At 52.7% G+C, this 69,630-nt stretch overlaps 3 protein-coding genes across 6 annotated transcripts in view; all 3 read right to left on the bottom strand.

The window, feature by feature from the left end:
- The window catches only part of PPM1F (protein phosphatase, Mg2+/Mn2+ dependent 1F), a 24,253-nt gene extending 9,981 nt beyond the window's left edge, over positions 1–14,272 (bottom strand). The window contains exons 1-3 of one of the 2 annotated variants that reach the window (XM_069497237.1): positions 14,229–14,272; positions 7,682–7,942; positions 2,553–2,686 (exon numbers count right to left, since the gene is read on the bottom strand). In XM_069497237.1, the coding sequence (XP_069353338.1) occupies positions 2,553–2,686; positions 7,682–7,887 (340 nt within the window). In that variant the 5' untranslated portion in view covers positions 7,888–7,942; positions 14,229–14,272. Of the gene's footprint in view, positions 1–2,552; positions 2,687–7,681; positions 7,943–11,306; positions 11,324–14,228 lie in introns of those variants that run through there. The other variant, XM_069497238.1, reaches the window with a different exon arrangement.
- A 3,726-nt stretch (positions 14,273–17,998) lies between these two features.
- TOP3B (DNA topoisomerase III beta) lies at positions 17,999–42,698 on the bottom strand. Of its 3 annotated transcripts, none has more exons than XM_069497012.1 (18): positions 42,629–42,698; positions 34,621–34,785; positions 33,381–33,512; positions 31,963–32,069; positions 31,190–31,264; positions 29,581–29,777; positions 28,915–29,071; positions 28,180–28,293; positions 26,281–26,371; positions 24,947–25,101; positions 24,722–24,827; positions 23,946–24,092; positions 23,630–23,803; positions 21,231–21,359; positions 20,564–20,713; positions 20,105–20,205; positions 19,406–19,607; positions 17,999–18,585 (listed from the first exon to the last, which is right to left on the bottom strand). In XM_069497012.1, exons 2-18 carry the CDS (start codon positions 34,688–34,690, stop codon positions 18,104–18,106), a joined length of 2,589 nt encoding a protein of 862 aa, XP_069353113.1. In that variant the 5' UTR covers positions 34,691–34,785; positions 42,629–42,698; the 3' UTR covers positions 17,999–18,103. The 3 variants fall into 3 exon arrangements, with proteins under 3 accessions (XP_069353113.1, XP_069353114.1, XP_069353115.1); XM_069497013.1 differs by lacking the exon at positions 42,629–42,698 and adding an exon at positions 42,353–42,620; XM_069497014.1 differs by lacking the exon at positions 42,629–42,698 and adding an exon at positions 34,948–35,129.
- A 9,568-nt stretch (positions 42,699–52,266) lies between these two features.
- Positions 52,267–54,383, bottom strand: PRAME (PRAME nuclear receptor transcriptional regulator). The gene is made up of 2 exons (XM_069497153.1): positions 54,091–54,383; positions 52,267–52,819 (listed from the first exon to the last, which is right to left on the bottom strand). Exons 1-2 carry the CDS (start codon positions 54,381–54,383, stop codon positions 52,267–52,269), a joined length of 846 nt encoding a protein of 281 aa, XP_069353254.1.
- Positions 54,384–69,630: the final 15,247 nt, after the last annotated feature.

Here is a 69,630-nt window from a genome sequence, read left to right on the forward strand (position 1 = left end):
ACGTGATGGCTTTAATGTCCGTAAGTTCCTCCCTACGTTTCCTTCCGAGAGGTGGCGCTCGGGGCCCCCGTGAGTGTGGGCCGTGGTGAGCTGCCTGTGACGAACACAGCAGCGTGGAAGCGACCACGTGCGGCTTCAGACACGGCCCAGCGGGAAGGGCTGAGGCTTCCGCTGAGCTCGCTCTCTCCTCGCTCGACCTGAGCGAGAGCAGCTCTGTGCTGCGAGGATGCACAGGCAGCCCGAGGAGAGTCCACCTGGGAAGGACGTGACACCCCCCGCCAGCAGCCGAGGGTCCGCAGCACCTCAGAAGCGGCTCCTCCGGCGAGCTGGCACCAGGTGAGCACAACCTTGTGCGAGGCCCTGAGCCAGAACCACCCAGCTGAGCTGCTCCCGACGTCCAGACCCACGGAGACCATCACCTGAGGGGCGCAGGGTCAAGTAACTGAAAACACGGTAGAACCCAAGTGTCCAGGCCACACCCAAAGGACACAGGGAAGGGAGAGAAGGAAGAGCCCCTGCCCACTGCTGGTGGCTGTGGAGAAAAGGAGCCCGGCTGAGGCTGGAGGGGACACACCTAGGAAGAGCCATGAGCCCGAGGGTCTGTGTGCACAGGAGGCGGCAGGAAGACAGCCACAGGGAATCCACGAATCACGGCGGGGTGGGGTGTCTAGAGCTGGCTGCTGCCACCGCACCCAGCACAAGGGCCCATTCAAGCACTTGGCACGAACTTGGGGCCTGGCAGGGCCAGACTGCGGGACTGTGGGTGCAGGAGGGGCCCGAGAACAGATGCCGGTGGGTCCAGCTCAGGGGAGGCAGCTCCACATGCTTCTGACCCGAGCGTTTGTTTTACGCTAGTGCGTTTGGGGAAATTTGTTACATAGCAACACGCACACCCTGCCAACCGGCGGGAGACTCCCAGTCCCCACGGTGCCGCCTCTCCTGCCCTCCTCTTCCTCGCCTCTGTGGACAGCTGTCCCACAGGCTCCGCTCTGCTCCCGCTGGAGACCTCAGGCTCCTGGCGCTTCCCCGGCCTGAGACCTGCAGGGAGGTGCCTGCGTTGCTGCTACTCCATCAACCCGCTCAGACTCGACTCTGCCCAGGCAGAGGGCACCCCCGAGGCGGGGTGCCAGCCCAGACGCCCGAGGCCGAGACTGCAGCCCTGGTGCCCATGGGAACTGCTCCGATCACTGTCACCAAGGAGGGGCCGGCTGGTAGCACAGGAGGTTTCAGCCACATCTCTGCCCTGTGGTGGTGACTCTCAGCGTCCCTGTCCTTGCCCTGTGTTGACTATGCCGACAGGGAGGCTGATCCGGGCTGCTAGCCCAGGCCCACATGGGAGGCGCTCGACGACAGAGGACAGAGGGCAGAGCAGGGGCAGGCTCACAGGTGTAGGGCCCGGCTGGTGCCGGCCGCGGCAGTTCTCCTTCCCGCCAGCAGGCGACACTGGATGGGCGGAGAAGCCAGCGGGCTGGGCAGTGGGGGTGCTCCCTTTGTGTGACTGCAGAGCCACAGCCCAGGAGCAGCAGCTGCCACCGGCTGGACGCCTGCTGGCTCTGCGGAGAACAATGGCTGCCTGTCACTGCAGACAGCTGTCCCCCAGGCTGTGTTCCGGGGTGGGCGGGCAGGGAGCCAGGGGGAAGGGCAGGGGACCAGAGCAAGGAGGGGAACGGCCTGGCACCTGCATCGCCGCAGGCTTTGCTCCTCACTTTCCCTCCCCACCCGCGCCCCGCCTACGTTTAGAGTAAAACGGCCAGAAGGGAACTGTCAAGGGAACTGTCCACGGAAAGAACCCACTGACTCGCGGCCGGGGGGCCTGTCGGGGGATTTCGGCTGGGCGCTCCCACCCTGAGGGTCCCCCTTGCCCTGCAGCCTGCGACTCACCCCCTGGACTTGTGGTCCAACACAAACCACACTTTGGCGAAACACAACAAAAAGGAATCCTCAGTAAAATGAAAGCGAGTCATGCCCTGCTGTTTTATGATTAGATTCTCTGTCAAAGGGTTCTGCCGGCCTCTCAAGGCTCCCTCCCCGGTGCTGGGTCCCTCGGTCATCGGTGCCTGCGCCCATGGGGCTCATGGAGCGTCTCCACACAACAGGGCCCCGACTCGGGCCAGTGGAGGCAGGCGCCGGAGTGCTGATGTTTTCTCCCGTCTGGATGACGAGGCCACGCCGTGAACCCCCTGACGTGCCAGCCTGCTGACTCAGACCTGGCTGCCCGGGCGCGCGGGTGAGCGAGGTGGAACGGCGACGCATTTGAACTTGGCCACCGACCGTGAGCCTCTCTGGTTTCCTCACGTGTAAACCAGGGCAAGCAGCCTTCGTTTCCTGGGCTGCTCTGCAATCTCAATGAGGGTGGACGCAGGAGGGCGCCTGCACCCCCAGACCTGTCGCACGAGCTGCCGTGTCAGGCACTCTCTGCACCTTGATTCTGCCGCCTGTCCTGAGCCCATGCCCCGGGGCCCACCCCTCGGGCGTCACTGTGCTCCCCACAACACCACCCTGTGCCACCTGCTAAGCAGCCCCGGGGCCACCTCAGAGGAAAGAGAACTCACAAGTCACAGGGGCCTCTTCCTCCTCCTCTTCCTCCTCCTGCCTGGGCAACTTCCTAAATTCCGAAAGGTCCGTCTGTAGCAGCTGGGAGACCGCCGCGTGGGCCAAGGATGCAGCGAGGGGCGGCGGAGCGTTCCTAGGAACCAGAAAGGAGAAGTGAGGCCCAGCGCCCTGCCCCGCCCGCCAGCCCACACGTGCAGGGCCGCATGAGCAGGGCGGCCTGTCCTCGGGGAGCTGGGACTGGACGCTCACACAACACACCAATGCAGACACGCAACACCCTCCACCGGGGCCCGACTGGGGGTGGCGGGGCGGGGGCTGTCCCAGAGAACTGCGTCCTCAGCCTCAGCGGCTGAGCAACCCGCCCGGCAGCCAGGCTGATGACAGCTCCTGGTCCACGTGCCCCAGGGCGGGGGGAGATACCCACGCCAGCTGGGGACCCCCGAGGGTTGGGAGGTGTGTTATGGGTCGAACTGTGTCCCCCAAAATTCATATGCTGAGGCGCTAACAACCAGTACCTCAGATTGGGCCCTACTTGGAAATAGGATCATTGCAGATAGAATGAGTTAAGATGAGGTCATACTGGAGAGGGGTGGGTCCCTTCTCATATGACTGGCGTCTTTATAAAAAAGTGGAAATTTGGACACAAACACACACACGGGGAGAAAGCCATGTGAACACGAGGCAGAGACCCTGGGTGAGCCTAAAAGCCAAGCAAGGCCAGGCCAAGATGGCCCACAAACCACCAGAAGGAACCAGACCTGCCAATACCCCAATCGCAGACTTCTTGTCTCCAGAACTGTGAGACGATAGATTTCCGTTGGTCAAGCGGCCCGGTCATTCATATGGTGGCCACAGGAAACTGTTCCCAGGGCATGAGCCCGTGGGCGTACACGGCAGACAGAGCCGCTGTGCATGGCCCCGGGGTCCCTGGGCAGGTGGGCTGTGGGGGCGCTGGGGCCAGGGGGCTGCGGGCTGGGTGGGCCAAAGCTGTGTGGCGACAGGGAGCCACGGACTGTGGTCTGTTTTGAAGAAGGACGTGGCAAGACGGGATCTTTGACCCTGGCGTGGAGGGTGGGCTGAAGGGTGGGGCTGGCGGAGGTGGTGACAACTGTCCCAGGGAGAGAGGTGGAGGCCCAAGCTGGACAGGGCCATGGTGATGGGCAGGACAGGACAGAGGAGGGACACGGGGAGGAGGGGCATCAGGCGCTGGGTGGAGGAGGCACACGGACAGTGTTAAAGTTTCTGTTTTATGCAACGGAGAGGACAGTGGTGCGATTAATTACCCCAGCAGGGACAGAGCCGGGCAGGGCAGGGCATGGTGAGGGGTTCCGTGTCCCGGGTGAGCCTCGAGTTGCTCAGAGGCTGAGCAGCCTGGGGGCTGCGGCACGTGGTCTGGTGGGAGATGCGGCTCTGGAATGAAGGCGGTGGGAGACTGGGACCCATGGGAACTCGCCCACTCAGGAAGAGGGCCAGGGAGTGGCTGAGAAGTGGGGACAACCCCAAGGGTGGCCTCCTGGGGGCCGAGTAGGAGCAGTTCTGCGAAGCGAGCCGTGGTCGCCGAATGTCAGAGAACAGAGCTGAGGAGGGGAGGCGGCGTGGGGTGGGGCGGAGAGGGCGGTCACCACAGGCCCAAAGCACACGGTGGGGAGGAAATGCCAGCCCTGAGCCGGGCCTCTGGCAGGGGGCGGTCCGGAAGGAAGCCGAGGGAGAGGTTGGGGGAGTTTGGGGATGGAGACACGGAAGCCAGCTGTGGCCGAGGAGGGCAGTGGGGAGGACTGTCAGGTGACGGTGCACCTTGCCACGCCATCCCCCGCTCCAGACCTGGCTCAAACACCACGTCTGCGGGAAGCCCAGGTGGAAAGGGTCGCCCCTCCTGGTGCCCGTGCAGCCTCTGGGACGCACCCTGACCCCAAATCTGCAGCTCCACCCAGCAGGGCCCCTGGAAGCTGGGTGACATGCATTTGCCCTGTGTGCCTGTCCCACTGGGTGGGGGGCAGCCTGGGGGCAGCCAAGTGATGCTTTGCTGGGCTGACACTCCTGGTTTTAACTGGAGGGCGAGGACCTTCCAACGGCCCAGGCGACGGGCCATGTCCTGCGGGGCTGAGCGTCCCAGGCGTCTAGCAATGGTCTTAGGAATCTACTGGTATGAATTTCTGATATTTTAAAACGAGAGGTGACTCGGGGGAGAAGCCTCTGAAACTGCCTTTGAAAACAACCAGCCTAGACAGGAGAAACGAGCTCCTCTGCTATCCGGGGCTTTCCTGCCAACTGCTGGCTTTTCCTTTTGCAGGGCAGGAGAAGAGACGTCTGTTTCCCCTCTGTCCCGGTGAGGTCATGTTTCGGCTTCCTGCCCACCCGCCACTGCTGCTGGGGACAGGGAAGTGGCTTCAGGCTGCAGGGACCCAGACAATGCCTGGCCATGGGCCACCAGCATCCCCTTCCTGGACACAACTGCCACCTCATCCATGGGCCCCACCCAAGGACACGCTCTGGAAGCCCTCAGTCCTGAGTCACTGCCCCGTCAAAGTCAGCCCTAATCCTGGTCCCTGCAGGGTGGGGCCCTGAAACACGGAGAGAAGATGCTCCAGGGAACGGCTGAGGCTTGTGCAAGGCCCAGGTACACGAGAAACGAGAAACGCTGCTCCCGCCTGCCCGGGGGGTTACCAGAGTCTACAGTCCTGTGGCAGAGATGAAAACCGCACTTGTTAAATAAATAATCACAGAGTGAGTAAGGCACGCACTGCTCGAGGACCCAGAGATGTGACACAAGAGATGTAACAGCAAGAGGGGAGACAGGACATCAGCGGAGCCCACCCGGGAGCCGGGTGACCTGACTCTGGGCAGTCTCAGAAAGGATGCCACGCAAAATCTGCAAAGGGGCCCACGGACCACTGTCCTCGGGGCTCTTCATACCCAAGGGCCCCAACTTGGGCTGTGGGGACAGGGAACAGAGCGCGGAGGTGGCGCGTGGAGCGTGGGGTGTGTGCGCACGTGTGCAAGTGAACAGGTGGATGTGGTGCAATGTATGAGGTGCAGGCCCCAAGTGATGACCACACGTGTGAACAGGCATGTCTGTATGTGAAAGAAAATTCTAGAAAAGAACGGCTGGGAAATATAAGACCTTAAAATACCACAATTCATCACACATTTGTGGAGTGTTAAGGGGGGTTCCGGGGCTAAGGAGACCTGAGGGGAACTGGTGCCCCCCGGCCTCAGCCCCTCCCCACTCGCACCCATCACTGCCCACCAACAGCCAACAGGGTTCTGGTCGAGAGGATGGGCGGGGACTTGTCTGAGCCGGGTCTGCTCACTGGCCCACACGTGGGTCCAGGCGCACCAGCCCTGCTGGGCCTGGCTTTCCTCCCTGCCGCCCGAGCCCCCAAGGCAGTGACGGCCCCCAGTCACTGCCACAGAAGGCCTGACCTGGCTGCAGAGCTCCCTCCACTGCACCCCTGCTCCCCGGTGAGTGCCGCCTGCTCCCCTCGGGGAAGGAGAACCCCGGGGCCTCCCTCGCCCTCCTGCATGCAGGACCCCAACAGGGTGCTCTGCTCCACCCTCGGGGGCCAGTTCGCTTTATGTCACCTGTCTTTATTTTTTTACTTTTTTAGAGATACGGTCTTACTCTGTCGCCCAGGCTGGAGAGCAGTGGCGTCATCATGGCTCACTGCAGCCTAGAACTCCTGGGCTCAAGCGATCCTCCTGCCTCGGCCTCCCAAAGCCCTGGGATTACAAGCGTGAGCCACTGCGCCCAACTCCACTTGTCTTTAAAATTTCCTCACAATAAGGCAACAATATCCTTCGCACGTGCCACACCCAGGTGGACATGGCCCTGCACACCCACTGCCCACGCTCACACTGCACAGGGTGAGTTGCCTCTGCTGGGGCCTCAGGGTCCTGGCAAACAGGCCAACACAGGACGTGCAGGGATGGAGCTGATCTGCCACCAGGGGCTCAGGAAGCTCATGCTCAGGGGACATGAAGATGGAGCCTCTGCTGGGGGGAAGCCATGGCCGAAGGCATGTCACGGCTTCAGGGGATGTGCTGGGACTAGGGACCCCAGACACGGCGAGGGACTAGGTTGGGAGGGATGCAGAGTGGCCTGCCAGCCCTCCTGCCCCTGTGCCAGACAGAGCAACCTGACCCCAAGACCCTGCAGCTGTCTGAGCAGAGACGGCCAGAGAAGAGACCTTGTCTTTCACTGTCTTTCGTGGGATAAATACTTCCAGAATGGAGGAATAAATGAAGGGAGGAAGGCCGCAAGGCCCAGCCAGAGTCTTTGGACAAGGGGACTTTGGAGGTCAGCCTAGGAGACAGCCTCACAGTCTGCCTGCACACAACTACTCTATCTGCCCTGAAATCTGCTAAGCTGGTTGTGTCACCTCTCTGGACCTCCACTCCCTTCCCCTATATGACAAGGACAGCACCAGCTACCTCTCGGATCGTGGTGGCCAGGGTCTAGGTAGCACTGCCCCAACCACGAGGCCTTGGTCCAGTCTCAACCCACTGATCTCTGCCTTGGTCCGTCCCACAGAACAGAAAGAGGACCTACCACTTAGATCTGTTGTGTGTTAAATTGTGTCCCCAAAGATACACTGAAGTCCCAACCCCTAGTGGCTCACAATGTGACCCTATCTGGAATGAGAGTCCTTGTGAACGTAACTAGTTAGGCTAAGAGGTCACGCTGCGGGAGGGCCTAGTCCAGTGTGGCTGGTGTCCTTGCCTGAGTAGGAGCGACACGGACACGGGCGGGGAGGGGCCTGAAGGAGCAGACACTCGGGGAGAGGCCACGGGAGACGGAGGCGAGCTTGGAGGGAAGGGTCCACGAGCCAAGGCCTGCCAGGAGGTCGGCACCAGATGCTAAGAGGAAGGCCCAAAACGGATTCTGTTTGCTTTGAGAGGGTGAGGCCCTGCTGCCCCCGACCTCAGACTTCAGGCTTCCAGAGCTGTGAGAGAACACATTTCTGCAGTTGCAAGTGGCCTCTGTTACGGCAGCCCCATGGCACCCACACGACGGCGCCGTCACGGGGACTTAGGACGTGTGCAGTGAGCGGCAGCCGCAATGAGGTCTGCACGCGGCAGACACACTGCGCCCCTCGCTCCCGTCCCCTCCCGGGGCGCCCAGGCCTACCTGCTGCCCAGGAAGCCCATTGCCAGCTCCGCCAGCTCGGCCGCCACCTCTTCCTGGGTGAGCACCGCCCCCGGGGCCTTCCAGGGCACGGGGCTCTCCGGGCTCAGCGGGGCTGGGAAGTCTCGCAGGAGCGCGTCCAGGAAGCCCCGGGTCTCCTCCGCGCCACAGGCCACCTGGCTGCTCTTCTGTGGGTCTCCAGAGGCCATTCCCAGAGCATCCCGGGGGCTCACGGCCTGGATGAGGGTCCCGTCAATCTTCACTCTGGGGAGAGACGCCAGTCAGCGGAATCACGGGGCGACGTGCCGGCAACGCGGTGAGCAGGTGTCTGATCTACTCCCCCTGTGAGCATCGTGCAGCAGGCGTCACACCAAGCCCTGAGCCTCACGGCTGAGAGGGCACAAGTCAGTGGAGTGACAACCCCGGCCGCTGTCATGACCAGGGTCCAAGCGGGGAAAGGTGGGCACCCAGAGATGTGGACTCAGGAGATGGCACCAGGACCAGAAGCTGCGTGCACATCTTGCAGGCAAGGTGACAGAGAAAGAAGAGCTGTTCCTGGCAGAGGGTGGCCGGTGTGGCCAGAGGTGGGCAGGACAGGGACACTGGGGCCAGGCACTGAGGCAGGTGAAGAGGCCCCACCTGATCTTCGGCCCTGGGCAGCCAGGAGGGCTGAGGTGACGGGGTGATGCCACCAGGTTTGTGAGCCTGGACGTGGTGACCGGATGGGAGGCGGGACCTGTCCGGGCCACAGCAGCGGCTTGGAGCAGGGAAGAGAAGGGCCAACGTGCAGGAGGGGCTGGTCCACGGCTGTCTGGGAGAGACCAGAGGGCGGCGGGAAGGGCTCCCGGAGGCCACACGGGCCGCCCGAGGGGTGGCAAGGAGAGAGGCAGAGGCCAGCCCGGGACAGACAGGAGCTGCTCGGGGACGGGGTCAGGCCTCTGAAATGCTCTCTAATAGGAGGAGCGAGTTATGCGCTTACAACGGCTCAGGCCTGCTCAGCCCTGGCTGGAAGGAGGTGCCGTGGACGGTCCCAAGCTGCCAACCCCACAGGGGCCGGGGTCGGTGGGGGGCACTAGCTGCCAGGCCCCACGTGTTGCCCCTGACACCCTGGGAGCCAGGACGAGTCCCCCATTTCACAGATGGGAACACTGAGCTTGGAGAGGGGCAGCCTCTCACCCGTGGTCTCAGGATGGAAGACAGGGCCCAGGAGGGATTCTGAACCCCAAGCCTGTCACCACCCACCTTGTTCCTCTATCACCCAAAAGAGGCAGGCGGTGCCTGGGGGCCTCCTCCCAGGGGGGGCCTCCTCCCAGGGGGGGCCTCCAAATCCACTTCTCTCCTAGCGCAGAACCCCCCCGCCCCCGCACTCACACCTGGCCTCCGCACGCCGGCCCCGGCCCCCTCCCAGCCTGGCGCCCCTCACAGTCCCCAACACAAGCAGCCCTGGAGTCACTCCCTTTCGTCTTCCTTCCACTGCCCCAGGGGAGTCACCTCCAGGTCCGCCTTCCCACCACACACACCCAAGCACACCTGAGGGCACCAGGGCACCGCCTTCCTGCCAGCACCTGCCCAGCGCAGGCCCTTCTCTCTCCCGCCTTCTCCCTCCGACCCCTCCCACGTGGGGACACTACCTCGGGCTTCCTCCCAGGCTGGGAATTTCTTCAGCAACGGGCCCCACACGCTTACGACCCGCAGAGGTTTAAAACGAGGTTCCTTCTGTGACAGACGGACATGAGTCTCAGGAGGACCCCAAGTTCTAGGAGGGAGAATCTGGGGAGCAGTCTCACAACCCAACCCCTTCCTGAGGCCTTCCAGGGCAGGACAGAGGGCAGGACCAGCAGAGATACAGGGAGAATCTTCCAGAACCATCACTCTTAGACTACCACAGACTGTGCCAGTAGGTGAAGGATGAAGGGAGCTCATGGCCCACAAAAGCCCGATCTGACTGAGAATTACTAACCTGGAACAAGCCTTCTAGAAGCACAAAGATAGAAAACACAAAGGAGGATGGGGCTGGGAGAGAGGGGAAGGGTCTCCGCGCTGAGTTAAATATGTCATCAATGGAGGATTTGGTGCAGGGGGCACAGGGAGGTCGTCTTGCAGAGACAGCAGCTGGAAGCTGATTTAGTTTAAGCAGATACATACAGTAGTATAGATACATACAGATACACACAGTAGTATAGAAATAACATGGACACAGGGCACTTGTTACGGAAGGTCATGGGGATAGACTTGAGTTCGTTGTCATCCTTCACATTTACTCATAAGAAGTAAATAAAATGGCCGGGCGCGGTGGCTCAAGCCTGTAATCCTAGCACTCTGGGAGGCCGAGGTGGGCGGATCCTTTGAGCTCAGGAGTTCGAGACCAGCCTGAGCAAGCGAGACCCCATCTCTACTAAAAATAGAAAGAAATTATATGGACAGCTAAAAATATATATAAAAAATATTAGCCGGGCATGGTGGCGCATGCCTGTAGTCCCAGCTACTCGGGAGGCTGAGACAGGAGGATCGCTTGAGCTCAGGAGTTTGAGGTTGCTGTGAGCTAGGCTGACGCCACGGCACTCACTCTAGCCTGAGCAACAGAGTGAGACTCTGTCTCAAAAAAAAAAAAAAAAAAAAGAAGTAAATAAAATGCAGCCTGGGTTACAAAAGGCATCAGGCGAAAAAAGAAGGACAAATTGGGCGAGAGCAGGAGGGACACTGCCATTGGAACCACAAGGGGAGGGCTGTGCCAGGGAGAAGTGCGCAGAGCCAGGGCCGGGGTGACAAGGAGGGCCGGGAGAGGGCAGGGCTTGCCGGACAAGGTGCCCAGCAGAGTGACGAGAAAACAAAGAGATGGCACGACTTTCCCAGCAAGCTCAGACACCCTTGAGCAGAGAAAGAGGCCAAGTCTCCCTTCTCTGCCTGTGAACTGCTCTGGCTTCCTGGGGCTCCCCGGGGGAGAAGTGTGGTCCCTGCAAAGACGCCCCTGGGCACGTGCCAGCACCTGGGGCCTGGGCTCTGGGAAATGCTGCCCGGCTCCCTTGTCATTCTAAGTGATTTGGAGGCACAGAAATCTCAGGCCATGCAAAATGTGTTCATGCGAATTTATGATTAGGATCCAAACGAAAGGACGACACGCTCACCGCCAAGAATACCCACAGGGCCCCAGTGGAAAAAACCCAGGCCCACAGCATAAAGCCACACTTGCAAGCACAGAATTCAAGACCCTTCCCTTTCAACCCCACTTGCTGGTGGTGTCTGCTGAGCACTTTGGAATGCAGGCGCCTCCTCCTCACCTCCCGCCAGGCCTTGGGGTGCTCTTTCCTGAGCCTGGAGCCCTCCCCACAGCCCGCCTGTCTCCCTGGGGGCTGGCAGCCCCTCCTCTCCGCACTGAAGGACTACACACCCTGCCCCTGCCACGTGCCCTGTGCCCACCACCCTGAGCCTGGCAAGGGCCTCGACAGCATCTGCACCCTGCAGGGAGTAGGCCCTGGGGCGGGCAAAGCACACGGGCCTGACGGTGCTCCGCCTGCGTCTGCAGAGGGGAAGAGCCAGCTCACTCTCAGAGTCCGCGCCAACTGCCCACTCCCGCTAGAAGGGCAGAGTGCCCAGAGCCACCCTGCCTGCTCATTTCTGCATCACTTACCTAAGGCAAGGGCTGGAGAGAAACCGGGACACGGCTTTCCTTCCCTGGGTAAGGGACGGAATAACTTCCTTCCTCGTCCTTCCTTTTTTCCAATAAACTCCTGAATCTGATGTGCGCCACATGGACATGAGCAAGAGAGAAAAGCACGTGGACGGTGGGAGGGAGAAATCCTAATCCAAAGGGGAACCGCAGGCAGCCCTGAGCGTGCCCGGCAGCCAGGGGACAGTGCCTTGGTTTGCGTTCCTGTAGGATCATCCGGAAGAGACGGTCTTGGGAAGCAGGTGGTGGCCGCCTGGCAAGCACACGATGGGGTGCAGGGAGGAGGCGCAGCTGGGAAACGACGAGAAGTGCAGGGGCACCCCGACTGGGGCCCAGCAGTGATGGGCTCCGGGCTGGAGGGACGCATGCGCAAGTCTGTGCATGTCATCAAGGGCCTGGGGTGGGCATGGGAGGACGCCGGGCTCCCGACTTCCCGCGCCGCCTGCCTCGACTGGTCTGGCTGACCGTGACCCGAGGCGGGCTCCTCCTGGCTCGGTGCCTCTGCACTCCTCACCAGGGGCAGCCGCAGGGGTGGGACTCACGGTGCTGCCAGCTGCCACCCGCCACTGCTCTGAGCACTCTTCCTCTTTTAACCTCCCAAACAACCCTGCTGTTGTTGTCCCCACTCTAGAGAGCAGGCTGCAGAGGAAGGGCTAAGGGACTTGCCCAAAGTCCCTGGTGGGATTCATGCTGGGCAATCTGCCTGAGCCCTAACTGTGACCAACGTCCTGGAAAGTCCTTCTGACTCCCTCCTGTTCCTGGCCCACACTGGCTCCTTTCCTTTCTGTGCCCACTGCCCCAGGACAACCCCTCCCCTCCTTGCCCTGTGCTAGGAGCTAATACCGCGGGCTCCCAGCTCCCCTGCCAGGCCAAGCTGTGGCTCATGCGGCCCCTCTTTCATTTTGCCCTCTCAGCTCTCTCAGATCTTTCAAGGCTCTGCAGAAATCTTCCCACCTGCGGATCCATCACCTGCCTTCCATGTGGCATCTCTGGCACTTTTGCTAACACCTGACTCGTAAAAAGTTTTCTTTTTTTCATTTGAAATATTTATTTTCCTCTAGTGTACCAGTTTTGACTCATGAGCTCAACTAACACATAGTTGTTACAACTGCAGTTTTTCAGGTGGTATAGACAAAACATTTGTTGCGTCTTGCTTAACTTCAGAACCCAGGCGATGAAAAAAATAGCAATCTGATCAAATTTCCTCATAAAACGAAACTGCATCATTAGTGTTACGCCAGTATCGTATTCGCTGTTAAAATTTTTTTCCTACCAATGAAGAATCTTACTTCTTTATTCATAAATAACCACTGGGAATAGTTTGGTATAAATCTTTCTAGATCTTTTCCTACCTATAAAAATTTTTTTTGTAGTAAAATATAAGTGACATCATAGGTACCCCTTTAGCCGTTTTTAAGTGTACAGTGGTACGAAACACGAAACACATTCGTGGGGTTGTGCAGCCACCACGTCCCCTCACAGGCCTGGCTTTCTTGAGAGAGTGTAAGCTCTCTGAGGTCACGGAGCCCACCCTGGCCCTCTGTGCACAGCCCGTGGCAAGTGTGATGGCAGAGGGAAGGTCACCAGCAGGGGCTGAGGCCTGGCACCTTTTAAGAGAAAGCTTACACCATCTGTGGAGCACAGTGGGCGGCAGAGACAGGTCTTAAAAACAGGGTTGGCTTCAAGCGCTATCTCAAAGGAATTCCACAAATGAACTTGCCTGGAGGCTCACGGCTTTCAAAGCCCTATTCATTTTGTTTACCTCTTACAACCATGCAGAGCAGTACGTGCTGTCACGCCACACTGCAGACTAGAAGCCAGCTCTGGGCTCACTCCCCACCTGTGTGTCTAAGGTCTAAGGTCACACAGGTAGGAAATGGCAAAGCAGGATTCAACTGGGGTCTTCAGACACGCAGTGCCTTTGGCACTTCTACCCCAGCTGCAGGAGGGCAAGAGTGAAATTTGACTGTAGGACAGAAACAGGCGTAAAGGCCAGAAATGACGGGAGATGGCCTCAGAGTGCCAGCTGGCCTCACATTCCATTCCCCATGGTGGGAGCCCAGCTGGGTCCACAGACCTTGCCCCAGTGAATGCCATGAGGACATGTGCCACTCAGTCCCCCAGGGTGGAAGGCTTTGGGCTTCAGAGGAGCCCACCGCCATCCACTGGGCCCAACAGTGTGTCAGGCCCTGCGCTGAAATCCCGACTGTAGGTGCCATTTCTCCTTCCTGCACAGACGCTGAGGGGCTTGCCTGCAGCCACACAGCTGCAGTGGTGGGCCGGAGGCCTGCTCGCCTGAGCTTATCTATCTCACACACCCCCTGCTCACTCGTCTTCAATACACGTGGAGCCCATGGGGCGGGGGCACTCAGGCCACGCTGTGACCCCCTGAAGGTGCAGGGGCTGGTGGGGTGGAGGCCAGGGCAGTGGGCCTGGCCCAGATGCTCCTGGGGGCTGGGATGCGGTGAGGACGGGCAGGATTGCAGAAAATGGGGGCACGTCACCTCTCAGCACCCCAGTCTGTGTCACGCCCTCGGGCCCCACCCGGCCCTAGTCTTGGCCACACCCCCGCCAACCCAATGGACCCCCAGTTCTGGGCCCTTGGTTCCCCAGCCCCCCTGTTCCTGCCTCGGGTTCCTCAGGTCCCTAGCTGCTCCCCCGACTCTTACAACCCCTACTCCACCCCGGCACACCTTGGGTCCCCCCATCTGAGCCTCCTCTCGGCCTCCTTGCCTCCCCAGCCCCCCTAGTCCGCCCCTCCGGTTCCTCAGCCCCATTTCACCCCCATGCGCCTTGGGCCCCCACCTGACCCTCACCGCGGCCAGGTCGGCCTCCCGAGCCCACCCCCCGGGCTTCCTCACCCCGGGTCCCCACGAGCCTCACCTGCCACCCTGCCGCCGCGCGCCCTGCAAGCTGCTCCCAGCCAGCCCCGCCCACTTCCCGTCCCCGGCCGCCACGGGCTCCGCGCAGGCGCAGTCGGGCCTCCGGCCGGGCGGGGCGGGGCCTCCGCTGCCCCCTGGCGGCCGTGACCGCGGCCCTTTCGTTTCAGGGCGACAGCCCGCGGCACCTGCTCCGGAGCTCGCTGGCCAGTGCTTCACTTCTCCAGCCAGGGCTGGGCGGCTCCGTGGGGAAAAGCAATCCTTATTTCACAGCACCCAGAAATCAGGCAACTTGTGCTGTCAACAGCTGGTACACGGCTGGCCATCCATCAGGGCAGGAGGCACAGTGCCCAGGGCCCACCACGCTTTTAGGGGCTGTTTCCACAAAGTGAGAGGCTTAAAACCACACAGATTTATTATCTTACAGTTCTGCGGGTCGCAAGTCTGCACGCTGTCAATAGGCTAAGATCCAGGTGTCAGCAGGGTGGGTCCTTTCTGCAGGCTCTAGGGGAGAAATGGTTCCTTTTGCCTTTTCCAGCTTCTAAATGCCACTCGTGTTCCTTGGCTCGTGGCCCCTTCCTCGGTCTTCCAAGCCAGGAACGGCCGGTGGAGCCCTTCTCATGCTGCCGGCCCTCTGGCTCCCTCCTTTGCTTCCCTCTGCTACTTCTAAAGACCCCCTGACCACACTGGGCCAGCCCAGATAATCCAGCATAATCTCCTATTTTAAAGTCAGTTGATTAGCAACCTTAATCCCCCTCTGCCAGGTAATCTAACAAGGGCACAGGTTCTGGGCATTAGGACGTGGACATCTTTGGGGGGCTATTTTTCTGCCACCACAGAAGCTTATGAAGATATTTTCTTTTAATGCCAGAAGACGTAAACTTTCAAATCAAAGAAAATGTTTTAATATATTAATATTATATAATATATTCATCTTTGTAGTACTAATGTAGTTGTGGTACTAATGTAGTTGTAAAGTACAATTAAAATTTTTTCTGGCTGGGCACAGTAGCTCATACCTACAATCCTAGCACTTTGGGAGGCTGCGGCAGGAGGATCGCTTGAGCCCAGCAGTTTGAGATTGCAGCGAGCTATGATGGTGCCACTGCACTCTAACCCAGGGGACAGAACAAGAGTCTGTCTCAAAATTTTTTTTTTTCTTTTTATGACGGACAGGCATTCAAAAGTCCTACTGCAGCTCTGCTTACTGACCGTCAGGTCCACACACTGGCCTGTGTCCTTCCCAGGAACTAATGTCTCCGGGACACTCACTAACAGGAGGGTTCTGGTGAGGCCAGGAACCTGGAGAACTAGCGGCTGGGTGATCTGAAAGGAAACATCTGGGGTCGGGGTGGGTCTGCCAAGCAGGGGGTGTCTGTGCAGAGGACAGGATGTTGGGGGTGCTAGCTAATCCCACACTCCTGTTCACCCCTTTCTAGATCGGGTCAGGGCAGTGACACCGGATAAGGCTTGAGGCTACTTCTTATAACCTGTGACCTCGAGCATATTCCTGAGCTCACCTGAGCCCCAGTTTACCGGAAGAATGGAGACAGTAACAACCAACCTATCTCAGGGCCATTGTGAGACCCTGAGTCAGTGTTTCTCAAAGTGTGCCTGGGGCCACCTACAGCACAACAGCTGTAAGGTAAAGTTTGAGAACAACAGCACAGGTGAGGTGGTGTGGGGGGCAGGCCCTCCCAAACTGTAAAGAGCCGTACCAGTGACAGTTGAGAAACCTGCAGGCCTCCTCACTGGGGGTCACATTAAACTCTTGAGCACTGATTCCATCTGAGGTTGGCAGCTTAGAGATGACGGCAAAGTAGGGTCCCAGGAGCTTGCCCCCGTGGGCTCTGGGCCAAGGCCACACCTGTGAGATTATTTGTGCCCCGTGGCTCTGTCAACGCCTAGCTGTCTGCATTCCATCATACCTCAGCTCCCAGCTCTTGGCTTCCACCCTGGGAAAGGAATTTCAATATCACCCACCCCACCCAGCCACCGAGTTCACGCTTCCCCTCGTCCCCCGCAGGGCTGAGCCCCTGGCCGGGTGGGCAGAGCAGGGGCTCTCCGGGTCAGACTGCTGACCTCCCCAGCCTCCAGGGCAGAGGTCCAGTCCCACAGGGCGCGGCTGCTCAGAAGTCACTTCTGACCTGAAAGAGGCCTTGTCCCTTCCTGTCCTCACTGCTCCCAAGGCCAGGTTAGCAGGAACAGTGGGGTGCATGCTAGTGGACGGTATAAGGTGAAGGCACCTTGGGGTGCAGATTCCAGCTTTGAAAGCTGAGACCTTGAAGGAGATTCACGCGTCAGGAACAACTGCAGGGAAAATAAAGGAACACTTTACGATTAGCCCTGCTTGTGGCGCAATCTCGGCGCAGAATCCTGTTAAGGAAGGAATGGGCGTCCGTGTTAAGGCCTGAGGGAGTCTCCACTGCTCTAGGCCTAAACCAGCCCTGCAACCAGCTGCCTCCCTGGACGTGTCCTGGGGCATAAGCAGGCCACGTCACCTTCCTGGAGAGAAGCCTGGGCCCACTCCCCATGTGACTGGGCCCCGTGAGTGGAAGAGCAAAGTCACAGGCCTGTGCCAGGGACCCTACCCATAACACGTGTGGCCTTGTTAGGCCCCAGAATCTAACTGGAGCGGGCAGAAGCTTTGAGGGCACCCACTCCTTCCCGAAGCTTGTACCTCTGGGACACATCCCAGGACCTGCTGCCTAGTTTCCCAGGGAGCCGGCCCTCAGGGGTGGCCTTCCCAAAGGGACACTTCTCTGTCTCATTGTATAGTTTCATTCAACTTCTAGTTTCCCAAACTGTGTTCCAGGGAAGCAAGCGGGCAGGGCTTGTTAGGGCCTCCGGGGTGGGGGAGGGGGTGTCCAGGAGGGGACACTGTGAAGTGCTGGGTGAGCTTCGGGTTTCTTTGCACACGCTCTCCTCAGAGCCGTACACGTTCTGGTGTGAGCTATGACTGCTGAGGAGGGGGTCTGTGTCCGTGTTGAAACATCTCTGATCTGTCCCCGCACAAGGGTTCCGCCGAACAGTCTGGAGAGCTGTTTTGCCAAGCTCCTCCCCCCACAAGGTGAGGCATAGGTGGAGGCCGGAGGGAGCCTCCACCACCCAGCAGACCTCACACGGGGGCCCCTCCTCGTCTGGCTGCAGCGGGAGCGCAGGAAGGCGCCGCAGTCCGACGGCGGCCGCAGCCCAAACCAGGCTTACAGGGTGTTTTCTAAACCTGGCACACAAAGCGGTTCAATGGGGCACACACTGCCTCTGTCTGGACAAACGAGGGCTTGTTATGAGGAAAGGAATCAGGGCAGCCCTGGAAGCTGCCAGCGATGCAGACACCATGTCCCGAGCTTGCGTGGAGCCGCCGAGCTGGGGGCAGGGAGCTGCAGGGGCTGGAGCCAAGGCCAAGGGGATTCCTGAGCCAGATCCAGGGAGGACTGTTCCCAGCCCTCCCGCTCCACAGGCGTCCCTTCTGCTGGAGCTCGGGCTGTCCAGGCCAGCCTTCCCTTAGGCGTCAGGGCCGCGCCCTGCTGTGCACACGGCTACCGTTAGCGGATACGGCCTGAAATGGGATGTGAGCAGCGGACTGGGGCTATTCCCTGTGGTTTCAGACTGGTGGCCTTCCTCTAGGACTGCCAGGGCAGAGCAGGGAGCACTTGGGACATGTGTGCACAGGATAAGGAAGAGGCGGGGGGAGGGTGGGAAGAGCCCCTCAGATGCTCAGGGACATGGAACCCTCTGACATCACTGTACCAGCAAAAGCCCCAAGCTTCTTGCTCTGGAGAAAACAAAATGCCATTTTAATGGTTTCAGTGGCCCAAAGGACAACTGTCATGAGGCATCTGCATAGCACTGGAGCCTGGGTCAGGGGCAATAGGGCCGTCATACGAAGTAGGCAGCCAAGGCTGACATCTTGTCCTTGGGCCGCCTGGGGTTGGGCTTCCCTGGAGGCCGCCGGGCCCGGCCCCGCCCTCGGCCCTGCCTCCTCCCTGGCCCACCACGGTGCATGGGGTGGCAGGAGGCCGCGTGCTTCAGCTCCACCAGCTCCTGGAAGACAGGGTCGCAGAAGACGCAGCCCATGTGCTGTGTCTCATCGCCCGGGAGCGGGGACTTGGCCTTGTTGAAGTCCACGTCGAGCAAGGCAGCCTCGCACACGTTGCAGGTGTCAGCGGACACCCGCACGCGGTGGGCGTTCTCGAAGCAGTGCGCCACCACGTTGCACTTGTTGCAGGCCACCTTCCACTTGGGGCCCGAGGTGGGGTCCAGCACCAGCACGCCACTCTCGCACTCCACGCACTGGCCGATGCCCAGCAGGCTCAGTGAGTGCTGGCAGGAGGGGTGCGTGCACTCGTTGCAGCCCATGCCTGGCAGGGAGAGAGGAGCCCTGTGACACACACCCGCTCCCTGCCCCCTGGGCCCACTCCCAGTGCCTCAAAATCCTGGGTCCTTCATTCCAGCAGAAAGTGCTCCTCTTGGCCTCGCTCTGGGGGACACCCTGACTCACGCTCCCCCAGGCTCCCAAAGCAGCCCCTCCCCGCCGTTGCCATTGACATCACCCTGTCCTCAACTTTCAAGGCCCCCCCGGGCTAATGCCTTCTGGAAGCTGCTGGAGGGTAGGGATGGGGCCTCACTGCCCGGCAGCCTGGATACAGATCCTACAGTAAGTGTGGGCAGATGCCTTGGTCCCGCTGGTTCCTGGCCTGTGGTACGGGATGATGGCACCCCAAAAGGCTATACAGGGCATAAAGGAGCTAGCACAGCCATGTAGGAGCTCATGGGGCCCCCACCAGACTCCTCGTTCCGTCTCTCTGCCCTGCCTTGACATATGCTCTTCTTTCTCCAGCAGTGAGGACTCTGCTTGAGGGCGCACCACTCCCTGGCAGGCCCCCGCCTGCTGCATCCTCTCGCTTACCCCAGCCCAGGGGGGAGCACGGCATGCCCGCTGCCCAGATCCAGGCGAGTGGCCTACGGTGAGCAGAGGGTGGCAGGCCTGCTAGCTGAGGCCTGTGCAGTGCCCCAGCGGCACTCAGGGTCTCCTGTCCCAGTGCCAGTGTGGGATGGCTCAGGGTGAGGGGTGCCCTGGGAGCCCAGCCTGGTGCAAGACAGGGGCTGTTGCTGAGCAGAGCCTGCAGAACCCAGCGGGGACCAGAGGGAGCGGCCGGGGCCAGGAGCTGCCGCACTCACCTTTCTTCATATCTCGGAAGGGTGGGTGGTTGTAGCAGTAGGGGCACAGTGGGTAGCTCTTGCCCCGAGAGCCTGATGACCACAGGACCAGCTCAAAGTCATCCAGTGGGCAGCGGAGCTCCTTGTAGAGCTTGATGGTGCCATTCTGGGGCAGTGTGTAGGTCTCATCGCAGTGGGAGCAGTGCAGGCGGCTGGGCTTAGCCTGCAGCAACGCCAGGGACGGGGTGTGAGGTCTCGGAGGCCACCCACTGGCCCACCTGCCTCGTTCCCCTCACAATCCAGCGCCAGTGACACCTAATGCAGAATACGTAACACGGTGCAGGCAAGGACCTCTCCACTCCGGGCCATGGGTCCCAGGACTTGGCTCCATGCGTGCAGAAAGGCAGTTCCGAACCCCCTGCGTGTGTGTTACTGCCCGTGACGGCCAGTGCGGGGGAGTTACGGAAAAATAGACAACACGTGTTTAAGTGGCCCGATGGCTTCTGTGCTCCAGGGGTCATGGGGACATTGTGGGCATTTGTTGGCAAAAGCTGCTTTATGTCTCTGAGTCATTCTTATGTGACAACTGGGACAAAGAATATTATTCCTTGTTACCACCGATGACAAAGTAGAGGCCCAAAGTGGCGACGTGACTTGCCCAAGTTAGTGCACATGGCGCTGCAGGCCAGGAGGTCGGTCGCAGCCCTTCCTCTCACCTACCTGGATGTACTTCATGAACCGGTGGCACTTCCCGCAGCGCGACAGGGGCTTGCCTGTGGCCGCCAGAGGCGAAAACGACACCTCCATCAACTCATCCATGCCTGAGAGCAAGCAGAGTGCAGGGGTCACCCCTCCCAGTCTCCAGGAGAGGACCTCTGGCAGCCACCTCTTTGGCAGATGCCTTGGTGTGACCGGGTGGGCTGGAGGGAGAGGCCACCACACGTGGTTAAGGGTCTGAGTGTGGCCACGTCCCGGCAGGTGGTGGGTTTCTACTGTCAGTGACAGAACGGCGGGGCAGCAGCTCCGTGTGGGGTTAACAGACCTGCTCTCACCCTGACAGTAACCCAGTGGGAGGCATCCTCGCTCCAGCCTGTGACGTCATGGGGGCCCCCGTTCCCCTGGGTGTTGGCACCCTGATGGAGGGTCCCCTGGTGAGGGGCAGGGAAGAGGTGGACCCACCGGCAATGGAGTCAACGAAGTAGTGGAACTTCCTCTTGAACACGTCCAGGGTGTGGCCCAGCACTTGGCGGTAGTCAGCCTTGCCCTGGGCGATCAGGTTCAGCTGCTTCTCCACGGCGCTGCGGATGGTGGGGAGCACGAGCTCGGCGTCTGTGAGCAGGCGGGCAGATGCTGCTGCGGCACTCGCACCGGGCTGTGCCGCCCCAGCGGGCAGCTCTGGCTGGTCCTCCAGTGGGAAGGTACCAGGCCAGCTCCTGTGCCCCAGGCCTTTCCTGACTTCCCACCCAGAAATCTGGTGCAGAGCAGCCAGGGACAGCCCGTGTCTAGGACCACGGCAGAGGCATGCTCCCGGCCAGCCCCAAGCCAGCTCTGTGCTCCTCCCTCTCCGACTGGCCCCGGGGGACCTCCTGGCCACAGCCTCCGAGCACCTGAGTGAGAACCCCAGGCCCGGCTGGGAGCTGATCTGCAGGAAAGAGCCCCCCACCTCCCCTTTTGGCTCCTCTACATGCATCCGTCCCTCCTTCAAACACACCCCGGGCAGCCCAGGGGGTCCTAGGGCTGGCAGTGGCCCTTGGGGAAGTGCACGTGGGCCCAAGGACTGTCTGGGCAGGCGGCAGAGCCCATGCCCAGGGAGCCCTGGCTGGCTGGGCAGGACTGAGGGACTCACCAATCTTGTAGTAGCCGTGCACCAGGACGATGCCCAGGTTGGTGGGTTTCAGCCGGCGCCCACTCTCCACGGTGACGTAGTTGCGCTGGCAGATGTTGTTGATGTGCACGGGGATGCTGGCATCTGTGCCTGAAACACACAGCAAGGCCCTGGTGTTCCTTGGCCCGCCCTGGGCATGTCCCATGGGACCGTGAGCTGTGGCTTCACCTCCACCTGTCACGGGGCCCCTGGCTCTCAGCCCCTCCTTCGCTGCTCCTGGCCACCCCCAGGAGGGAGGGCTGGGCCCTGTGCTGGGCACCACACCATGTGCCTTTTGTGTACTGGCTTGAGAACCCAAGGGTGGCCCCCAAGCACAGGGTGCTCATTCCTGCTTTACAGTGCAGAGAGGCTCAGAGAGGTTAAGGAACTCTGCCAAGGTCACAGAGCTTATTCTGTGCCTGGTAAAAGTCACTTCTTTGGCTTCTCCTGCTTTGATCTTGTGGCACCTGCCCCCCAAACACAGAGGCACTTACAGGCTCACTGAAGAGTCACCCCCCCAAACCTGGCCAATTTTGCCCACTTCCTGTCCCCTGCCTCTGCCCTCTCTCCAGTGTCCCTCATGATCCCCGGGGCAGATCCCCAGTTCCAGGGATTCAGCTTCCCCCACCCTGAGGTGCCTTCTTGGCAGAGAAGGCGGAGAGGAAGACGAGGCATTCTGACTGTGGCTTGCGCTGGCCGCGGGGCAGAGAAGACTCGCGCTCACTGTGCACTTGCCACTGCTGGCGGGTGACGCACCCTCCCGAAGGAACTCTGTGAGGGAGGATCCCCACGTGCAGACACCGGTGTCCAGGGGCTGCCGAGCCCGCCAAGGTCCCTGGCTCTCGGCACGAGGCCGGGATCCGAGGCCGCAGTGGCGGCTATGAGTGGTGCTGTGCCCCCGCCGCCGAGTCTGCTGGCCCCGCGGGCTCTGCAGCACAAGCCCGCTGTGTTCCTGCTCAGCCCCTGGTGGCGGCTCTGGTCAGGCCCTTCTTACGCATCCCTGTGCGTCTCTGCCACAGGGCTGCCCTCGACCACTTTGCTGTGCAGAAGGTAACACGACCACCCTCTTCACTGTCGCACACTTGTGTTGGTGACTGGGTCTGGCCCGCTGCCTAGTGTACGGCTACCGGAAGCCACAGACATCCCATCGACAGGGGGGGCAGAGGACGCGGGGGCAGTGGGGGAGCAGCACCTACACCCCACACTGGGCGGAGGGCGGCTATGTCAGGGCCCCTGCAGGCGCCCCAGGGCCCTGGGAGAAGCAGGCCGAGCTTCGCTCTCCTGCCAAGGCCACCATGGTGACCAGGGCCCCAGCATCAGGTGAGACGTTCCTGAAAGTCCACCTGCAGGACCACTGATGGAGCAGAGCCCAGGTACAGACGCCCTGACTGTCCCACAGCCCTCCCGTGCCTTCCAGCTGGGGCAGCGAGATGGGACGGGCAGTGCCCAGTGGAAGGAGCACGGCCGGGGGAGGAGCCCCCCAGTCATGTGAGACGTCACCCGTAGTCCCTAGGCCTGGGGACTGGGCAAGATCACTTCTCCTGCAGGCCGCACGCACCAGTGACCACACTTTTGATTTGATGCACTCCTCTGGACTGCCCATTCTCACTTGGAAACTTTCTTGCTTATCCTGTGGGGAGCGCTGTCCCTGGGATGGGACAGGGACAGGCATCTCTGCTCCCCTCACTGGGAAGTGGCTCACATGAGAATCTGGTTTTCCTGTTGCCTGATTCCAGGACAGACCTAGGCTGGCTGTGTGGACTCGAGAGGACGTTGACCTGACTTTGGTTTTTTTTTTTTGAAACAGAGTCTCGCTCTGTTGCCCCAGGTAGGGTGCAGTGGCGTCAGCCTAGCTCACTGCAGCCTCAAACTCCTGGGCTCAAGTGATCCTCCTGCCTCAGCCTCCTGAGTAGCTGGGACTACAGGTACATGCCACCATGCCCAGCTAATTTTTTCTAGTTTGGGTAGAGACAGGGTCTCACTCTTGCTCAGGCTGGTCTCCAACTCCTGAGCTCAAGCAATCGTCCTGCCTCGGCCTCTCAGAGAGCTAGATTATCGGCGTGAGCCACCATGCCCGGCCTGATCTGACCTTTATGAATGGTCTGGCATCCTGGGCCAAGCCTCAGCCCCATGCGCATTAGTCAGCGTGAGCCGGCCCTGCAGTGCAGTAGGGCACACCTGGGCCTTCAGGGGAGGGCCGCTCGTGAGGGGCTGCCCACTGCAGTCCTGCCCACTTGGCTAGCCACACGCTGGGTCAGCAGTCTCCAGATAGATGCTGGCCCGTGGACGGGTACTGGGCTGGGTGCAAAGAGGTCACCAGGCAGCTCTGCAGGTCTGGACTCCCACCCCCGTCCTGGAGGTGGCCCCGGCGCCGCACCCACCGATGCCGTGCTTCTCCATGAGCGTGATGAGCTCGGCCTCCGTCAGGTAGTCCGGCGGGCTCGTCTGCTTCTCCAGCACCTTCACCTCGCCCACAGGGAAGGTGTCGCCCCTCTGGCAGGTGGGCAGGCTCTCCTCCAGGGGCACGCTCTGCCACGGCATGATCTCTGTGAAGCCTGAAGAGACACACTGCTGCCACGCAGGGTCCCCAGCCTGGGTGGCCCAGCCTCAGTCCCTGGCCTCCCACCTCTGGGTACGACGTGGAACATCCCGTCTGCCTGTGAAGACGAGGAGGAAAGCTGTGGCCTGCAGTGTTACCTGGGGAGATGACAGTCCTCCCTGAGCAGGTGAAGAGCTCGGGCCCGATCCTGAAGGAGATGGTGCTCTGCAGGTACTTGCAGTCGTGGCTGACCGTGGCGATGAAGTGTCTGGTGATGTATTCGTAGAGCCGCCATGCGTCACCCCCTGCAATAAGCCCAGGGCTGTCACCTGGGAGCGGGTCGGGGGCTCTGGTGCTAAGGACCCCGTGGCACTCTCACTTGAGCAGCAGGGGTGCCAGGCCCTGCTTGAAGCCCGAGAAAGGAGGAAGGAAAACGCACAGGAAGGAAAAGCCAGTCTCCTGGGCCTCGGTGGCTTCCATCTCCCTGTACGACCTCCCGAAGCTGCTACTGGTGGGACTGCTCTTCAGGCACCGGGTCTGTCCCTCCACCATCTAGTGACATGCCACTGTGCCTTCCAACTCAGGCTGTGCAGTGGCTCCTGCCTGCGCCCACACTGCTCGCCCTTCCTTACCTGCCTGCTCCTGGCACGTGGGCCACAGGCACTGCCCTCCATAGAGCCCTGTCACCCTCTGCCTCGGTCCTATCCCACACCCCCACGGCTGTCTGCCCACTCGCCTCCCCTGACCAGCCACCTGCACCTGCTGCCACCTCTTCACCCCGTCTCAGCCCAGAGCAAGATCTCGGTCTCAGGCAACCCCCTCACCACAGCTGCGGGTGGGCAGGAAGGGAAGGAGCCCCCACATTGCTCGCTGGGCCTGCCACCGACCCTCTAGCTCCTCCTCCCTGGACGCGTGAGGGGCGTGTGTGAGATACCTAATTCGGCCTCCGTGGCCGACCTCATGGGAGTGATGGGGGGATGGTCGCCAGCATCGTGGCCTTTCCTCGGACGGTTGATGCCTTCCGCTAACAACCGCTTCACCTGACGGAGAGAAGACAGGGCAGAGTCCGAGTCTGGGCCCTGGGTTTGGCCAAAGTGCCCGAGCCGGTCCTGAGGTCTCAGCGACAAGTATGTGCAGGGGCAGGCCCGACGCCACTCACCGTGTCGGCCCAGTAAGGGTGGTTGGCCTGCTGTCGCAGGGAGCCCTTCAGGTCGAAGTTTTCGGGGTAGTGGGTGGTCTCCGTCCGCGGGTAGCTGATGTAGCCTTGCGTGTAGAGCCGCTCAGCTGTCTGCATGGCGTGCTGCGGCCCCATGCCTGCGAGAGCAGGAGACTCAGCTGGCCCAGATGGTGGGGATGGCCAGGTGCCTGCCCACAGGCCTGTGCACTCAGGCTCTCCCCAAGGCAGCCAGCACCTCCCGGAGGGCGAGGGTGCCCTGAGCAGGTGTGGCCAGAGCGCAGGGCTGCTGGCTGGGCGGGCAACCTGTGTCGCATAGCCTTGTCCAAGGCCGCGTCCCGCACCGTGAGGGTGGCCCAGGATGGGGCCTGACGGGAAATGCTGCTCACCCTACCCCACAGTGCGCCCTCACAGTGCTCGTGGCCATGGTGACGTGGCCACAGAGCTGTAACCAGGCCATCACTCCACAGCCCCCTAAGGACCCTAGAGCCACCGCTCTGAGAGGACACTGCCCACAGCTCCCCACAGGAGGGCCGCCAATGCCTAGAGGCCGAGGGCGGTCGGAGGGCGCCAGCTTTCTAGCCCAGCCCCCGTCTTGCCACTGAGGAAACAAGGCTCAGGGAGGCGGCGCTCACCCTGTCCCAGCAGGTGACACCTGGCTGGGGCCTCTCCCCTGCCCCAGCGAAAGCTGCCCGAAGACTCTAACATCAGGATGTCCCTCTCAGGTAGTGGGCAACATGACCATTGCTATTGATAAAACGTGCTATTTCACATCATCTGAGCCTTACAGCAACCTAGAGACAGGTAACGTCGTCGCCCCATTTTCTCACGAGAAACTGAAGCGCGGGAGGCGGAAGGAAACAGCTGAGCTGGGACTGGGACCGGAGCTCGGCTGCGGAGCTGGAACTCCAGGTTTAATGGCCCTGAGGGGACTCTGCTGAGCCAGGGACACCAAGGGTGGCCTTCCACACGTTCTGCCCCCGCAGCAGCCACTCAGACACTGCATACGAGGAAATTGTCTGCTTTCCCCACATACATTTAGGGAAGCTGTTGGGTATTAACCACCAATCCACTGAAACAGGATCCCCTCTCCTGTTTGTTTTCACTTGTTTCTACTCTGAACTTAAAGAGAAATGAAATTCTCGTGAGGCCCAGAACCCCTCTAAGCCTCGGGCATCGCATGGAGATGTGCTCAGCACTGGTGACAGCGTCGGCACCACCTGGCACCCCTGGGCACTCACTGCAGGGGGACAGAATGGGCCACCATGAGCCTGCCTCAAGGAGACTTTGGGGGGCTTTAGAGAATCGTCCCTACGTACCCAGAGAAGAGCTGGCCACACGCAGCATCTCCACAGTGTTCAGGGCCAGGGGCCTCTGCTTGGCCTTTTCTTTCTTGCTTGTGGCCTCCACCTGGAAGATGGGACCCAGAGATGGATTTCTGAAGGGGAGGATGCCACCACAGAGGGAATGCAGATGTGTGGGCAAAGGGTCTGGTTCCATTCATTTGGTGTCCCTGCTTCAATAATCCACTCTTCCCAGCAGCCTAAAGACTTGATTCAGTCTTTATTTAGAACCAGGAAAGGAAAAAGAATATAAATTCTGTTCTAGCTAGGAGAGGTAGTTTGTGCCCGTAATCCTGGTGACTCAGGAGGATCACTGGAGGCCCGGAGCTTGAGACCAGCCTGGGCAAGAGAGCAAGACCCCATCTCTACAAAAACTAAAAATATTAGCCGGGCATGGTGGTGCCTGTAACACCAACTACTTGGGAGGCTGAGGCAGGAGGACTGCTTGAGCCCAGGAGTTTGAGGCTGCAGTGAGCTAGGATTGTGCCACTGCACCCCAGCCTGGGTGACAGAGTTAAGACCTTGTTTCTTTAAAAAATAAATAAAAAAGAGAAAAACTAGGGAAATGAGGGAGAACGAGGAAGAGTCAGGAGAAGGGGCGGCAGATGCGAACTCTACGGAAGCTGCATCAGCAGGGCAAGAGGGTGGCGAGCGGGGCGTCTGGGGGCAGCACCCACTCCTTGCTGCGGGGGGCAGGGCTGCTGTCCGGGCCTGTTAGTACTGCTATGTCTGCCAATTCTTAAACAAAAGCCGGGAGTCAGGATTTTTGTGTGGATCTCACAATTTTTGAGCGTTGGTAACTATTCTGAAATTTCTGTAAACACCATGCAGTTAACCTGGAGAGCATCTGTGGGCTGGGCTTGGCTGGCAAGCTGCCGCCCTCCACCTCCAGACTGAACGCTTGTCAGAAAAGACAGCTCTTTGTTTCGCCTGTGGCAAAACAATCCAAACAACTCAACCCAGGCCTTTGCCCTTGCCAAGCCCACAGAGACCGGCCAGGCGGTGCCTTCTGGATTCCAGAGCGACAACGTGGGTGCTGGCACTGGGGCCCATTGTGTGTGTGCAGCGGTGGAGGCTGGGATGCATTCGGGCGAGGCTGGAGGTGGAGATGGGGGTCTCTGCGGGAATGTGATCAGTGCTAACAGCACGGAGCAGCTTCAGAAGGTCCAGAGGCCTGACACAGCCGCACGGTGGGCAAGAGGGCACTCAAGGAAGGCTGGAGGACAGGAAGGCGGCGCCTGAAGGAGGCCAGGCTGTACCTCAGTAACTCTGGTGGCTTCCATAGCAGCGGGGCACTTGCTACGATGGCCGCAGACATGTCCCCACCCAGCAGCCAGCCCCCCTCGCCAGGTCACACCACCCTCCTCCTAACAGCCAAGCAACATGTCCTTCCAAGTCATCAAAACCCTGAGTAAGAAACAAAATGCCATAGAGGCACGAAAGCTGACTGAGGTTGGGATCCGGGGCCTGTCCCCCGCTGGCTGTGTGGCCTTGGGCGAGGGCATTAATGCGCGCACAGGTCTCTCTACAGTTGTTGGCTTTAGATAGCCTGTGAGAAATGGAGTCCTGCCGCAAGCAGCAGCGCCCATGGGGTCACGTGGACGGGGGCAAGTGGAAGGGGCCTGACAGGGCTGCAGGTGGGGACGGTGCCTGGTGTGAGGCAGGCACGCAGCACACTGCAGCTCTTGCGCTGGGCAGAAATATCTCAGTAGGAGTATAAGGGTCAGTGAGCATTCCTCTTTCCAAAAGGATTCTGTGTCTCAGAAAGCGGGAGAAAGACGTGGCCCTGGTCACAGGCTATTCCTCCAGCCAGAGGCTTCCAAGGCCCAGCCCAACCCAAGGCAAAGGTGATAGGTGTGAGGGGAGCAGGCACACCTGGGCTTCCTTCTCCAGCTTTGTCAAGTTCAAAAACATCTGTGCGATCTCTCGGTCGAACACTCTCACTCGGTCCCAGTCCAACAGGAGAGATCTGTCTTTATCAGTGTTAACCTGTAGGAAGAAGAATGAGAGGTGAACACACAAGAAGTGCCCAGGTGAGCCCATCACCAGGGAAAGAGCGGGGACAGACGAAGCTGGTCCTTGTCTCACAGCTGTACCTGTTCAGCTGAGGCTGAAGCACCAGAGCCCCTGGCTCCGACACCATCCCTGCCCACCCCCAGCTCCTGGCCGGCACTAGGTAGGCGCCCCCGGGAGTCCCCTGCCCCACGTCAACCAGAACAGCTCCGTATCATGCTTTGTATCTTATGGTGAGCTCCCGAGGAGGCTTGATGTGAAGAAAGGGCTCTAAAAAGTTTGGAAGCCAACGGCCTCAGTCCAGTGCTTGGACCTGAACCCCACAGCTGCTGGCTCCCTCGGGGTGCCCTCACCCCGCACTGGCAGAGCTGAACTCGTTCCCACTTATCCCAGTCTAACACATCCAGGCCCAGCCTAGTCCCATTGCCGTCACGGAGGCTGGGGTCCCCCTTCCCCGGGCACCGCAGACCAGTGTTGGTGACAGCTGTCCCCGCTTCCGCCCTCAGCCCAGGGCCTGTGGGATGACGCTGCTGAAGACTGTCAGAATCCATGCCCCAAGCCGGGAAGCCGCAGCATGGAGAGAGAAGGGCAAGGAACCTTGGCCTGCAGCACCCAGTAGGTCTCCGGTTTGAAGGACTGGATTTTATCATGTCTCTCCACGCAGAATCCCAGGGTGGGAGTCTGACACGGCCCGAAGGAGATGAGAGAGCTGTCTAGGTCACCGTATTTCCCCTGGAAATATTTAGTCTGAAACCTGGAAGGATTGTGGGGGGAGGGGACAGAAAGATGTTTTGGTCATGACTTCACTCAAGACACTATAGTGGGGCATCGTGCGAGTCCAGCCTGGGGCTGGCGGTGGTGTGAGGGAGGTGGCGGGGTGGTGGCTCCCACTTAGAAGACTGTGGAAGAGGCAGCACAATCACGGCCTTCAGGGAGGAATAGGGTGTGGGCACATGTGACGGAGAGAGGGGACAGAAGTTCCTGCCATCTCAGGCAAGGGAGCCTCCTATGCTATTCCACCCACCGCACACTCTCCTAAGGACCCCAGAGTGCACACAAACACTCTTCGTTTATCAACCAGCGGCCTGTGGATCCCAGTCAGCTAAATACGCAACTTCCTTCGGGGTTTTTTAAATGGTGGAAGCGCCTATGGCTCATCTGGGCTCCAAGAGGCCAGGGGGCCACAGACAGGGACCAGCAAAGGCAGGCTCTGGCCGAGGCAGGGCAAGCTGTGCCTGGACCCCTGTGCAGCGCGGCCAGCACCTGGTGAACGCACAGCCGATCCGCAGGTCCAGCTCCTGGCGGGCGTCCACCGAGAGCGCCTCGTTGTGGTCAGGCTCGCCCAGGCGGGCCATGGCGTTACAGATGTCCGTGTCCGTGATGGAGCTGAACCTGGCCCGGAACACCGTCTTCTCGCCACCATGGGCCTTGTTCATGACAGGCAGAACGGCATCAAGGACCTGGGGGAGGGCGGCTGGCGGTGACCCACCTCCCAGATCTCTGCTGCCCACTTCCCACCCCACTGTGAGGCCTGGCTCCTTCCAGGACGGGGCCTGCTTGTGTGTGCAACCCCCTCTCCCACCCCTGCCAGACCCTCTCCCATCTCCCTGACTTCCCAGAAGCCTCTGGCCCTCCACAACACCCTGCCACATGGCCCCCTTTCCTCCCATCTACAAACACGTTCAAACACCCCTGTCTGACTACCAGCTCTCTCCCTATCCTCTGCTTTCATCCTGCCAAATCAGAAAACACTACTGCCAAGCACTTAAGGGACCTTATAGTCCTCAAATCCATCCCATGTGGCCCATCTCCCCTCCCAGGAGGATGCAGCGCTTGGAGAGGTGGGTGGGACTTTTAAGAGACTGGAGAAGAGTTAGGGAAGGAAAAACGAATGAAGAGGACAGGAAACAGGAAGGAGTGGGAAGGCCTCAGGGGGCCCTGGCTTGCGGGTGGGGTCTGGGCAGCTCGGGCAGCACAGTGGGGTCCCAGAGCCGAGACTCACTAAGAAGGCTATGCAGTGGGAGGGGTCACCGCGGAGCCTGGCCACGCAGCGTCTTGATGGGGAAGCAGTGGTTTGTTAGTGAAGGGAGAAAGCCCCATCAGCTACCACCATTCCCCTTCCCAAGATGCAAGGACCCCTGGGGAGGAGCAGCCCTGCAGGGAAGGGACGGGAGAGGGTGTCTGGGAAGGGACAGAGCATGATCAGGTTTGCTGAGAGTGCTGCACTGCAACGCTGGTGCCCAAGCTCCCCTGTCTCACTGGAACATCTCCTGAGCCAGGGTGACAGCTGGGGTGCAGAGGCATGGGGGTGACCCGTAGGGAGCTGAAGACGGAGGGGCACCAGGTGAGACCTGCAGCCATGACCCAGGTGAGGGTGCCATGGCCAAGCAAGCACGGGGCAAGGGGAGCTGCCACCTGCTTCCCTGCAGGGCAGGGCCCTGGTGGGGGGGGGCCGGGAGGTGGAGCCATCATGGGAGGGGCAGAGGTGGGAGGTGGGAAGAATGAGGCCTGCAAAGCAGCTCCGTGCTGAGGCCAGGCGTCCACCAGCCTCAACTGAAGGTCCCTTAGAGGTGCCCAAACCCACCCGCTCCTCCAGATAGTCCCCTTCTGAAATTTGCACCCACCTAGAAAATTCTGCCCTATGTTCACTTATACCATGCATCCCCAGCAAGTGAAGTAACACTCGATCACCCCTCATGGAGTCTATGCATTTTAAAGTGTCTACAGAATTTCAGAATAAAGGTGGAGAAAGGCATTTCTAAACCAACATAGTTTATTCCCTCCTCTGGCCCCAGGAACGGTGTGACTGCGTCAGTCTGGGGATGGTGGCAAAAAGGCCAAGAGCAAGGACCAAAGAGGGCTCCGTACTCACCTCAAAGCAAATGTTCTCCCCTTCCTTGTCGCAGTCCAGCCACAGCACGATGTAGTCGCAGCCTCTGCCCTCCACCTGCCACACAGCACACGGTCACGCACACCTGCCGCAGGCCGGGCCCTGTGCCACCCGAGCCTGGCACTCCCATCCCGGACAGAGGCAGAGTCCGTGCCCAGGTGCCCAAGCCTCAGTTAGGCGGACGGGTGCCCAGGCTGGGCAGGGAGCCAGCTGCAGTGAGGCTGCCTCAGCCACTCAGAAAAGAATTTAGTTCAGAACTGCTGTTTTTTGAGCTAAAAATATATACAATTGCAATATGATCTTAACCCCCTAAAACTCCATAGAAAAAGGTTTAAAATGAAATAATCCTAAATGTTAACAGTGGTGGTTGTGAGGTAGTGTAATTATGAATAATCTTTTATTTCTACTTATCCATATTTTCCAATTTTCAATAATAGGTATCCATTTGCTTTAAAATTGGGGGGGAAACCCAAACCAATACACTATTCCACAAGAAGAGCACTTGCTCTCCGGGACCAGCTGAGGCAGGCGCCACAGCTGGTGGTGTGGGGACGCCCAGGTCCGCAGGGGCCTTGTGGGCCAGCAGGGGGCGCTCACAGAGCGGGCAGGAGGCTGCCCAGGGCTGCCAGGGAGGCCCCTCTGTCCACGCGGGGATAAGGACTCAAGTCACAGTGGGCAAGGACGTCTGCAGCCGCCCGCTGTGCAAGGGTGGGGCAGGGGGCCCGGGGTGCTCGTGCCCAGGTGGCCCCACGCACCTGCAGGAACTTCACCATGTTCAGCTTGGGGTTGGCTTCCTTCTTCTCTGTCGGGGCTTGGCTGAACAGCTCTGCGGGGTCCACCTTGTCCCACTTGTTGTACTTTCCTACAAGCCACAGCCACAGTGACACTGAATCACACTTCATGGCTCACAGGGTCTTGCCTTCTGAGACCGTCATAACCCCAGGAGGACAGTGGCTTCATCTCACAAATGAGGAGAGGGAGGCTTGGAGAACCATGTGCCCAGGGTCACCCTGACAGTCAGCGACGTCAATTCAGGCCTGTGGGTAACTCCTGCCCACCCGGCCTTCCTTCTGCTGGGCTGGCGCTCAACCCTGGCCACCTGCAGGAGCCATGCGGACTCTTGGCAGGGTTGCCGCTCTGGCCTCGCTTCGGGGACTCCCTGTGGCTGGCAGCACCACTCCTGGGCTGGTTTGCTTTGTGTGAGCACTGGACCACCCACTCGTGCCCTCTCTTGCGCTTTCATCCTGGATTTCTGAAACCCTCTCCCCCCACTCAGCACTTGGCGGGGCACAGCAGGTGCTCAGTCACACCCCGTGAGGGCCGATCTCTGGGCCTCACGTCTGGCACATCCGCCGACTTCCCTGCTTAAAGCCCGGCTCTCGCAAGCTCTTGTAGGCCCCATTTCTCACAGCCTGGGAGAATGGATGGGGTCAGAGAGCCGAGTGCAAATCCTGGCTCTCCACCTGCCTGCTGGGGTCCAAATGCTCAGCCACACCACTCAGTTGCCATCGCTGTCATTGCTGTCGTCACTGAGCAGCAAGAACAACTACTGAGGCTGTGCTGTGTGCCAGGCCCCGTGCTGAGTCCTCGCCCTTCACTGTCGTCCGAGTCCTTAGCAATCCTGGGAAGTGGACGGCACTTACAAGACCCACTTCACACCTGAGAAATGGAAACGCACAGAGGTCCAGTCACTGCCCCAGGCCGGCAGCACAAGGGAACAGCGGGTCAGACTCCTGTCAACCACACAGCCCTGCAGCTAGACCCGGTGGGTCACTAATGCTGGCCCTTCCGAGGTGATGGACAGTAATCGTACGAGGATGACAATGACAGCCACCAAATGACCGATGGACAACAGTCAACTCAGCAGGAGCAGCAGCCCTCTCTCAGATGCCTGCATGGGCCCAGGACGGGCCCTACCGCCTGTCTGCACAGGAAGGCACAGGGGATGCAGTGGCTAAGGGTGCTGCCGTGATGGGGACCCAGGGCTACTGAGCACCAGAGCCTCGTGCCGGGCCCCTCACCCAGGGATACCCGGTCACCACTCCACGATCTGCTGGCCTCATGATGCTTGGATTCTGGACAAACTTCTCAGCACAGACGCATCCCCTGGCTCCAGCTGAAGCCTGGGCAGGCCACGTAGGGCTCCCCTCAGCAGGATGGGGAGGGGGCTCACCCAGGAAATCCAGGGTCATCACATGACCACAGACGGACGTCATCTTGAAGCGCACCGGCTGGCCAGCAAAGGTCCCTGTGTACTCGTGGACTGAGCAGGCCCCGTTCAGCCCTTTGTGTGAGGACATGCTCCCTGGGGAAGAGAAGCACACAGCGATGGCCGCTCCAGCGGGCTGCAGACGCCGTGGAGACCCCGGGCCCTGACGCTGCCTCTCGGAGGGCCTGAGTGCCCCCTCCCCAGAGCGGTCAGTGAGAACACTCCGCAGGCTGCTGAGGGCCACTGGGCACCGACAGACTAAGCATGCTCCGGGACAGAGCATCTGGGAACAGCTGGTACGTGTGCTTGCCACGCAAAGCCCGGGGCCTGAGGAAATGGGAGCAGATACTCTTGGGCTCTTTCTCTGCATTTCTGTTTTCACTCAATTCGATTTCTGCCTCACTTCATTCACACTGTACTCGTAGGTTACCAGGATCTCCTAAATTATCAAACCCCACGGTGTCTTCTCACCCTCCACTGATGGCCCCAAAGCCATACTTTCTTGGCCTCTGGGGACCGGGCACTGCTCCTTGGGTCTCCTCTGCCCTGAGGACCGCACCCTCTCAGCTCTACTGGGGTCTCTTCCTCCCCAACCACTAGACCAGGGGGCGGTCAAGTGGATGCTGCCATTTCTGGGTACCAACACACAAATACTCTTTCCATTTGGAGGAAATTCAAAGATAGGAGGGGAAACAGAACCCCACCAGCCACCCAGGGGCCAGAGTGGGGGCCAAGGGCAGACGTGCCCTCTCCAGCTCCTGGGAGCTTGGCCCATCGGCTACTCTTAAGTGACGTGAGGTCCAGAAGGCAGTGGTGAGTGTCTAGTGTGACCATGTCCAGTGCATGGCCTCATCAGACTTAGACTGGGGGTGGGAGTGGGGTCCTGGCTGTGTCTTCTCCCTTCCAGGGTTGGTTTCTGCTGCTTGTGACCAACAGCCCTGATTGGCACAGCACTCTGATGAGGACTGCACCTTCCTCTAATTGTGAACTGGGCTTCGATCCTTTTGGGAGCCCCAGCCACGGCACCTGCCAGGTGGAAGCAAATGCATCTCACAGTGACTAGCAGCGAAGCGCTTCATTAACTGGCCCGAACCCAGCGTACCCCAGCCAGAGTGGGGTATCACTTAGGGTGTTACGTCCCGTGAGGCACAGACAACCATGCTCACAGACCAAAGCAGTACAGCGTACGGCTGGTCTTTCCTACCTCGAGAGAGGATTTTGGCGATGGACTGCGCCAAGGACGGCTTTTCTGCAACCATGAGCACAGTCTTCATCTTCCCTCAGCCCCCACGCTCCAGCTTCGGGACAGCGGCAAGGAAAAGTGCAGAAACTGCTCTTCTGCAGCCCAGCGCCACGGTCAGCGCGACTCCTGAAGAGAAAAGAACAGACACTCAGGAAACAGCAATGGCTTCCCATGGAACCTATCCCACTCACAAGGACACTCACTTTAACAAACAAAACAAGACAAACCTGAGGCAAGGATTAGAAAAATTAGGGAAACCTGAAGACATCTGACATACAAACAACCGACCAGGTCACCTGAAGGGGCTCGGAGATCCATTGGGAATTTGGCTTCATCTGGGGGAAGCTGAAGTGGCCCCAATGATCTCACGGCAATTTTGTCCCTAAACCCATGCTGGGAAGATGCTGAGGCCTATGTACCTGGACTGACGGCCGGGGCAGGGGGACACCTGGCTCTCCTCCCCGGGCTGGTGGTCCCGTCCCCAGCAGAGGTCAAGGGGCCCTTCACGTCTACCTTCCTGCCGTCCCCACTCCACCTCTCACTCTGCAGGCCATGCTCTGGCCAAATTAAATTGGACACCATCATCTAAGGAAAAATACATTCGAAGCCTCTGTGCCTACATCCCCTTGCTGGAAATATTCCCCAAAGCCTGGAGGGTACAGCTGGACTGCCCACGGGCCCGGCTCAAGTGCTGACCCTCCTTTACGGAGCTCTCCCAACACCCTGGGCAGGATGAGTCGGCCTCTCCTGTGCCCACAGCTCTTGTCCTAGGTCTCTGTTCCAATGCACGCCATGCCACGCCGTGGTCAGTGACTGCCTCACCCCCAATAGGACACACGAGGCTTTACGTCTGAATCACTGATGGCATTTACAACAGTTTTCTGTGCCTGGCACACCTTTAATACCTGCTAGCCGAGTAAAAGAAAACCATATGAACCCTTTCTGTCTTTTTGATCATTATAAATACAGCACTGGTGTTTATAAGCATAGCATTATGTACTTAAATTTTTAAAAGGCTTGTATTGAGACAACTGGGCAAGCTTCTGGGGAAAAAAGTAAAGTTAGACTCCTATTTCATAATCCACTAAAACAGATTCCAGATCTAGCAAAGATTTAAGTAAAAAAATGAAATCAAAAAATACTAGGAAAAAACATGAACTTTTAAAATAATCTCAGCATGAACAAAAAACATCTAAGTATTTCAAAACTCAGGAGCACCTGAAACATGGTTTAAAAGCATTTGGTTTCCTTTTCTGTGAACTATCCATTCATATTTTTTACCCACTTTTTTCAGTTGGATTGTTATTTTCTTATTCTTAGGAGTTGTTTATATAATGAGGAAATGTGATATGAAATGACATCCACCAATACTCACCAAAGAAAATTAGAACCACGATGAGCTTTTACTCATCTCCCTAGCAGAGGCCCAAAGCCTGCGCACACGGCGGGTGAGGGTGTGGGGAAGGTAAACTGGAACAGCTCCTATGCAGGGCAATCTGAAGATACCTCCCAAAACTTCAAGCACACATCCCCTGCAATGCCACTGCTAGGAATGAATCATTCCAGTTATTTATCAAGCACCTACTGCGTGCTCAGCCCAGTCTTGGGTGCAAGGAATAAAGCAGCAAGCAAGACCAGGTCCTGTCCTCCCAGAACCCACTGTAGGGATGGGGAGTTGGCATGTGAGAAGGGGAGGGACGGGGCAGGGCTGGGCTGGTGACACCTGGGAGAAGAGTCCAGGCAGAAGGACCAGGGGAGGTGAGGCCTGAGGGGGAGACATTGGGCAGGATGGAGGGACAGCGAGGAGGCCAGAAGGGCTGGAGGGAGCAGGGGCATAGAATGTGGGGCGTCCGGGCCTTGGACCAGCCCCAGGGGAGCCGGGAGACAGCAGAGTCCACACGGGTGGGATGATCTGACGTCAAGTCTTAAAGGGACATCTCTGGCTGCCACACAGGAGAGTGACCGGGCCCTGGGTGGAGGCTGCCAGTGTCTGGGCGGGCCTGGGATGGGGGAAAGTAGGCAAGTCAAGAATGACTCTGAGGCTGCGGCGTTAGGCATGAAAGGAAGCAAACAGCAGTTAGAGCCGCGGGAGCATGGTTCAGGCGTGCTGACTGTGCACTGGTGGACACCTGAGGAGCCAGCAGGGTGGGGGGTCAGGAGAGGTGAGAGTTTTGGAAAAGAGCATGGCAGGGCAGCCACTGCCATGTCAAAGGCTACTGACAGGCTGGGCGAGGTGGTAGCTGAGACCTGACTATGGGGTCTGCCAAAGTGACAGGTGATGGGCAGGGGGGCGAGAGGCAGCCAGTCAGCCAAGGGCCTGGAGAAGAGGGAGGCCATGTCCAGTTAGAGCAGGGGGGGCGACAGGGTCACACATCTCTGGGTGGAGGAGGCTATGCACTGAGGGGGACAGGTGGTGCTGGGGATAGGCCCGCCGCCAGGGAAGGGCTGGATTTAGATGAGACAGGCCGGGTGAGTAGGAAGGAGAGGGAGTGGGCAGGGGTGCAGGACAGCAATTACAGGGACAGATTCAACTCTGGGATGGGTGAGGAGGGAGGTGCAGGCGTGGGGAGGGCCCATGCAGGGGGTGCTCTGTGGGGTCCAAGAACAGTAAAGTGGGAGTCAAAGGAAGCGATCCCGGGTGGGATGCTAGAGCGGGGACTGCAGGGGGCTCAGGCAGTGCTGACGCAGGGAGGGTGAAGGCCCCGAGATGGGCAGAGGGCGAGGTCACCAGGGGAGAAGTGGCCACTGAGTTTGGTGGCAGGCCCTGGTGAGACTGTCCATGTGGACAGAGTCATTAAGGGGCAGGACAGGGCAGCACTGGAGTGACCTCAGGCCAGACACAGTGGAGCCTGTGACTAAACACACCCTGGGGAATTCTCTGTAGTATTATGGCTCATGATAAAAGATTAGAAACAACCTCGCGTCCCTCAGTAGGGAACCGGTTAAATGGAAGTACGGCATTTGCACACGATGGAACGAGGCAGCGTTAGGAAGGAACGGATCTGCTCAGTGAACAGTACTGGGAATCAGATCACCGAGATAAAGTATGTCACGGGAGTTGGGTGTATAATGGTACGTACAGAGCGCGGACATCTGTGATCTCGCACACGTGCGTGCACACGCACACGCCTGTTTACAAAGAGCAGACTCGTCTGGGTAGAACTCAAAACAAAGCAGCGGCCTGGGGGTGGGGGTGACAGCGCTGCAGGCCTCCTGCTCACCACGCTCGCTTTTACATTTAGGGCTGTGGACACAGGTGACTAATCAAAAAGAACTAAGACATCGGATTTATAAAGGAAGAAAAAGTAAAGCCCAAAATACAACAGAGGGCTGGATAGGACATCATTAAGAAAGGATGCCACAGAGCTTCCTTCACTGAAGCAGCTTCTGTCCCTCCTCACCACGTGCACAAGTGGCCCCAGGGCTGAGGTTTAAAGGACCCAGGGACTCCTCTTCTCCCACCCGGAGAAGCCAGAGGGGAAAGTGGCAGCAGAGGGGATTGCTCTGGGAGAGCTTCCGAGTTTCCCACCCCTTCCAAGGCAGGAAAAAAGTTTTGTCCTAAAATGTTTCATCAGATTGTCTCATGTTTGTGTCACAAAGTAGCCAGCAATTATGAGCTGTCAACCGTGTCCCCTGCTGTAAGAGACCACAGGACCATAATGAAATCAGTAATCTCTATAAGAAAGCTGCCCTGAATAAAACAATTTGCTTTTTTCCTCCAAAATAATACTTGGATGTTCCCCCTAAATACACAACTGGGCTGGGCGTGCTGGCACACACCTGTAATCCCAGCTATTCGGGAGGGTGGGGCAAGAGAATTGCTTGAGGCCAGGAGTTTGAGAGCAGCCTGGGCAACATAGTGGGACCCCCGTCTTTAAAAAAAACCAAAACAACCCTAAATGCACGATCTTCACAGAGAAAAAGAACCGAGCTCACCGGGGATGACGGCGTGGCAGTCTGCAGATGAGCTCACGGCCTGCGACAGCTCCAGATGCATCTCGCGCTGCCCCGCTATGCACTCCCCAAGCCTCCCTCCCTGTGTATCGTGGCTGTTCCTGCCTTTGGGCCTCTGCCTCGCCACTTTTCCCCATTAGTCTGCTTCCTCTGACCTCCTGCGGCCCTTCTCAAAGACCACACCTGGTATCATTAGTCTGCTTCCCCCACGATCATGTCTAGTTCACTGCTGTATCTCTGGCCCCCAGCAAGCGCTAAATACTTCTGAATTAATGAAAGAACAACAAAAGCTGTTGTGACTTGGCCTCTGCTTTCCATTCTGGGAAAATTTTGGTCCTACCAAAGTCAGAGACCCAGAAGTAAGGTTTCAAGGAGATCCAGGGACTCTCCTTCTCCTGCCCCAAGAAGCCAGAGGACAGAAGGGAAAACTGGCAGCAGAGGGGACCGTTCCTGAGAGCTTTTGAGTTTCCCATCCCTTCCAAAGCAGGAAAAAAGTTTTGTCCTAAAACATTTCCTCAGATTTTCTCATGTTTGTGTCACAGAGTTGTGACACACAGCAGTTGTGGCATAGTGATGACATGCCAGGCACCAGGCAATCCTGCCAGCGCCCCTGGGAGACAGTGCTGCCATCGTACTGGCCTACAGTGGGAACTGCAGGCTCAGAGAGACCAGAGCCTGACTGGCAGGACATGGATTTGAACCTGGGCCTGTTTGTTCTGGAATCTGCGCTCTGAACCTGATCCTGTCCAGCCTCCATGAGCATCCTGAACAGAACAGCAGCCCTGCTTTGCTTCCCTGTAGCATCTACCACCGTGCATGATATAGCCTCCAGCTACTTCTTAGGTTCTTGTCTTACAGCTCCTAGAACGTAAGTAAGGTCCGGGAGAACAGGGGTTTTGCTTCGTTCACTCTAATGGTAAGTAGATGGTGAGAACATACTGACGGAATATATAATACAGAGTAATTATACCTGCAAAGCGAAGAATAAAAATGCTTTTAGATCTCTAAAATTTAAAAACTGACTTTAAATCTGTAAGAGTATTGCAAACACTTCTCAATGTTCTTTTTTCCCATGGTGTCAAAGTTTCTGGAAATTTCATATCTCCACTACTCCCCTTTGCACCTCAGATCCTGAGTTTTTTGATAAACAACAGATTGACAAGTCCCTTCAGAGAGAAACATTTTGCCTTAGCATCTTAAAGGGGACCATCCCATTCACCCAGGGACAGGGATGAAACCAGGCAGTTTACACAAAGGCACGTCCGTCCCAATTTCAGATTGCCTGTCTACCTGTCAGACTGTGCAGTTGTTATTCATGTGTGATACACACCTGTCTTCAATAGCTTTGTCTCTAAAGACACAAAAGTTCTAGTTCGGCCGGGCACGGTGGCTCACGCCGGTAATCCTTGCACTTTGGGAGGTCGAGGTGGGAGAATTGGATTGCTTGAGCTCAGGAGTTCAAGACCAGCCTGAGCAACAATGAGACCCCATGTATACTAAAAATTGAAGAAATTAACCAGGTTGTTGTGGCACGTGCCTGTCCTTTCAGCTACTCAAGAGGCTGAGGCAGGAGGATTGCTTGAGCCCAGGAGTTTGAGGTTGCAGTGAGCTACGATGGTGCCATTGCACTCTACCCAGAGCAACAGAGTGAGACTGTCTCAAAAAAAAAAAAAAAAATGTCTAGTTCAACACTTTATATTAATACTTTAGTGCTGCATGAGTACTTTGTAATCTTTTTTTTTTTTTTTTTTTTTTTTTTTTTTGAGACAGAGTCTCACTCTGTTGCCCAGGCTAGAGTGCCATGGCATCAGCCTAGCTCACAGCAACCTCAAACTCCTGGGCTCAAGTGATCCTCCTGCCTCAGCTTCGCAAGTAGCTATGACTATAGGCATGTGCCACCACGCCCAGCTAATTTTTTCTTTCTATTTTTAGTTGCCCAGCTAAGTTTTTCTATTTTTAGTAGGGACGGGGTCTTGCTCTTGCTGAGGCTGGTCTTGAACTCCTGACCTCAAGCGATCCTCCCACCTCGGCCTCCCAGAGTATTAGGATTATAGGCGTGAGCCACCGCGCCCAGACTGTTACGTTCTGAATATCACTATTTTATTGGAGAAAAAACATTGCTTCCTTCCAGGGTATGGAATCATAACGGAATGCTGGGGAAAGGGGTTTTGGCAGCCATTGGTACAACCATTTCAAAGAAGAAGAAGAAGAAAGGCTCAGAGAAAGTGATTTTCCAAAGGTCACCTGTGAAATTTGCCAAGAGGGGACTGAAACTCATGCTTTCTGACTCCCAGCCAGGGACACTTTTCTTTAACTGGACCAGGTTCCATCTCTTAAAAATGTCTGCAATCTTAACTGTGATTAATTTTCTGTGACGAACCTCGGAGCTCCCCATTATTCCATTAAGGCGCGTCTCCCGTTTCAAAATGGAAACCCGTAAGAACAAAACCTGAAAGCAACAGTTTGCAAGCTTCATTTACACACCATCGTCACACTTTTGCCTTACCAACATTATTATTCACTTTGAGTTCTTGCTTTTTATTTTTAAGCTTAAATACATAAAAATGGCCAGAAAAAGGTTCTTCACAAGTAACCTACTTAGTACACCAGGTTCGATCTTGTTGCCCCGCAAAGCTCTGTGTCTGCAATTTGTCCTAATTTAAAAAGGGAGATTAGCAAGTGCTTAGCAATTGCTAATTGTTGACAGGGAACACCCCAAATGGGACTATAATTAGGAGGACTGAAAGTGAATTAAAGAGGGACTAGCAGGTTAGCCTGTTAGTACCCTGCCAGCTCTTTCCAGCAATATCGCCAACAGTATGTGCATTTTGGGGACACTGCAAATATAGAAATTTCCTTTCATGTCAGTGTCTTATGAACCAGTGGATGTGGCTAGGGAGTGAAGGCCCAAATTCCAAAGATTTTCCACCTTAGTAACTTTACCAAATACCTACAGAATCAGGAAAAGAGAGAAACAATGACCATTTTTTAAGCTCCTCCTCTGCAGTAGGCGTGCCAGAGCTATAAACACTACTTTATTTAATTTTGCCAACAACCCTATAAGGCAGGCATTTTAATTTTTTAAAAGCATGCGTCGGCCGGGCGTGGTGGCTCACGCCTGTAATCCTAGCACTCTGGGAGGCCGAGGTGGGCGGATCCTTTGAGCTCAGGAGTTCGAGACCAGCCTGAGCAAGAGCGAGACCCCATCTCTACTAAAAATAGAAAGAAATTATATGCACAGCTAAAAATATATATAGAAAAAAATTAGCCGGGCATGGTGGCTCATGCCTGTAGTCCCAGCTACTCGGGAGGCTGAGACAGGAGGATCGCTTGAGCTCAGGAGTTTGAGGTTGCTGTGAGCTAGGCTGACACCATGGCACTCACTCTAGCCTGGGCAACAGAGTGAGACTCTGTCTCAAAAAAAAAAAAAAAAAGCATGCGTAAATTGACGTTCAGAACACTGCTCACTGCCATCAAGCCCAAAGGCGAGAGGGATAAAAAGGCAAGAGGAGATCATCTTCTTCCCTTTCACCTCTGCTAGAAATTACTGCCCTTGGATTGTAGCTAATTTCTTTATAAAGTATCCTGCCTCATCTACAGGTAACAGATCAGAGAACCAGGTGCCCTCAAGACCGAGCCAGAGCCCAGGAGACAGTGCAAGCGGAACCTGCCTGGGCGTGGACCGCGTTGCCCTGGGCCCCCGCCGCTGCACAGCCTCCCTGAGCCTCAGTTTCCCTACCTGTGAGATTCGGACAACAGACTTCACCTCAAAGAGGTGTGGGAGGGTTCGCTGAGGAAGAGCAGTAACCGCAGCGCCTGCTCCCTCCAGGCAGAGGACTAAGCGCTGTCCCATCACCCCTTCCCTGAGTCCCACAGCAAGTCCCGGGGGCGAGGGTCACCCCAGCCAGGCAAGAGGCGACGAGAGTGTAGAGCCCGCGCCCCAGCACGGGGCGCTGACCCGGCCCGCACTCAGGAAACACGCCCGGAAAAGGCCCGCTCCTGCCGCTTCTCTGACCTGCCCAGCGAGACGCCCTTCGCCCGCTGCTCTCCCGCAGCCCCACTGGGGTTTCTGCTCCGCCTTTTGCTCCCGGGACGGCCACCGGCAACCCCTACTTCCGGGTCCAGCGCTTCTGGCGTCCCCGCGTGCTGCGCGCCAGCGTCTGCCCTCCGGCTCGCGCGCGTTGGCGTCTGCGGGTTCCGCGGATAGCGCGTTCCGGGGGCACCGCCGGGCGTTGGTCTTCCCAGGCCGTGGCCCGCAGGGGCTCCCCAGACTTCCACCCGTCTCCGCCGCTGTCCGCAGAGTGTCACCAAACCCTTCCCGCCACAGGGACACAATAATGATAATTTTCATTACAATGATTATGAAAACAGGCATGAAAATATTTAATATCTGCTGTTAATTAAAATAATAAAAAACTGCAGATGTGTGTATAGCAAGCTTCCTTCAGTGCTATAGATATTTTTTGTACGTTACAGCATTAGGATTATAGGTTTATTTTCATATTATTTTAATTTATTTTACGTAACAATGAACACACATTTCCTTTGCTCCCTGTAGACACTTCCCCCAACCTGCCTTTATTGGAATACTAGCCCCCATAGATCCTCTGGAAAAAGAAAAGTTCTATGGAAAAATTAAGGTTTGGAAATGCCACAAATTAAGAGTGGCAGTGACATTGCACTTTCAACACAGAACTCCCGGTTCCAAACCCACTCCTTGATAGGTTCTCCATCTCCAAAATGGCAAGGGTGGCAGAGAGGCAACACCGGAGGCCTGCTCCTCTAGTCGGTGCAGTGTCCAGGGTTCATTCTGCAGAGCCTGAGGAAAGACCCGAGGCCTGGACCCAGCAGGGGACGCTGAATGGTCAGCTCTGGAGGCCTGGGTGTCTCAAGATGTTCTTAGAGCTGAGAAACTGCAGCCGCCTTGTGCTGTCTTCCCAGAGAACCCGGCAGCTGACCATTCCTCCCCACCCTCCAAATTTCCCCAACCTCCCTGTGAGCTTGGGTCAGGACTTCTCATGGACCCTTAGGTTGACAAATGATCCAGATTAAGAGAAACCCTTTGACTTGTTGGAGGTCCCCTTCCAGTGTGATTCCCCAACCCCCAGCTACATTCTGACCAGGGGAACAGTGGCCTAGGGTCAACTCAGCTGGAGGAGGCTTTCGTCTTCCTCCATGGCTAGGAAGAAACTGCACCCATTGGCTGTAGGAGGAGGTGAATCCCAATTCTTACCTACCAGGGAGATGGCCTCTGATTGGTTCCACCTGGGTCAGAAGTCTTGCCTTTGATCATCAAGTGGGAGCCAAGAGGAAAGGTCAAGTGATCCACTGGGGCCACCGCTGGGGTAGGAGGATTAGAGCCCTGGGTTTCTCAGGAACCAGGCAGCCCTCTGCCCAGCACTGAGACTGATTCCTACTGGAAACAGTCCAACTCCTCAGCCAGCCTTGGGTGGGGCAGGGCAGGGGAGAATCATTCAGACTCTATTCCCTCCGCCCTCAGCTGGTGAAAAAAATCTGCTTTACTACCCTTAGAACAGAGCTCTCCAGGAGGGCAGGTCAATTTACCAAGAAGATATAACAATTCTAACCTGTATGCACATAATAAAATGTTCTCAAACTATATAAATCGGAAATTGATAGAACTCCAGGGAGGAACTAACAAATCCCCTATCATGGTAGGTGATTAATACAGATCTATTGATTAGCTATATCACCTAGTGAACATATATACAAAATCTAAAACCATAGCAAAATAAATCCAACAGAATATTAAAAGGACAATATGTCATGATCAGGTGAGGTTCATCCCAGCAATGCATTTTAATATTAGAAAATCTATTAGGTTGAACTAATTAAAATTGTGTTTTTATTGGTCAAAAATAGTCAAATATCAGCAATTTGATATTGTTCTAATATAAATGTCATTCACCACATTAGGACATGAAAGAAGAAAATCATGTTATTATCTTAATAGAGGTAGAAAAAGCATTTGGTAAAATTTAATACCTGATGTATACAGTAAGAGAAGAAAAAAGAAATAAAAAGCATAAGGATTGGAAAGGAGGAAATAAAGTGATTTGCTGATAATATGATATTCTACTTGGAATACCAAGAATACTCCATTGATAAATTAACAGAATTAACGAGAGATTTACCAGGTAATTGATTATAAGATCAATATCCAAAAGTCAATTGGATTTCTATATACCGGTGACAATTAGAAAATGTAATAATAAAAAAAGGCATTTACCTAGCAAAAACCATGATGTACTATCTAGGGACAAATCCACAAAAGTTTTTAAAGATCTAAATGGGGAAAAGTATAAAACTATAAAACATAAATGAAGAGCCCATGTTCATGGACAAGAAAACTTAGTATCATAAGGATGTCAATTCTCTCCATACTGACTTTTAGAGGCAATGTAGTTAAAATAAAAATCTGAGTAGGATCTTTTTGGAAATTTGACAAACAGATTTTAAAATTTACAGAAAAGAGTAAAGGGGCAAGAATTGCCGAGACTTCTAAAGAGGAAGGTTATTGGGTTAGGAGGAAGAGGAGGGATGGCTAGGAAGGGAGGGAGACTTGGCGTACCAGAAACTGACCAACAAAAACAGAGAACAGGGAAACAGACTCGTGTGCATGTGACTTTGAAATATGACAGAGGTAGCAAGTCAGATCAGCGGAAATTGATGCCATAATAAATGGCTGTCTCAATGCAAAAAAATGAAATTGGATCCTTACCTCAGACCACACAGAAAAAAAATGCCGGATGGGTTCAAAACTTAAAAGTTAAAAGTAAAAATTTAAAATTTTTATTTAAAAATGCAGTTGAATATGTTTCTGACTTAAGGTAGAAAATAACTTTTTTAAGAAATAGAGTCTTGCTATGTTGTCCAAATTGGCCTCAAACTCCTCTGCTCAAGGGATCATCCTGCCTCAGCCTCCCGAGTAGCTGGGACTACAGGTGTGCACCGCCATGCTCAGCTGCAGAAACGATTTCTTAAGGCACAAAAGTGATCATTATAAAAGAAAGGGTTGATACATTTGATTATATTACAATTAAGAACTTTTTTTTGGCTGGGCGTGGTGGCTCATGCCTGTAATCCTAGCACTCTGGGAGGCCGAGGTGGGCGGATCCTTTGAGCTCAGGAGTTCGAGACCAGCCTGAGCAAGAGTGAGACCCCCGTCTCTACTAAAAATAGAAAGAAATCAGGCCGGGCATGGTGGCTCACGCCTGTAATCCTAGCACTCTGGGAGGCCGAGGTGGGCGGATCCTTTGAGCTCAGGAGTTCGAGACCAGCCTGAGCAAGAGCGAGACCCCATCTCTACTAAAAATAGAAAGAAATTATATGGACAGCTAAAAATATATATAGAAAAAATTAGCCGGGCATGGTGGTGCATGCCTGTAATTCCAGCTACTCGGGAGGCTGAGACAGGAGGATCGCTTGAGCTCAGGAGTTTGAGGTTGCTGTGAGCTAGGCTGACACCATGGCACTCACTCTAGCCTGGGCAACAGAGTGAGACTCTGTCTCAAAAAAAAAAGAAAGAAAGAAAGAAAGAAATCATATGGACAACTAAAAACATATATATATATAAAGTTAGCCAGGCATGGTGGCACATGCCTGTAGTGCCAGCTACTCAGGAGGCTGAGGCAGGAGGCTTGCTTGAGCCCAGGAGTTTGAGGTTGCTGTGAGCTAGGCTGACACCACGGCACTCTAGTCCGGGCAACAGAGCGAGACCCTGTCTCAAAAAAAAAAAAAAAAAAGAAAAGAAAAAAGAAAGAAAAGAAAAAGAACATTTTTTTTTTATCAAAACACACTTTTTAAAAAGTGAAGATACATCGTAGGCTATGACCTGGGAGAAGATATGACCAACACATAAAACTGGCAAAGGTTCAGTATCCAGAATATAAAAAGAACTGCAAATCAACATGAGAAACAACGGAATGGAAAGATGGGTAAAAGACATGAACAAGAATTCCACGGAAAGGAATTACACATGGCCAATAGACATAGGAAGAAACGTGCAACCTCTTTAGTAAACAGGGAAATGTAAAATCAAAACCACGTTTGCTTGGCAAATCAATAGGCTCTGAAGAGATCAATAGAATCTCATATACTGGTGGGAAAACATTTTGGCATTTATTGTGTAAAATTTAATATTTACGTATCTTTAACTCAGCAGTTCTACTTCTCCACATAAATCTGGGAAGAAGCCAGAAGCCTATTAAAAGAATAACCCATACCAGAAAGTTATTATAAATGGAGAGCCCATGTTCATGGATAAGAAAACTTAGTATCATAAGGGTGTCAGTTCTCCCCATACTGACTGTTGGATGCAATGTAATTAAAATTAAAATCCGAGTAGGATTTTGCAATCATGAATACAAAAATAGTTCAATATTAGAAATTTATATTTTGAGCTGTCAAGTGGCTGGCTTAAAAAAGAAAAAAAAAGAGAAAAGAAAAAAAGAAATTTATATTCAATTCACCATATTTTCTCCAAGGAGAGAACCCATAAGTTCATGACCAAGGGGGAAATAAATTTTAAAGAATATAGATGGCAATACAGATGAATCTTGGTTAACGATGGTTTATGAAAGCTGGGAATAGTTTAAATCAGTGCTGTCCAATAGAAATACAGTGTGAGCCACATCTGTAATTTTTAGTTTTCCAGGAGCCACATTAAAAGAGATATAGAGAGGTAAAATTAATTTTTATACTTTAACCCAATATATCCAGACTATTATTTCAATGTAAAATCAGTATAAAATATAAAATGTTTTATTTAAATTAACTATTGAAATTGTTTTTAAAATAATTAAATATTTATTTAAATTAAATAGAATATTAATTAAATATTTAACTTTTTTTCATACCTGTTCTTTGAAATCTGGTATTTTACACCTATATCACATCTCAATTTAGACTGGTGCTTGGGCCGGACGAGCAGTTCCAGCTACCCGGGAGGCTGAGATTGGAGGATCGCTTGAGCCCAGGAATCCTGGTCTGTAGTGTGCTATGCCAATCAGGTGTCCGCACTAAGTTCGGCATTAATATGGTGACCTCCCAGGAGCAGGGGACCACCAGGTTGCTTAAGGAGGGGTGAACCGGCCCAGGTCAGAAACAGAGCAGGTCAAAACTCCCAAGCTGATCAGTAGGGGGACTGTGCCTGTGAATAGCCACTGCACTGCAGCCTGGGCAACATAGTGAGATCCCATCTCTAAAAAAAAAAAAATACAGACTGGTGCTTGGCAAGCCACATCTGATTGGTGGCACCAAATTAGATGGCATGGCTTCAAATGAACAGAACTAGGGAAATTCTTTTTTTTCCCCCTCATTCTCGACCAAACCACTTTAATTTACAACTTTATTATACAATATGAATCTGTAATTTCTTGAAATTCTCACCTGGCTCTCCTCATAAAGAGGCATCTTCGTCATGAGGAAGGATACCCAACTCTTCATCTGTCCACCGGCAAGGATCTGGATACTGGATGTGACCCAGCACAGTGTCTGAGTCGCGCCCAAAGTGCCAGAGAATCCAGAACCACACACGATTGCACTGGATCACCTGGGATCCAGCTCGGATCTGGTCAGCTGGGGAAATGGTCTACACTGGGCTCCATGTGCACACCACCGCCAGCCTGACTGCACCTCCTCCAGCTGTCTGCCCGGCATCTCTGAAATGGTGACTCGTGATTGAAAGATGCCAGCTGGGTCAGGTCCGACGCGCTAGCTGCCAGCGCACAGCGGCCCCTCGGGACTGGGGGAATTCTTCAATGAACTGTGGTGCTTTGGTATCATGGAATATTACGTAGACCTCAAAATTACTTTTTGAAGTTTGAATAAAATGGCAATAAAAACTGCACTGAGGAACACTGAATTTACCGGCTGTGTGCTGTGGCCATCCTTCTCCCCTGTCTGGCAGGGGACTTCTGTCACAGTGCCCCCCACCCCTGGAAGTGGGTGGGGCTTAAAGAGTCACAGAAACCCAAATGATTCACAGGGTCTCTGGAGAAAGAGCTCTTGGCACCCTCTCCTGTGACCCGGGCTCAACACGTCTTCACACTCTTTTCTGCACCAAAGAAACAACTGAAGAACTACCAGAATGTGCCGGCATATTCTGTGAACACCAGCAAAAAACCCATGCAAATAAGTGGTGGCAAAAATGAATTCTCTGCACAAGAGACGCTTCCTCCCTGCCTCCACTAAAATATCTAAGGATATCTTAGTGAGGAACGAGGGGCCAAGATCAATAGTAAATTTTTTCTAACTGGTGAAATAAAAAGAAAAGCAAACCACATTACTATATAGAATGATGAATGGTGTCAAATTATTCATAATTTTCTCTTAAGAATTAGTGCTCAGGCCAGGCGCTGTGGCTTACACCTGTAATCCTAGTACTCTGGGAGGCGGAGGCAGGCAGATCATTTGAGCTCAGGAGTTCAAAACCAGCATGGGCAATAGTGAGACCTCGTCTCTACTAAAAATAAAAAAAAATTAGCCAGTCAACTAAAAATAGAAACAAAAAATTAGCCAGGTGTGGTGGCTTGCACCTATAGTCCCAGCTACTCAGGAGGCTGATGCAGAAGGATTGCTTGAGCCCAGGAGTTTGAGGTTGCTGTGAGCTAGGCTGACGCCACGGCACTCACTCTAGCCTGGGCAACAAAGCGAGACTGTTTCAAAAAAAAAAAATGAATTAGTACTTGGAGTAGTTGTAATTTTGGGATATGACTAAACAACCATGCCTTTCATGTGGAAGAATAAACAAACAAGAATAATGTCAAGTAGGATGAGTAGAAAATGGGGAGATAAAAATGTTAGCAATGATTATGAAGCTACGAGAGCCTAGGAGTGCTCCGTGTTAAATTAACCATGCTATTTGATCTTCCCTTGTTCTCGCACTCATCCAATAATTATTGAGCACCTACTAATTGCCAGGCATTGTGGCTATAGCAGTGATTGAAACAGACAAAAATGCCTGGCCTCCTGGGATTTATTTTCTAGTGACCTGTGGTACTTAGCTCAGAAGAAGTATAAAAAACACATAGCACAGTGTATGACACAACAAACGATCAAGCGTTGCCCTCCGCTACTTTGATAATCGTGTTGGATTCATGTTTGCAATGGTCAAGAATCAGGGGTTACCTGACAGACCCATCCACGTATCCGTTACTCACATAATTCCCTCTGTGTCCCAACTGACTTTGCGGAACGGTGCGAGCAAGACCCCAATGGTGCAGGACGCACAGTGTCCTGCGGTGACGGTGCGAGGGGTGTTCCAGGGTGCGTGGGGTGCAGGTGCTGCCCGCTTCCTGGGCTGTGAGTCTCTGGAGAGCTGGTACTTGCTGCCTTTGTGTGCGGAAGTCACTGTGTTGCAGGCCGGGGCACCAAGGGTGCTTTGGAAACGGGGAATAGCTGGGGCAGGGGCAGACAACCCATCCCGTTCCTCCAATCCGCCTGATGTGTTGGCTTTCTCCCTCCCCACCTTCTTTTTCTACTCACCCTCTGCTCTTTCCTTCTTTTCCTGTTTTTTTCTTTTCCTTTTTACTTTTTAAAAAGAGACAAGGTCTCGCTCTGTTGTCCAGGCTGGTCTTGTACTCCTGGGCTTCAGTGATCCTCCCACCTCAGCCGCCCAAAGTGCTGGGATTACAGGCCACCACGCCAGGCCCCTTTCCTCTCTCGACTGAGGCCTGACATGAGGCCTGCTGGCACACGTGCACCTGCCTCTTGTTCTCAGGGACACTGTGGAGTGGACTGTCCACTTGGCATCAAGATGGGGAAGGACACCAGCACTTACTGAAAATGACCCATGTGGCTGCCCCTGTCCTGAAGATCTTCCGTGGACTGTCCCGCTGAATTCCCCCACCAGGCCTCCCAGCCAGGCGCCACTGACCACGACTTCTTTGCGATGGGACCTTGGAAAAGTCCTTGAGTATGTAACATTTAACACAGTGCAATCATGTATGATAGGGATTATAATTAACTACATGATTCAAAATTATTAAATTCATAGATGAGGAAACTGAGGCACAAATGGTTGGACACAGATTGCAGCATCGGCTCTCCTAACCCCGACCCGGAGGCTGAGGTTTGTTCCTCAGCCTGGACTGTAGGGAACCTTCAAACAAGCGCTTGGGTGGCTGTGCAGCGGCAGGAAGGTCTTGTGATCTCAGGGAGAATTCTGGAAGCAAGCGTTTTCCAACATCTGACTAAACAGCAACACTGACTCAGGCAAGGAGAAAGTGAGCCTGAGTCACGGCTGGCCGTGTAACCCAGGCCCTCTGGCTCCTTTGTGTACGCGGGCCAGGCATCACCGCTGCCCTGACACTGTTGGAAAGACATGTCACCAGAGGAAGCGACGGGATTTCATCTCATGGGCGCGGATACCATGCTCGGGTAGTAAGGGGTGGAACTGCCTCAATTACACGCCTGCACGGCCGCATCAGAGAGGAGCGAGGCGTGTGGATCGGAGGCTGCTAACGAGAGTCGAGGTTTGAAGAAATGTTTGAATTTTCAGCATAGCAAAGAAGGGCGCAGCGCATCAAGCCCCCAGATTTTCTGTCCGGCAATATTCCTCCAACATACAATTTTCTGTTCCTCTGCCTGGAGGGTTTGTCCCCATTCAGGGCTCTGCCCAAATGCCCATGCAGGGCTGGTTGTTGCCACCCAGACCCAGCCTCTCTGCCCACACAGATCTTGCTTGATGCCTTATCTCAGACTGTCCCCTTCCGCCCACCTCACCAGCGGGCCCCGCTCCCTTCACTTGGCCCCGTCCCAGCCTGAAAGCATGCCATTCATTCGCCAGCCTGTGTGTCTGCACAGAGTGTACGCGCCACCATGCAGGGACCCAGCATTATTTTTGCTCTATCCTCAGCCCTTGCTAAAGTACTTGCCAACGGGTAGGCGCTTAGCAAGTACTTGTTAAGTAAACGGATAACGTAAAAACCACCATGCTGCACTCACAGGCCTTTGAGATTACCGTAGGGTCCCTGAGCTGGCCCTCCACATGTGACACTGTGCGTGAAAAGAGGGTAACCCTGGTTCTCTGACCGTGCCCTGTTGTGTGGGCTTGCTACCCAGATGTGCCCGTGCTGTCACTGTGAGCTGTGTCCTAGGCCTTCTGCATGCCCAGTCTGAGGACGGCAGCGCCCGGCCCCAGCACGCGCTCCATTGCAACCAGCTGGTTGACGTCTGTGTGCGCCATGCCTGTGCCGTGTGTGCATCTCATCCGCGCTCCCAGCCGCCCCCTGAGCTTCTCAGGCCTCCAGTGCACAGGTGATGCCTTTAGGTGGGGAAGTCAGCCGAGGGCCTACTTCATTCTGTCCAGAAGCAAAAGAGAAGAAAGAGAAGCTGAGCCAGCGGCAGAAGAGTAAGGTGAGTAAAGAGAGTACGTGCCGGAGACGGCTGGGCCCCTGGGGACTTCCCATCCCTAGTGCCTGACGGTAACGTGTGGACAGAAGGAACATTTGCAACAGGCCAGGCGTTGGGCTGTGGATGGGGCAGAAGGGAAGAAGCACCAGACCAATCCTGCGGAAGTCTCCTTTATGTTCCCTGCAAACAACATGTGCCCGACAGGAAGTCTGCGGCCCTGACCACGCTTCCAGCTGCCCCCTCTGACCACGGTTCCCCGGGCCCTGCCTCGGCCCCTCAGTCGAGCTGCACCAGCCTCATGGGCAAGGGCGAGGGCAGCGGGGGGCTCCACTGCATGTCGGCCCGCTGCACGGCCTGCAGCAGCTTCTGCATCTCAGCCTGCACCTGGCACAGCCTGCCTTTGTTCACAGGCCCCCAGGAGAGGCCGTGCAGGTACACGCAGCACTCGATCGGGATGGGGTAGAGCACCCGCTTCAGCTCCGCCAGCCCTGCTGTGCGCTCCAGCAGGCTCAGCAGGCCGGCCCGGGACACGGGGTTGTCGGAGAGACCCAGGGAGCTGAGGCGGGAGCAGCGGCACAGGGCTGGCAGGATGGCACTGAGGTGGGCGTCCTTCAGCCGGCAGTGGTTCAGGTCCAGGTGTTGCAGTGTCCCTGAGACCTTTGCCAGCAGGGTCTCTAAGGGTCCAGGGACCATGTAGGACAGGTTGTTGCCACTCAGATCCAGCTTCCTCAGGCAGGTGGTGTGAAGGCTCTGGGACAAGTAGGTGATGTCGGTGTCCAGCAGTGTGCAGGAGCGGATCTCCAGGGTGAGCAGCGGGGCCTGCAGGCACCTGAGGAGAGAAGGTGCAGCCGCCTCAGGGGAGGGCCTAGGTGCTCTGCCTGAACACCCGCTTGCCTGCGGAGGGGCCGGTCCTCAGGCCACTTCCTCATCTGGGAAGCCCTTTACCAGCATGTTTAGGGACAGGGTGTTTGGTTCCCAAGGCCTGGCTCTGTCTCAATAGACCTACCAGGTCCACCCTGAACCCCTCTGACTCTAAGTTTCTCTTCGGTGAAGTGGAGACCCACGTTATACGTACCCAACACGACTGCCGAGGAGCTGTTTGGACAGAAAGAGCTTATTTGACAGTAAGGGATTCACGGGGGAGCCCGTTATTCCTCAGTTTTGGGTTTGGGGAAGCCACCACTCAGGCTTCTGTTTAACCAGGGCTGGGCTGGGTGCACCGAATGCCCCACCTGGAAATTTCTAGGGGACACGCGCCGAGTAAGACGCTTCCCTCCCACAGTTGTCCTGCCGGGCTCTACACCCACCTGTCCGGGCGGCAGGGGCTCCAGGAGGACAGGCCTGAACTGTGTTGTGTCTGGCTTTTTCCTGCCCAGCACGCAGCAGTGCCCAAAAAGATTTGTTGAGTAAATAAACATATGGATAAATAAAAAAACAAAGGCCATTGTTTTGGACTAAGCTCCCGCACTGGGCCCCAACAGACCAGACCAAAGCAGAATGGAGTCACTTGTGCTAGGTGCCAACTGAACTTTCAAACTATTTTCCAAAAAACGGGAGAGTCACAGCAGCCAACCAGAGGGGGCCCAGCATGATAAGGAAGCCCCCTGTTCCTATAAGGAAAGTAACTTTGAAACAACCTGCTTTTTGTTCCTTACTTCTGCTTTTTTCAGCCCTTTTCTGACTATAAAGCCAATTTCCTCTGCTCAGATCATCGGAGCTCTTCTTCTAGTTTATAGAATAGGAGGCTGCCCCAGTTTGTGAATCACTAATGAAAGCCAATTAGATCTTCAAAGAAAATTTGTTGTAATTTGTTTTTTAGCAATGCGCCCTCTTCCCCACCAAATCTCTGTGTTCCAAAGCACATTCCAGCCAGCAGCTGCATCTGAACCCCAGGTGCTTGCTGTTTGAGTTTGACTTAAGCATCTATAAAAAAAAAAAAAAAGAAGAAGAAGAAGAAAGAAAATGAACCCCAGGTGCCCAGGCTGCACCCGCAATTCCATGAACACCTAAGAATGGGCCCCCCTTCCTGTCTCGCTCCCTGCCCTGACCTGACTTGGGGCTTTCTGGGGATGCCGTGGAGGGCCCTGCCCAGCCGTTCACCTGAGCACTTGATGTAGGTTGCCTGAGAGGTAGGAGTAGGACAGGTGGAGCTTCTGGAGGTGGCCGAGCTTGCTGAGCTGGGACAGGAAGCAGCTGGAGGACTGCTCGCCCTCGGGGGGGAAGGCCCAGTGGTAGTAGGCCAGCTTGAGGCTGCGCAGGTTGCAGATGCTCCCCAGCTGCGTGGCAAACAGGCTCTGCTCCGACAGCGCCCGGAACCAGTCAAACACCTCCAGCTCCTGGATGCAGTCCAGCTCCAGCGTCTGCAGGATCCCTACCAGGCTGTTGAAGGGCATCTCCTCGATGTGCAGCTTCCTGCAGCAGAGGCGCAGGGACCCGCAGCTCCGCTCCACTTTGGTCAGGAGGCTGGAGAGGAACGTGTCCAACTTGAAGGGGCCTCTCAGGAAAAGATCTATGTGCAATTCCACTGGTTCCCATGGCTGCTTCCGTCTTTTTCTTGCGTCCTCTGCTGGCCTGGGCCTGGCCACAGCCTGGGGCATCTCTGCCTTGACTGTTGACGGTAACCAGAATGGGAACCTGGCCAAGGCCTCAGAGGCCCCTTTACTTTGGACCTGCTCAAAGTCCAGGGTCAAATCCAGCACCCTCAGTTCCGACCTCCTGTAGGGAGAGGGCTGTGGTGAAATGCTGCCACCTGGGGGCCCAGGGAAGATGAGCAGCAGCGGCCGGGGCGGCTCCTCAAACCCCAGCACCAGCCCGCCCAGCCCGCCCTCTCCAAGGGGCTTTTCCTTCTGCGCTTGGGCCCCCTCCCAATCCTGCTTCCTCACACAGCCTGCACCGTAATCCCTAGCAGGGGAAAAGCCGGCTCCTTCATGCCCTTAACCTGGAAACCCACGGAGTCCGCATCTGTCCCCCTCGATCCCAGCTCACTCTCCGACTCTGTGCTGAGGCGTTGGTCCCAGCATCCCCCTTACCTGGGACCTGGGGACCTGAGGGCAGGGGAGGTCCCCAGCCCATCCAGCACAGCTTGCAAGCTGTCTTGGTTGGGCCACTGCACTATCAGAGAGCCCAGACGGAGAAAGGGGAAGGGCCAGGCCTCCACCAGGGCCTTCAGAGCCTCCTTGTGCCCCCTGGCAAACGCGGCAGTGAGCAGCGGCGGGAAGAGGTCAGCTGCGAACTCTTCCAAGGCAAATATAACTGAAGCCTCGTTGCTCAGCAGGCTGTGGGCCGCAAGTTCCAGGAGCGTGGGTGGGGCTGGACTGCTCATCTCCGGGAACCTGTGCAGAATAAGGCAGAAATCCTCAGAAGGCCGCCTGCTCGGCACCCGACCAGGGCCAGCAGGCAGCGGACGAAAGCCCTTCTCATCCATCATGGAGCCAAACACTGGCTCAACCCTCCACTCATGACCCAAACCCCACATTCGGGTCTTGCAAGCCTGAGACTCTGGGGACCCCTCAGGCGCTAGGGACATGGGGTCCAGAACCTCAGGGGTCTAGATCTATTCCTTGAGCTTTAGAGGCTTTGAATTGGCCCTAACTTTTCTCTTCTGCCTTCATCATTAAGATCACCATGAGCACCTACTAAGGACATTGTCCCCAAAGTCCACATCAATTCACCAAAATGTACCTAGATTCTGACCACTTCTTGTCACTTGCACTTTTACCAGGCCACCAGTATCTCTTGTCCTCGATATTGCAGTGCCCTTTGAACTTGTCTCCCAGTTTCTGCCCTTGCGCTCCCTGTTGTCCAAGTCAGATCACGTCACTCCTCTGCTCAAAACTCTAGTGACTTCATTTTCTTTCTTTTGTTTTCTTTTTAAGAACCAGTGAAATGGAAAGTAGCTTCATGTTCACTCTGAATACCATCCACCCTGCAGTTGTCCTTACAGAGTCTAGCCCCGGGGGTGGGGAACCTGCGGCCTTACGGCCACGTGTGGTCTTCTAGGTCCTTAAGTGTGGCCTTTTGACTGAATCCAAATTTTACAGAGCAAATCCTTTTATTTTTATTAGTACATTTTTGTTGGTCTTTTATATTTTTATTTTATTTTTAAGATGAATATATTTAAAATACCAAAGAATAAAATAAATTTCAATGAAATAATCCTCGTAGATTGACCGGCACAATTGGAACATTAGTAAAGCCATAAGGGTTAAATTGACGGCTGCTACGCTCACGATTTAGTTCTAACTTCTCCCGCCTGATTGGTGCCACTACCGCACAAGGCTAATTGGTGAGAGTTTACAGGGGTCGAGTGCGCCAGTCTGTTATTAGCTTTTGACAACGGTGCACTGTGTTTCTATTTGAAGTGGAATTTGTGGATAGTTAGTTGCACAGCTTGACAGTATTTTTTAATTCTATCTGCTTAACAGCCCATGATGTCAAAGAAGATCAAGAGAAACTGAAGAGAACAGATTTTTTAATGAGGATTGGGAATAGCAATATTATCTTGTTTCTGCTAGAAGATAAGATGATTTGCTTGCTCTGTGATACTGCAATATTAACACTCAAGAAATTCAATGCTCATCAGCATTATAACACTCATAAGGACCACAAATATTTTAAATTAGAGGGAGAGGCGTGAAAGGTTGTATTGCAGAAATTAAAAGATGAAAAGCAAAAGCAAAGACAACGTTTCAAGCAGCAATAAGACCTGGAAATAATGCCACTGAAGCAACCTATAAAGTAGCTTATATACTCATGGTTTCACAAAAATTGCTTTAAAAAATTGAAAAATAAGCACAAGCCAAAATGTGCCTTTGCAAGACAGAGGATGTACCTTCACAATAAAACTAAAACAAGAAGCGTCAAAGTGAAATGTCAGAGACATCAACTGTCAAACTTAGTACTTAAAGAATCTAGATATTTCACACTTAATAACCTAATAAGAATAACAACTACCACAATGAACAGGTCATAAAACAACAAAAGTACTATTAGAGAAATCACTAAAAATAAAATCTCCTGCCAAGCCAATACAACTTCTCCACAAAATGTAGACAAAAATGAAACAGTTTTATCATTGAATAAATATTAAACCAGACTGATGCACATGCCCACAGTAATCGGCTAGAGAGACTGCAAAGGCAGAAACCTCACCCTTTTGGCCAGGCAGATGACAATCCATGACATACATGTTAACTGTCTTTGTCCAAAGGAAAAAAATAAAACTTCTAAATCTTTGAGAAGAAGGAAGTTACAACTTGGAGCCAAGTGCTTGGACTAAACTCCCAGAGAGACAGCGAGACAGGACCCATCCTCCTCCACGTTCACATTTCACAGAGGTGGCTCCAAGAAAGACATTCCTGGAATGCAAAGTGGCAAGAAGCTTATTTAGCTTTTACTAATAAAAATGTTTACATACATCTGAAAGAGACAGAGAAAGGATTTAGGATTACAAGTTTTCTGAAGGACACATGGAAAGGAAAGAGAGGAGGAGGGCAAGTGCTCTTTCCCCTTTGGCACCAAGGAAAATTAAAAACTCAGATTATTTTAGATTTGTATTTATCCTCACCATATTGAAATGCTTGAGATTAGAGCAAAGTTTTAATCAAAGGCAAATTCACAATCAAAGCCTGTTATTACTAAAGAAGATTGAACAAATAAACACTGTAATTCACCTAATAAGAACAAAATCAAACATAAACGATGCAGAAGAAAGGGCATAATTCTGATTGAAGACAAAATAAATGAATTGGGAGCAAAGAAACAGTAGGTCGAGAAACAAATCCAAACTTGATTTGTAGGGAAAAGCAGATCAGTCTTTGGCAGCAGTAAAGAAAAGAAGAAACATACAACTAATCAAAATGAAGAAAATGGTTACAACTACCGACTCAGACTATGATATTACATGACAACAGAACTAAGAGAAAAAGAGAGAGGGAGAGGGGGAAAGAGAAATAGAGACAGACAGACAGAGACAGAAAGATACAGGAGCTACACTCGGAATATTTTTGCTGATGTTTGAATTAGGATCAAGCATGTCCATTATCAGCATTGGGAAAGCTGGAGCCAGTTCAACGAGACATATAACAATGGGGATCTCCATAGCAATAAAAAGAGGCAAAAAATGTATGTTTCATGGTGCTGTGACTCAGAACATTACCCCAAATATGGCACCTTGGAAGTCACTCTATAGGAGGTGGACTTTGGCCACCTGCCTGAGCCTTGAGCCAAAGCTTGTCTGCTTACGATACTGAACAAAATACCTTGAAAATAATTAACAGTCAGCTTCAAAAGAAGGTACTTCTGCTTTCTTTAACAGGACTTGGCAAGCACTGGAGCAGGGGCCCACCGGCCCCAGTCAGAGCCTGCACAAACTGGCTGCTGTCAAGGTGAAGTCCAAAGTTGATTGCCTGTAGAATTTGCCCTCATTTTAATGCTAAAAATCATGCCCAAGGGTGGAAATTTAACAAGTTAATGAGACATGTGATGTATGAAGAAGCATGATTGCCTGATGGGCAGCTGCCAACAAAACCTCACCTCCATGTGCTATGATTTCAGTGCTGGTGCTAAACTTTCTCTCTTTCTGCCCTTTAAAAGTTCCCCAGCCCTTTGTTTGGAGAGCCAGTGTGGTTGCTCCTCAACCAGCACTGTCTCCCTTTTGTTCGAGCAAAAGCCACCCCCCATAAAGCCTTGCCTGTTTAAATTTGTTTTTTGGTCTCGTGCCAACTTCTATTGACTCAGGAACCAAGGTCAGCAACAAATCTCTGACTTTCCCCCACCTTTCTGTGTGAGAGCTAGCCATACAGGACCTATCTCACGTGACAGGTGTCTGTCATATACCTGGAAGAAAAGAATGTTACACAGAGAGGCCAAGAAGAACCTGAAAAAACAGGCTTTGTTAAGTAACCCCCAGCTTATTACCATTATTAGATCATAATCTTTTTGTCCAATCACACTTGTACACAACTTCTCATCCTTCATCAAACCTAAGAATAAAAATACACAGATAGCTGGGTGCAGCAGCATGTGCCTATAGTACCAGCTACGTGGGAGGCTGAGGTGGGAGGATCACTTGAGCCCAGGACTTCAAGGCCAGCCTGGACAACATAGTGAGACCCCAGTCTCTAAAAAAATTAAATAAAATTAAAAATACTGTTTTCCCTGGGTCTTTGGTCTTCATTCCTCATGGTCCAAGTAAAATTTTGATAAATAAATCTGTTATGCTTCTTTCTTGTTAATCCATCTTTTGTTCTCCATTTTTGTTCAAGGCTCAACTGTACATGTTTTCTGAGTAAGTGTAATCTGGAGGCTGTAACTCCAAGCCAGATGAAAGTCAATTTAAACTCTTTCTCTCAACAGAAAATGGTTCCTTTATGACTGGACTTTCTTTACCTGTTTCTGAGAGTCAGTTTAAGCTCTCACGAATCCCCTCTTAAATGTAATTTATTAGGCTTAAGAAGACTTACAGAGAACTTGATTTGACTTTTGGTTCCACAGTAATATTCATTAAACATAATAGAAAGCATGAGATATAGAAGAGGGTCATCTGTTGAGCAGGGTGTGGAACTCAGTCATTTATTTCTTAAGTTCTTATCATATATACCAGCATCTGATTGGGTGTGCTATAGAGTTCTGTTGCCTCATCACTCAGTAATTAAAACAAAATAGCAAAATTTTAAGTTTTTCCAGCCAACGAAAAATACACTTGAATGAAAACAGTCCCATATAGCTGCAGTCCCCAGCCGAGGTCCATGGCCTGTTAGGAACCGGGCCACACAGCAGGAGGTGAGCCGTGGGCAAGCAAGTGAAGCATCTGTATTTACAGCCACTCCCCATCGCTTGCATCACTACATAAGCTCCGCCTCTTGTCAGATCAGCAGCGGCATTAGATTGTCACAGGAGTGCAAACCCTACTGAAAACTGTGTGCGAGTGTGAAGGACCTAGGTTGGCTGCAAATACAGATTATCATTGGCAGAGAGGTTCGACTGCACAATAAATGCAATTCACTTGAGTCATCCTGAAACCATCCCTCCCCTGCCCAGTCCATGGAAAAACTGTCTTCCATGAAACCAGTCCCTGGTGCCAAAAAGGTTGGGGACTGCTGCCACACAATGTCAAAAGAAACAAACAATGTCTATACAGTAATGGATTTACCTTTATGACAAAGCAGTTTAGAACATACGAGGTGGTAGGCACCCTACCCAGGAACATCAAAACAGACGTAGGAAGTCCAGCAAGGCTTTACAAAGGAAGCGGTGCAAAAGTCGAGACCTACAGATGTGTGGAAAGAAGCCTTAACCAGCACTGTCCCCCTTTTGTTTGAGCAAAAGCTCCAATAAAGCCTTGCCTGTTTAAATTTATTTTTTGGTCTCCTGCCAAAAATTGCCATGGAAGACAATTTTTCCACGGACTGGGCATGGGAGGGATGGTTTCAGGATGATTCAAGTGCATTGCATTTATTGTGCAGTCAAACCTCTCTGCTAATGATCATTTGTATTTGCAACCAACCTAGATCCCTCAAATTCGCACCCAGTTTACAGTAGGGTTCACGCTCCCATGAGAGGAGGGGGAACTAACTATTAAATAGTTTGTGAAGCAGACAGAAAACCAGGCATGACAGCCCAGAAGACAGAGTTGGGTCTGCTCGAAGAACTAAAAGAAGTTACATTTTGTGAGAGTTTAGATTTTGAAAATGGATTTCATCTTTTTGCTTTAAGTCCCATTTCAACATAGGGTCAGAAACTGTCCAGATATGCCCTGTTGGTCATTTTTTTTTTTTTTTTTTTTTCTGTAGGACCTCTCAGGCTATCTTGGTCTCAGTATGCCGGGACACGTTTGTCTTTTTATCACTTACTCTTTTTTATATTTTCCCTGTCTCAATATTATTGCAATCCTGTCTCCATCGTTATTTGTTCATAATGCACAACCTAATTATATTTTACTTGCTTTATTTTAAATATTCTGTATTTTTAATAGAAAGCAAATAAAGTATATTTTAGTCATATTTTTAAAAGGCAAAACAAACATCAGACAGGCCCCAAATGTTTTATATTCTGCAGCAGGGTTCTGTTTAAATCGATGAGGCTTTTGGAATAAACAGCTTGGTACTGGAATTTTGGCTTTACCATTTGCTGGCTGAGTAACAGTGGACATTTTACGTAAGCTTCGGTTTTCCTCATCCATAAAGTGAGTATATTTACAGAATCTATGCCAGGGGGTGTTTAGGAGAAAGTCTGGTCTACTGTTATTAAGTTCTCAGGACGTGAACTCTTAGTTCTCAGCAACCCAGCCGCTCTGGTCTTGGGGATTTCCTTTCTGCGAAAAATTCAATAAAACAAACCTACCTTAGGATGTTTACCCCAAGAATGTTTTAAGAAGACAATGAGTTATCACTAAGGCTAACAACATTCAAAAAGAGAAACCTGACAGTGCGGGAAGGAATCGCCGTCGCGGTGATCCGTCTAAACAGACCTGAGATTCCAGAAAAGGAGAAGACAAAGACCCGAAACAATTCAACGAATATTACATCAGCACAAGGAGTACTCGGGGCCTCCGCGAAGAGCCTCCCTTAAGGGCCGGTTGCATCCACTTCCAGGCACAGCTGGGAACGGAGGGTCACGGAAACGCCCTCCGGGAACTCGGCGGCTTGAGTCCAAAATGGCGGGCCGCCGGTGCACGCGGTGGCCCCCGGCACATCCGGTGGAGCCGGAAGTCCGTTCCTGGCGAGTCTCTGCTGGCTGCTAGCCAGGTGCTGTTCCTTAGTTCCTAGCGACTGAACGTGGCGGAGGCCCTTAAGGCTCCTAAGAGCCCTGTACTGAATGCCCATGAATGATCTCTGCAGGCCCGGCCGAGTTGACCCTGAAAGGCCCAGAAGGGTGGGGAGCCAAGGAGTGACGTGATGGAATTTAGGCAAGGTGAGATGTGCCCCTTCCTCCTTCTAGGACTGGAGGCAGAGAATCTCTATAAAGTTCTTTACTAACTGGAGGCTTAAAGGAAAAGGTTAAGGAAAGCCCTAAAGGGTCTATGGGGGCAGGTATCTCCATCATCGCCTTGGTCTCAGCCTTTTCTCATGAGATTTTCTTACCATTTAGGAGAGTTATAGCAACATAAGGTATGGTCTAAAGTCACACGGGGAGGAGGGGATGGGTAAATTCACACCGCGCTGTTGGGGGATGGGCAAACTTGTAGCTTTGACTCCGACGGTGCAAAGGCAATTTATGTGACCAATGCGTTTGTACCCCTGTAATGTTCTGAAAGGAAAAAAAAAAAAAAGGAGAAAAGAAATAAAGTCACAGAAATCTGTGCTTAAGTCCTGGCCATGTCTTTTGCTACCTGTGTGATATTGGTAAAGTTCTCTAAACCTCTTATTTTATCTCTAAAATGCTGAAAATAATTGTACTTGTTTCAGAGTTACTGTGACAAAATGTATACATCACACAGTACAGAGCCTTGTGCACCGTTAAGTGCTCAGTTTACACACATGCTTTTAACAGTATGTTAATTAATGCAAACTCTTTTCTAGTTTGCTTCATCTTGTCCTGGTGGCCTATGGCACTCTCGTGGCAAACCAGCTAGGCTAAAACAGAAAGATTCATCACAGGTTGAAAACTTTTTATTTTAGGGTTAAGAAAGTATAAATAAGTCATCTCATATTGCCTTGAAAAGGACAAAATAACATTGTAAGGTGGATTGTGACCATAGTTTAGGGCACTTAGATGCATGAAAGGATTCCTGGAGGAATAGATATCAAAATGAAACACTGAAGGCTAAGCAGGGATTGGCCCCAAGAAGAATGAACATTCCAGGCAAGTGGAACATATGAGAAGGCCCTCAGATGAGCTGGATCATGGCAGGTTTGGGTAACTGTTTGAACTGACATATTGAAATGGAGAGAAGTATGGATAAAGAGGATATCAGGACCAGATCGTGTATGGCCCTGAAAGTCCTATGAAGTAGTCATGATTCAAATTATCCTTCCTGATCATGTGTTTATAATGTATGAGTTAGATTAAGAAATATATCTTAGGATATGAACGATATCCTAAGATTACACTTACCTCACATGGTAACAGAGGCCAACTTTCCATAGAACACCAAGTAAAGTGATGTCTCAGTTCCATACATGGTGTGGCATGAGGGAAGACCCTACTTTAAGTGATTGGTTGTGGCTCTGTGTGGAGTTCCCTTAGAGAGGATCCTGGAAGTATTTGGATAAAAATCCAGCCTGTAGTTGTTATTGCTAATTCAGCCTCTTTCAGCAATGGTCTTGAGGACATACATTCCATATGCTTTGACTGAAGGAGAAGGAAAGGGATATAATGGGATACACCTGGGTGAAACTTTCCATCATCTTACTTCAGGTATCAGCAACAACATCTAAACAACTGAGATTTTCCAAGCATGAGAGAAAAACATAGTGGTTATGAGTGGGGGTTCTATTAATACATGGAGTTAAACTACTTCAGCTTGAAATCTCACTCTTAAACTAAATTTTTTGACTTTGAGCAAGTTGCCTAATTTTTTTAAGAGATGAGATCTCACTCTGTCACCCAGGCTGGAGTTCAGTGGTGTGATGATAGCTTACTATAGCCTCGAACTCCTGGGCTCAAGCTTTCCTCCTACCTCAGCCTCCTAAGTAGCTGGGACTATAGGCGAGCACAACTATGCCCAGTTAATTTTTTATTTTTTGTAGAGATAGGGGTCTTGCTATGTTGCCCAGGCTCATCTCCAACTCCTGGCCTCCAGTAATCTTCCCACCTTGGCCTCCCAAAGTGCTGGGGTTACAGGCATGGAGTCACTGCTCCTGGCCCCTATTTTTTTTTTTTTGACCCTTAATTTCCTCATTTATAAAGTAGGAACAGTAGTACCTTGATCATGAAGTTTTTAGGAGGATTAAGTAAAATATTTCACAGATAGCTCTATCCCAGTGCCTGGCACATAGTAAGATCTCAATAAATCCTATTCATTGTGATTATTAGTATTTTGCATTTTTTTAATCTTTCATATTTTTGAAAGCATATTATCATTTGAATTTTACTGCTTTGCTAAAGTTAGTATTGTAGAATCAGAAAGCTGTACTTGGTAAAGTGGCCTGATATTAATTTAAATTCTCTAATTTATTCATTTATTTATTGAAGACATTCTTTTTTAAAGCTTCTTTTAATGGAAGCACAAAAGTAGAAAAAATAGTATAACAGATCCTATTAGCTCATCATGCAGCTTCAATAATCATTATCTCCTTGCCAATCCTTTGTATCTACACCTACACACTCCCTCCTCCTTCTGTATTTCTTGGAAGCAAATACCCAACATCCTATCACTCCATCTGCAAATATTTTAGCATTTATCTCCAAAGTATAAAATATAACCATAACACCATTTTATCATATCATATGTAAAAACTTTGAGTAATTCTACAATACCATCAAATATCTGTGCTCAAACTCCCAGTCATGACATAAATTATCTATTTAAATCAGGATCAAAATAAGGACCTCATTGTGATTGGATATATGTTTTAAATATTTTTTAATTTATAGATTTAATCTTTTTTTTTTTTTTTTTTTTGAGACAGAGTCTCACTCTCTTGCCTGAGCTAGAGTGCCATGGCTTCAGCCTAGCTCACAGCAATCTCAAACTCCTGGGCTCAAGTGATCTTTCTGCCTAAGCCTCCCGGGTAAGTGGGACTACAGGCACGCGCCACTGTGCCCAAATAATTTTTTCTATTTTTAGTTGTTTGGCTAATTTTTTTCTATTTTTAGTAGAGACAGGGTCTCGCTCTTGCTCAGGCTGGTCTCAAACTCCTGAGCTCAAGCAATCCTCCCGCCTCAGCCTCCCAGAGTGCTAGGATTACAGGTGTGAGCCACCGTGCCCGGCCTATAGATTTAATCTTTTAAAAATTTAACATATAGATTCAGTCTTAGCCTGCCTGCAGACACTATCTCTTCTTCTCCACCTCCACTTTCCTTCATACTATTTGTCATTACCTGTTATGTCACATATTTGTGTACCTGGCATATTGTCTTTCTACCTGCCCATCAGAACAAAAGCTTTATAAGAGCAGGGGAAACTGGAGAGGACAAAATTTGGAATGGTCTCTTCTAAAATAGTGATTTTTCTCCTGGAACTTTTTCTTTTTGAATTGGCAAAATTGCTGCACACCCTGTCCCAGCAGGAGAGGCCCTCTAGTGGAGGACCTGATGATTCCAGGCCAGCTGAACAGCTGAGCGACTGTGCCCAGGGCCTGAGAAACACCCGTCAGCTGGCCAAGCAGCTCTATACCTGCACCCCCGTCCAGAGTAACAGCCCAGCAGACACAACCCCAGGCTGACTGAATGGCTGCTTGCCCGTGCCCAGGGTGAAAAAACAGACTGACAGGCCCACCCCATATGGACATGCTCCTGGGACACCTGAGTGGCTGCGTACCCATGCCCCCAACCAGAGTTACAGCCCTGTGGCCCCAACCTCAGTGAGCTAGACTCCAAGTTGGCTGACACAACATGTGCATGCATACACCCTAAGCTGAAGAAACAGCCCAGTGGGCCCACCCCAAGCAAAGCCATGCTACCACCATCACAAATTCTTGCAGCCTAGGTCATTGAGACATTTGCCTCATAAGTAGCATGAAGGAATACAGCTGAAGAAACTGCATGGAGACTAAACTACCACATCCACCTAGAACCAAAGCTAATGCTCTCCACCCAACTGACACCCCAAGACCCACCTATAGGAATAAGTTTTTCCTTAAGAAACCTACTCTGTATAAATGGAAGAGGAGACGGTTTCACCAGATGTGTAGAAATCAACATAAAGACACAGTAAGCATGAAAAAGCAAAGCAACATGATACCTCCAAAAGAATATAATAATTCTCCAGTAGCAGACCGCAATCATAGGAAAATACATGAAATGCCAGAAAAAGAATTCAAACTATAATCTTAAGGAAACTCAGTGAGATACAAGAAAATACAGATGGAAAATACAAGAAAATACAACTCAATAAAATCAGGAAAAAAATCCATGATTTGAATGTGAAATTCAAGAAAGAGATAGATACCATAGAAAGACCAAACAGAAATCTTAGAGTTGAAGAATCCAATTAATGAAAGAAAAAATTGCAATCAACAGCTTCACAGCAGACTAGACCAAGCAGAAGAAAGAATTTCTGAACTTGAAGACAGGTCTTTTAACATAATTCAAGCAAGAAAAATAAAAAGAAAAAAATGAAGAAAAAAAGGAATGAAAGCCTACAGAATATATGGGACACCATTAAGCAAACAAACATTTGTATTTGGAAGTCTAGAAGGAGAAGAGAAAACATGTAGAAAACCTGGTTAATGAAATAGTAGCTGAAAACAACCTAAATGTTGAGAGAGATGGACATCCAGATACAGGAAACACAAAGGTTCCCAAATAGGTTCAACCTAAATAGATCTTCTCCAAGGAACATTGTCATCAATTTTTTAAAAGTCTAAGACAAGGAAAAAATTCTAAAAACAGCAAGAGAAACATGTCAAATCACATATAAAGGAAGAATCTCCATTAGACTAACAGCAGATTTCTCAGCAGAAGTTTTACAGGATAGGAGAGAATGGGATGATATGTTCAAAGTAATGAAAGGAAAAAAAAAACCTTTTAGTCAAGAATACTATACCCAACAAAGCTATTTTTCCAAAATGAAGGAGAAATAAACACTTTCCCAGATAAACAAAAGCTAACCACCACTATACCGGCCTCACAAGAAATGCTTAAGGGAGTGCTACATCTGAAAGACTACAATCACCACCATAAAGACACATGAAATCATAAAATTCACCAACAGAGCCCATACACAAAGGAGAAAGAAAAAGGAATCAAACCTTATCAGTACAGAAAACCACCAAATTGCAAAAATGAATAAGAGAGGAAGTAAGGAAAAAGGATATATAAAACAACCAGAAAATAATCAATAAAATGACAAGAGTAAGTCCTCACCTATTAATAATAACCTGGAATATAAACAGATTAAATCTCCCAAATAAAAGGTAAAGATTGGCTGGGCGTGGTGGCTCACACCTGTAATCCTAGCACTGTGGGAGGCTGAGGCCGGCAGATTGTTTGAACTCAGGAGTTTGAGACCAGCATGAGCAAGAGCGAGACCCCATGTCTACTAAAAATAGAAAGAAATTACATGGATAACTAAAAATATATAGAAACAATTAGCCAGGCATGGTGGCACATGCCTGTAGTCCCAGCTAGTAGGGAGTCTGAGGCAGGAGGATTTCTTGAGCCTAGGAGTTTGAGGTTGCTGTGAGCTAGGCTTATGCCACAGCACTCTAGCCTGGGCAATGAAGTGAGACTCTGTCTCAAAAAATAAAATAAAATAAAATAAAAAGGTAAAGATTAGCTGAATGGACAATAAAACAAGACAAAACTATATGCTGATCACTTCACATGTAAAGACACATGCAGACTGAAAGTGAAGGGATGGAAAAAGATATTCTATGCAAATGGAAACCAAAAGCAAATAGGAGTAGCTATACTCATATCAGAAGAAACAGACTAAGTCAATAAATGTAAAAAGAGACAAAGGGGGACATTACATAATAGTAAAGGGATCAATTCAGCAGGAGGATATAACAATTATAAATATATATGCACCAAACAGCAGAGCACCCATATATACAAAGCAAATATTATCAGCTCTACAGGCAGAGACAGACCCCAATACATTAATAATAATAGTTGGGGATTTTAACACCCCACATTCAGCATTAGACAGATCATCTAGGGAGAAAATCAACAAAGAAACACCAGATTTAAACTGCACCATAGATCAAATGGACCTGACAGACATTTACAGAACATTTCACCTAACAGCTGCACAACACATTCTTTTCATCAGCACATAGAACATTCTCCAGGATTGACCATATGTTAAAACACAAGCCTCAAGAAATTTTTAAAAATCAAGATCATATCAAGTATCTTTTCTGAACACAATGAAATAAAATTAGAAATCAATAATGAGAGGAATATTTGAAACTATACAAATACATGGAAATTAAACAACATGCTTCTGAATGAAGAGCATGGATGAGGGAAGAAATTAAGAATAATATCAGCAAATTCCTTGAAACAAATGAAAGTAACACAACATACCAAAACGTATGGGACACAGCAAAAGTAGCATTAAGTGGCAAGTTTACAGCAATAAATGCCTACATCAACAAAAGAAGAAAGATTTCAAATAAACAAACCTAATGATGCACCTAAGGAACTAAAAAAGAACAAACCAAATCCAAAATTAGTAGACAAAAGAAACAATAAAGAGCAAAGCAGAAATAAACCAAATTGAAAAAAAAAAGAAGAGATCAACAAAATTAAAAGTTGGTTTTTTGAAAAGATTAACAAAATTGACAAACCATTAGCTAGACTAAGAAAAAAGAGAGCAGACCCAAATAAATAAAATCAGAAATGAAAAAGGAGACATCCCAAATGATACCATAGAAATACAAAGGATCATTAGAGACTATTATGAACAACCATATACCAATAAATTTGAAAACCTAGAGGAAATGAATAGGTTCCTGGACAGATACAAACTACCAAGATTAAATCAAGAAGAAATAGAAAAGCTGAAGAGAACAATAATGGGTAACAAGATTGAATCAATAATAAAAAGTCTCCCAACAAAGAAAAGTCCAGGACTGAACAACTTCACTACTAAATTCTACTAAAATTTTAAAGAAGAACTAATATCACTTCTCCTCAAACTATTCCAAAATATCAAAGGGGAGGGAATTCTTTCAACCTCATTCTGCTACCAAAACCAGACAAGGACACAACAAAAAAAAGAAAACTGCAGACCAATGTCCCTGATAAACATAGATGTAAAAATCTGCAACAAAATAACTAGCAAATCAAATCCAATAGCATATCAAAAAGAATGTACACTATGATGAAGTGAGATTTTTCCCAGGAATTCAAGGATGGCTCAACACATGTAAATCAATAAACACACATCCCCTCAACAGAAGGAAGAACAAAAGCCATATGAATAGTTCAATAGATGAAGAAAAAGCATTTGATAAAATTCCACAACCTTCATGATAAAAAAACTCTCAATAAATTAGGGATAGAAAGAAAGTATGTCAACATAATAAAGGCCATATATGGCAAGCCACAGCTTACCATCATACTGAACAGGGAAAAACTGAAAGCTTTTCCTCTAAGAACTGGAGCAAGACAAGGATGTCCACTCCCTCTACTCTTATTTAACATAGTACTGGATGTCCTAACCAGAGCAATTAGGCAAGAGAAAGAAATAAAGATATCCAAATTGGAAGAGTGGAAGTCAAATTATCCCTATTTGCAGATGAAATGATCTTATATAATGAAAAACCTACAGACTCTGCTAAAAAAAAAAAAAAAAAAAAAACCTCTTAGAACCAATAAACAAATTCAGTAAAGCTGCAGGATACAAAATCAATGTACAAAATTTAGTAGCATTGCTATACACAAACAACAAACTAGCTAAAAAACAGATCAAGAAAGCAATCTCATTTACAATAGCTAGAAAGAAAATACGTAGGAAAAATTTAACCAAGGAGGTGAAACATCTCTAGATCGCTACAAAGAGAAGTGTAAAACACTGATGAAATA

This window comes from Eulemur rufifrons, chromosome 21, assembly GCF_041146395.1.
Source record: "Eulemur rufifrons isolate Redbay chromosome 21, OSU_ERuf_1, whole genome shotgun sequence".
NCBI lineage: Eukaryota > Metazoa > Chordata > Mammalia > Primates > Lemuridae > Eulemur > Eulemur rufifrons.

Excerpts from the sequence above, each read along its gene's own strand:
- TOP3B (XM_069497012.1), bottom strand. The coding sequence starts at position 34,690 with ATGAAGACTGTGCTCATGGTTGCAGAAAAGCCGTCCTTGGCGCAGTCC. Across the intron at positions 24,828-24,946 it reads ACCCTTACTGGGCCGACACG|GTGAAGCGGTTGTTAGCGGA; the intron begins GTGAGTGGCGTC and ends TCTCTCCGTCAG. Across the intron at positions 18,586-19,405 it reads CTTCCGAGATATGAAGAAAG|GCATGGGCTGCAACGAGTGC; the intron begins GTGAGTGCGGCA and ends TCTCCCTGCCAG.
- PRAME (XM_069497153.1), bottom strand. The coding sequence starts at position 54,383 with ATGCCCTTCAACAGCCTGGTAGGGATCCTGCAGACGCTGGAGCTGGAC. Across the intron at positions 52,820-54,090 it reads AACCTACATCAAGTGCTCAG|GTGCCTGCAGGCCCCGCTGC; the intron begins GTGAACGGCTGG and ends TTCTCTCCTCAG.